This window comes from Aotus nancymaae, unplaced genomic scaffold, assembly GCF_030222135.1.
Source record: "Aotus nancymaae isolate 86718 unplaced genomic scaffold, 86718_ANA_hifiasm-v0.15.2.pri h1tg000006l, whole genome shotgun sequence".
Classification (NCBI taxonomy): domain Eukaryota; kingdom Metazoa; phylum Chordata; class Mammalia; order Primates; family Aotidae; genus Aotus; species Aotus nancymaae.
Window position 1 is genome coordinate 97,930,372 of NW_026988417.1, and position 72,089 is coordinate 98,002,460.

Genomic DNA, 72,089 nt, shown 5'->3' on the forward strand with positions numbered 1-72,089 from the left:
AATCTCCTGACTTCATGATCTGCCCACCTTGGCCTCTCAAAGTGCTGGGATTACAGGCATGAGCCACTACATCTGGCATTAATTCTTAATACTATAATCAAGAAGGTTAAGGAGCGTAAAATTTCTTACAAAAGGGAATCCCCTCTGTTCACTGCTTGCTGCTTATAAATTTTGATGACAGTCTCCAGTTCTGGAATCTCTAGTTCTAATAAACCTACTTACTTGGGAAGACAAATATGAAACAATACAAATAAGCAAACTGAAGAAGCCATACTTCACTTGAGTCCATTTTAAAGCCTCCTGTAAATGAGCCATTATAATAAACTCATCAAAATGCATAAAAACAACATTCACATTAAACAACATGAATCATAGTTTTGAGCAAAATTGATGTGAACTTTTTTTTTGAGATGGAGTCTCGCTCTATCACCCAGGCTGGAGTGCAGTGGTGAGATCTCGGCTCACTGCAACCTCTGCCTCCTGGGTTCAAGCAATTCTCTTGCCTCAGCCTCTTGGTAGCTGGGATTACAGGCATGTGCCATCACGCTCAGCTAACTTTTGTATTTTTAGTACAGACAGGGTTTCACCATGTTGGTCAGGCTGGTCTTGAATTCCTGACCTCAGGTGATCTGCCCGCCTCAGCCTCCCAAAGTGGTGGGATTACAGGTGTGAGCCATTGCACCTGGCCGATGTGAACTTTTTATAGTTAGTTTACACAAACTCTCAATTAAATGTGGAAACTGATATAACTTGATTTTGGTGTGATTACAGTTTCATTTAATTATAGTTTAGGATAATAATTTGAGAAAATACATCACTGAATGGTAGTTCAAGGGAAATTTATTTTTTAATTTAAAATAAAATAAAATAAAAGCTACTCAAGAAACCAAGCTGTCACACGTTAGCACAAGTAGAGGAAACTCCCAGAAGCCACACTCAAGGAGTCTGCTTTTCCTTCCCGTGAGCCAGCCAGAGTTCTGCTAGAAAATACAGTGACTGGGTCAGCTGACCCACGCAGAGCTACCCATCACATAGAGAGGCTCACAAATATTGCTGAAAGCAAGACTGATACCCATTTTAAAGATTGCATCTGACTGAAAAGCCTCTGCACAATCAACAAAATGAAAAGGCACATGAAATGGGAGAAAATATTTGCAAACCATGCATCTGATAAGGGGGTTACTACTCAAAATATATGAGGAACTCAACTCAATAGAAAAAGAAAATAAAATTTTTTTTTAAAACCCTGATTTTAAAGATAGGCAAAGGACCCAAGTAGACATTCCCCCAAGAAGACATAGAAATAGCTAACAGGTGTACAGAAAAGTCATCAGCATCAATAATTGTTACCATAACACCAGGGGTTTGGACTGAGTCCTGCTGCTCACTGCACAGAAAGTCAATCACTGAGACAACAAGTATTGCCAAGGAAGAAGCTTTAATTGGGTGCTGAAGTCAAAGAGATGGGAGCTCAGTCTCAAATCCTTCTCCCTGACTGGCTAAAACTAGGGGTTTATATAGCAGGGAAGAAATATAACAATGTGCAAGAAAACAGGAACTAGAGAGGAGGAGGAAGTAATCATGATGAATGAGGGGTTCCACATCACATTGTCTGGATGTGGTGATCTGGTATTCTTTGCTATATTTTTTTTCAAGAGGCCTGAAAGTGGTTTTCAGAGGAAGGAACTCAGATAAAACAAATGTAAGGGTCTAACTTTAAGACCAGAATGGTCAATTTCTAATTTATCCAAAAAATTATCTAAGGGACTATTAGGTTGGTTTCATAATCATCAAGGAAATGCCAATCAAAATCACTGTAAGGTATTATCTCACACAATTAGAATGGTTATCCTCAAAAAGATGAAAGATAAGTGTTGGCAAGAATGTGGAGAAAAGGGAAGGCTTCTACACTGTAGGTGGGAATGTAAATTAGTATAGCCATATGGAAAACAATACGGAGGTTCCTAAAAAAACTAAAAATAGAACTACCATATGATCTAGCAATCTCACTATGTATATATATCCAAAGGAAATGAAATAAGAACTCTACATTCTCATGTACATTGCAGCATTTTCACAACGGCTAAGATATTGAATCAACCTATGTGTCCATGGATTGATGAATGAATAAACAAAATTTGGTGTATATACACAATGGAATACTATTCAGCCATAAAAAAGAAAGATATCCTGTCATTTGTGACAACATGAATGAACCTGGAGGATATTATGCTAAGTGAAATAAGCCAGGCACAGAAACACAAATACTGCATGATCTCACTTACATGTGGAATCTAAAGAAATTGAACTCATAGAAGTAGAGAGTAGAACAGTGGTTACCAGCGGCTGGGGGTAAGGGGAGGAGATGGAGAGATGTTGGTGACAGAGTACAAAGTTTCAGTTAGGATGAATAAGTTCTAGACATCTATTGAACAATCCATTTTCTACAAGCTTGTCAGTATTTGAAATGGGCAACATAAGTTAAGTGATGCAGATGTTTTATTTCTTTTTAGTTGAGGGCAGGCAGGAGATGGTATTTGCTAGCAGACATTCTGAATGATATAGTCTTGGCATCTCAAACAACGTATCTTAAGAACATATATGCCTACCTTAACAAAAGAAATCCTCATGTTTTAATGTTGGCGACGGTGAGCGAATCTCTACAAAAGAGAAGCTTCGTCCCAAATTCATCTATACTGTAGAGATCTCTAAATGTTGCTATTTCTCATTGGCTTAAAGGAAAGAAGAATTATACTATTCATTTTATGTTCTAGAAGACATAATAGCACAGTTAATAAGAAGACTAAAGTATTTTTATAGACTCTGCTCAAGACCAAGAAAAATTTCAAAAAGCTCATGACAACATATAACTACATTATTTTGCTAATAAAATATGTCCTCCTCTGAGTCTTATAGACTGCAATCTGATACACGCAGATATCTGGTGAGTGCTTCTTGAAACCTGGATTCAAGAGAGAGCTGGGTGTTTCCTCTTGCTTAAGTCCACATTTTGAATTACAGCTTCCTGGTTGACAAATGTCTTCCTTCCAAAATGGCTGCCCCGTGACTCATATCCTATCCTGACCTCCTTAGGGAAACCTCTCTTCCCTCTCCACAAAGTGGGGAACTCCCCTGTAGTCTCAACAAGAACAGCGTATCTCAAGTCAGCTCAGTCAAAGAAGAGGCTGCTTTTGCAAAAGAGGTTTTCATTGCAGTCAAAAGTGAAAACTTCTTTTCCCCCTCACAACAATCCTGCTGCTTATTCTGGGTTCTTCATTAACTTACTCTAGAAACTAAAAATTATTCTGGACTCCTGTCTTCCTACCTTCCGCCTCCCTACGTCCGATTAGCCACTTGGTCTTCCCATGACTCTACTTTCTGAATAGCTTTCAAATTAGTCCACTTCCCTCCATCCTCCATTCCACGACTCTAATCCAAAGTGCCATGATCAGCTTGAGGTGGGCAACTCCAGTTTCTCCCATTCCAGTCCACTCGCCACGCTGTCCACAGTGATTTCTCCAAATCCAAATCTATTCACATCAATTCCCTGCTAAAAACTTTCACTAATCCCATTGTCTCAAGTGTCAATCCTAAAACCCTCATAAATAAGCCCCAACTTATTTGACTTATTTCATCCACCTGCCTCAGAATGCCTTATCCATTAGACTTCAGGACAGCTGTAGGTTTCCCAGAAAATGCAGCCTTTCACAGCGTTCTGACCTGGCTCCAATGGTTCCCTCTGCCTAAAATGTCTTCATATCTTCCAGCTGGCAAATGCTTAGTCTTCCTTCAAAATCCATCCAATGTGTTTGTGCCTGTGTTTTTAAACATGAAGTTTCACTGACTCCCCTAAACGGTCAGCAGCTTTCTCCTTTGACTCCAAAGCACTTTAAATGGAATTCTAATAGCATTTTTTATTTTATTTTATTTATTTTGAGAGAGTTGCACTCTTGTTGCCCAGACTAGAATGCAATGGTGCGATCTCAGCTCACTGCAACCTCTGCCTCCCAGGTTCAAGCAATTCTCATGCCTCAGCCCCCAAGTACCTGGGATTACAGGCAACTGCCACAACACCCGGCTAATTTTTGTATTTTGAGTAGAGATGGAGTTTCACCATGTTGGCCAGGCTGGTCTCGAACTCCTGACCTCAAGTGATCTGCCCGCCTCAGCCTCCCAAAGTGCTGGGATTACAGGTGTGAGCCACCACGCCCAGGGTGCATCTTTCAACTTTTATCGAAATTGTTTTCAATTCTGCCTTTCTTCCTCTTCCCCAGACTGAAAGCTTCTGAAGAGAGACTATTTGTATCTTCACTTAGTACAAGACCTAGACATAACTGAAGCTCAAGAAATGTATTCATTAACTCATTCATTAAAAATAATTGTTAGTGTGTGTTGCTTGTGAAACTGTGGGCTGAGTGCTGGGATGTAACAGTGCAAGAGACAGATGTAATCCCTGCTTTCTGGCAACTTGGATGAGGAACAAATTAACTAAATGTGAGAAGTAGAAAAGTTCCTCTTTAAACTTTCCTTTCTTGTTAAAGAATAAGTGTGCTAATAACGCTTTGTTAAGCCCTATCCTGTGTAGCTGTTAGACATACCATGCTTACAGGCATGTAGTATATTCTATGTCCTTGTATTTAGATATCTGTGCTGGACGTGCTCACAGGCATGGCCCAGCTCTCCATTGCTTTTACCTGTTTAGAAAAGTTTTGGCCAGGTGCGGTGGCTCACACCTGTAATCCCAGAACTCTGGGAGGCCAAGGTGGGTGGATCACGAGGTCAGGAGTTCGAGACCAGCCTGACCAACATGGAGAAACCCCGTCTCTGCTAAAAATACAAAAAATTAGCCGGGTGAGGTGGTACATGCCTATAATTCCAGCTACTTGGGAGGCTGAGGCAGGAGAATCACTTGAATCCGGGAGGCGTAGGTTGCAGTGAGCCGAGGTCTTGCCATTGCACTCCAGCCTGGGCAACAAGAGCAAAACTCCATCTCAAAAAAAAAAAGTTTTAAGTTGTTAACCAATTGGGTTTTAGTTTAGATTGTGAGGTCTGGCTCCAGCCAACAGAGATCAGACACAGCAGTAAGAACAACCCCAAATGCATAAGGGATAAATACGTCTGTTTTCCTTTGTTCATTGTACTCTTGTGGCAAAATGGCTAGTGAGGGTACCCTTCCTGCAGTCCAGGAAATAAAAATTGTGTTGCTGAAAGATCCTTCGTCTCAGTGCTAATTTTTCTGTGCAGCACCGAGCATCTGTTTCCAACACTAAACATCATGCAGGTTTTTTTTTTTCTTCTTATACCTATTTTGGCTTTGCTTAGCCTTCACCCAAAGAATTCAGATTATTTGATACTTAAACACTATTATCTCTTCCTTAAAACACCAACCTTGCCAGTGACAGTATTAAGACCAAGAAATATCGCCATGTTGCGAGTTCAAAGAAGTTTGAGTCCCCCTCTCTGCCTTCCAGAGGTGTGTAGTCTGGCTAAGAGTAAAAACCAACATATGGAACAATTAGGAAATAATACAGGAAAATAATTCAGTGCTAATTGTTTGGGACAGACTGCATATCTTCAGAGGAGAGATAATGAAGTCAGCCATATAATTAGTGCATAATTTATAGCTCACTCCGTGCACACCATCAATGAATTTAGCACAGCAGCAAGATAACTCTCGATACACAAGACATGCTTTGCTTTGCTCCCTACCCTAGCATACGAATCGGATCTGTGGGAAAATGGACCTATGCCTCAGCTTGGGAGAGAAAAGGGACTACTTCCATGGCAGCATGTAAAAGAAACAGAAGGGCCAGGCGCGGTGGCTTACGCCTGTAATCCCAGCACTTTGGGAGGCCAAGGTGGGTGGATCAGGAGGTCAGGAGTTCAAGACCAGCCTCAACATAGCAAAATTCTGTCTCTACTAAAAATAAAAAATAAAAATAAATTAGCCTGGCGTGGTGGCGGGCGCCTATAATCTCACCTATTCGGGACGCTGAGGCAGGGGAATGGCTTGAACCCTGGAGGTGGAGGTTGCAGTGAGCCCAGATGATGTCATTGCACTCCAGCCTGGGTGACAGAGTCAGATTCCGCCTCAAAAAAAAAAAAAAAAAAAGAAACAGAAAAATGTGCTCCCCTAAAACTCAGATATCTGGAGTCCCTTTCACAGAGCGTGGAGGTGCCTGGGATGGAAAGAGCTGCTGTTTTTCTCATCTATTTATTTTTATTTTTTATTTTTATTTCTAGGACTCTATTTGTTTTTTACAAGGAGAGGAATTGGAGAGCAGTGTGGGAGAGGGTCATTCAGGACCCCAAAGTCCTCATAGTTCCCAAGGGGTTCTTGCCAAAGGCAGTCAGAAAGCACCTGCTGTAGTCTGGGTGTTTGTGCTCATGTGTGAATAGATTTTTCCTCTTGACTATTGCTTTCTCAAGCACCCTTATTCTCGCTACCCCCAATCCTCTGTAAGCCAGCAAGCCTGGTCTGCGGCTTTGACAGGAGCAAACACCGCCCTCAGCTGCTCTCTGCATGGCCACCCTCCCTGAACGCCAGGGGGTTCTCCTTGTGGCACTCCAGGGCTGTGAGGCGGGATGCGGAAGGCTGAATTCCACATCCTTGAAGCTGTCTGTAACAAATCCGGCCTCTTGCAGAGCCTCTTAATTGAGGTTTCCTGAGCTTTATCCCCACCAGCCCCATCAATGCTGCAGTAAATCCTCTTCACCCTTTCCCTTCATATGTGAGCATCTAATCGGGACAAACCAGCCCCATGCAGCAAAAGGGAACAGAACCTAGGAACCAGTGTTGCCTAAATAGATGGATTATATTTGTTAGACTCTTAGACTTCAGGCGACAAGAGACAGAAATATTAGATATAATTTCATAGGCATAAGATTTCCTAATTTAAATGGCTTCAAAGTCCTCTGGAAAGACCCTCCCTTAAGGAGAACTCCCTCACGTCCTTTGCACATCAGTTAAGCAGTTAAGGACTTCAGAGGAAAGCAAGGCAGCCCGCGGCCACCATGAGAACGTGCCCTCCTGTTCTCAGAGATTTTGTGTTTACATTTTTAACTTGGTATGGTCTTGGAAGCATTGGCCCAGTTTCTACACTTGAAATTAATGTAGTGGAAGGCTCGAAAGGGTCAGAGGAGAAGAACCCAGGCTTGTGTTTCAGCCCAGCAGGCTCTGCAAAGATGAAACAGCACGTGGGTCCCATGGACACCGATGTTCTTGGGTTGGTTTCAAGGAGATAGCACGCTCCGTTTGTTAGAGCTAACAACTGTAGCTGTCGACGGAAAAAGCCTGACTTGGTTTTTATTCTTCCCTTAAGTAAACGCTCTTTTTTTCTCTACAGTGCAATGACTCAATGGACATTTGGAAACATGACTTTTTTCTTTTGGTGGCACAGAACCTAGCATCTTCTTTAAAAATCTGTTTCCAAAGGGAAAAAAATTCCATTTGAAGGAAGCGTTAATATTTTCCATATGTGTTGGCTCTGGAGGGTACAATTAATATTCAGATTCAGATTCAACGCATGTGGGTTGGCAAGTGCAGGCCTGTAGATCACAGGCAAGCTGCAGCCATGCGAGTCTTAGCTGATCAAGAAATCCACCAATCTCCTGGGTGTGAAAAGCTGGTGGGCCTCAGTGGGCTCAGCTCTGAAATCAAGGCCTCAGCCAGGCTTTGAGATGAAATCTCATGGGCAACACAGATTGAAGCATCTCCTCTCACAGGTCAAAAGATACTTTTGCACTTTGTGAAACGCATGGGCGTAGACATTCGTGGAGTGTCTGAGCTTCAAGGGGCCACAGAGATCACCGCGTGTGGTCCCATGTTTGACAGCTGAGAGCAGTAGAATGCACAGTAGCAGCAGGGCCTGCCCGAGTCTGGAGAGCTCCAAGGTCAGGCGTCCCTGCCCTCAGTCCCGGGCTCCCAGTGCTATGCCCAGGGCCATGCACATAGTTCTGTAATCTGCAAACTACTTTCCCATTTTGGGAAAAATGCTTAAAATGTGCCTATGTAATTCCAGAAAACATAAATAAATAAGATTTGATCTGGCATTCTTAAGCTGTCATTTTATAAAAATTAGTTTCTTTTTGTTTTTTAGAGATAAGGCCTCACTCTGTCACACCCAGGCTGGAGTGCAGTGACACAATCATAGCTTACTGCAGGCTTCAACTCCTGTTCCAGCGACCCACCCACCTCAGCCTCCAAGTAGCTGGGACCACAGGCAGGAGAGCACCATCACGCCTAGCTATTTTTTTATTTTTTATTTTTTGTAGAGACAGGGTCTCACTATGTTGCCAAGGCTGGTTTCAAACTCCTGGCCTCAAACAATCCTCCCACCTCAGCCTTTCGAGTGCCTCAGCCGCCTACTGTACCCAGCCAATGTTTTTTATAAGTAGGTAGAGTACAAAAGCACAACATAAGATTCAAAATACATAAAAGGATATACAATAAAAGTAAATCCCCTCCCTACTCTTGACCTCCAGTCCCTCAGTTTCCTTCCCTAGAGGTAGGCATTGATTCTAGTTTCTTGTGTATCCTTTTGGACAAATCCTAAAGGACAATCTTTTTAAATTATTTAAGCTGCATCTTTGAGCTGGGTATAGTGGCACATGACTATAGTCCCAGCTACTCAGGAGGCTGAGGCAGGAGGACAGCTTGAGCACAGGAGTTCAAGGCCAGCCTGGGCAATGTAGCAAGACCCTGTCTCAAAAACAAAATTCATGTTTGCCACCTTTTCCTTGTGATCACAAAGCCCTGTGTGGACAAGGCCCAGGTAATTTCTCATGAAGGCTAAATAGTAATAACTAATAACCTAAGAAGGTATGCAGGTCGGCGGGGAAAAGCAGATTGCTCCCTGATTGCTGCTTTCCTTCAATATTTTGTCTCTAATATCTACATTTTCTTTCTAAAATTTCCGTGTCCACAAACAAATGAAGAGCTCACAGCATGGTTGTTCAGAATCTGTGGCTTTCAATGAGCAACTGCCAGGATTTAGAATAATCATCAACAGAAAGCCAGTTCTTCACTTCTTTTCTTTCTTTTTTTTTTTTTGAGATGGAGTTTTGCTCTGTTACCCAGGCTGGAGCGCAGTGGTGCGATCTCAGCTCACTGCAACCTCCACCTCCCAGGTTAAAGTAATTCTCCCACTTTAGCCTCCCAAGTAGCTGGAACTACAGGTGCACACCACCATGCTCTGCTAATTACTGTACTTTTAGTAGAGACGGGGTTACACTATGTTGGCCAGGCTGGTCTCGAGCTCCTGACCTCAAGTGATCCACTGCCTCAGCCTCCCAAAGTGCTAGGATTACAGGTGTGAGCCACCGTGCCCGGCCCCTCAGCCTCCCAAAGTGCTAGGATTACAGGTGTGAGCCACCGTGCCCGGCCCCAATTCTTCATTTCCGAAAGACGAAAGTTCACACTGTGGATGCTGTGGTTTGGATATGGTTTGTTAGGCCCACCAAGTCTCCTGCTAAAGTGTGGTTCCAGTGTTGGAGGCGGAGCCTGGTGGGAGGCGTTTGGGTCATGGGGGTGGATGCCTCATGAATGGCTTGGTGCTGTTTCATAGTGATAGATGAGTTCTCCTTCTATTAGACCCCAGGAGAGCCGATTATTAAGAAAAGCCTGGCACCCCCTCCACTCTCTCCAGCTCTCTCCCTTCCAGCCTCTCTCGACACATGATGCCACTCCTCTTTGTCCTCTGCCATGAGTGGAAGCTTCCCGAGGACCTCACCAGAAGCAGATGCTGGTGCCTGCTTCTTCACCGCCTGCAGATCCATGAACCAATAACCTCGTTTCTTCATAAATTACCCAAGACTCGGGCATTCCTTTAAGCTTTTTCAGATAATTCTTCATTATCCGTGATTTAAAATCGAGACTCATAAAGAATTAAAGCTAGAAAGCCAGGAACACCTATTTGTTGTGTCTCTTTCTGAAATTCCTCTGATATTTATGTAGCCCCATTGCTGCAGGTCATGCCCCCTTGCTTTGCTGGAAATATTAAAATAGACTCCTTTGGTTATCCCTGCATAATCAAGACACTGTGGCCGAATCCTAGTGGACGAGCGGGAGAGGGTTACAGGGAAAAGTCAGAGGTAACAGAGGACATGATCATGAGTTTCAGCTTCATTGTACTGACACTGACAGTGAGATGCTATTGCAAGATTTGAAGCAGAGGGTTTACATCAACACACACACACACACACACACACACACACACACACACAGCTGAGCCTTGAATAACAAAGGTTTAAACTACACGGGTCCATTTATATGTAGATTTTCTCCCACCTCTGTCACTCCTGGGACAGCAAGACCAACTCCTCCTCTTCATCCTCCTCTTCAGCCTACTCAGCATGAAGCCAACGAGGATGAAAACCTTTATGATGATTCACTTCCACTTAATGAATACTAAATATATGTTCTCTTCATTATGATTTTTAAAATATTTTCTCTAATTTATTATGCTAATATGGTATACAATATACATACAAAATATGTGTTAATTGACTATGTTAGGCTATTCGTAGTTAAGTTTTGGGTTTTTGGGGGCTTTTTTGAGACAGTGTCTCACTGTCACTTAGGCTGGAGTGCAGTGGCGGGATCATAGTTCATGGCAGCCTCGACCACCTGGGTTCAAGCAGTCCTCCCACCTCCGCCTCCCTAGTAGCTGGGACTACAGTCATGTGCCACTACATCCAGCTACCTTTTGATTCTGTTTTTTTTTTTTTTAAGTAGAGATAAGGTCTCACTATGTTGTCCAGGGTGGTCTTGAACTCCTGAACTCAAGCAATCCTCCTGCCTTGGCCTCCCAAAGTGTTGGGATTACAGGCGTGAACCACCACGCCAGCCCTAGTAGTTAAATTTTTGAGGCTTCAAAAGTTATATGTGAGTTTTCAATTGTGTGGGGGTTGGCATCCCTAGCCCTGTGTTGTTCAAGGGTCCACCATATATATATGTATATTACAAATATTTATATTATATGTGTGTGTATATATGCACACACACATATAACATATTTAAATTGTTCAGACTGCCATATTGAGAATGATTATAAGGGAGTCAGAGGCTTTGCAGGAGTTGAGCTGAAAGATGATGGAGGCTGAGCTGTGGTAGTAGTGGTGGAGATGAAGAGAACTGGATGAATTCAGAGCATGTCTTGAAAGGAAAGGAGACAGAAGTTGCTCTTGGATTGAACACAGACAAGAGTGAAGAGAACTAAAAATAATTCCGATCTATCTGGCCTCTGTTGCTGGGCAGATGCAGTTCTATTCTGAATTGAGATAGTATTTGGGGGAAAACAGAATTTGAGAGGGAGCGTTGTGGAGAAGTCAGGAGTTGTGCTTGCCCCATCTCAAATCCTAGGTACCGACTGCTGCTTCCCTTAGTCCGTCTGCCAGAGTAGACATACTGACCTCTTTCCTACTATACCAGCTCCTTCTCCTCCCTGTCCTCTGCTGGTCCTTCTTCATGTCCTCAGTCCCTCCACATTGGAGGCCCCAGCACCTTTCCTGGGCCAGTTATCTCTCCATTCTCTCTCCTTTGGGGACTTCTTCTAATCTTATAGCTTTATAGGCTACCTAAATACTATTGTCGTCTCCCAAATTTCAGTCTCCAGACCAGACTTACACCTTGAAATCCAGGTCTATATATCCAACTGCCTACGCAACGTCTCTGTCTAACACACAACTCAAACTTTCCTCTCCAATTAGGATTGCCAGATAAAATAAAAGATGCCCAGCAAATTGAGAATAACAGCAGATAATAAGTATAAGCAATAGCGCATGGGATGTACTTACACTAAAGTGTCTGTTATTTTGCTGAAATTCAAATTTAACTGGGCTTCCTGGTTTTTTATTTGTCAAATCCAGCAACCCTACTCAAAACCACGTCCAACCCACCGTCTTCTTTATCCTGATTGCTGCAACTTCATCCTTCCAACTGCTCAGGCCAAAGATGCTTGTTCCTCCTTCCCTCTTTTCTTCACATCCCGTATCCAATCTGTCAGCAAATCTTATTGGCTCTGCCTTCAAAACATATCCAGGATCTGAAGCTTTTTGTTACACCATCTTCACTTCTACCACCCGGCGCCAAGATACCATCATCGTTGAAATGGATAAAATAGCCTCCCAGCTCTTCTTCCTCTGGCCCTGAGAGTCTATTCTCAACAAAGCAGGCAAAGGGAGCTTTTACAAAGGAAGACAAACTATGTCACGCCTCTGCTTAAAACTGCCGGCAGATCTCCATCGCAGTTGGTATAAAAACCAAAGTCCTTCCCATAGCTGACCATGCTCCATGGGATCTGCACCCACACTTTCCATTTCTTCTCTGATCTTCCGTCCTATGACTCTTCCCTCACTCTACTCACCTCCTTGCTGTTTCTTTTTTCTTTTCTTTTTTTGAGATGGAGTCTCTGTCTTCAGGTCGGAGTGCAGTGGTTTGATCTCGGCTCACTGCAACCTCCGCCTCTCAGTTTCAAGCGATTCCCCCGCCTCAGCCTCCTGAATAGCTGGGACTACGGGCATGCGCCACCACACCCAACTAATTATTGTATTTTTAGTAGACACGGGGTTTCACCATGTTGGCCAGGGTGGTCTTGATCTCTTGACCTCGTGATCTGCCCGCCTCGGCGTCCCAAAGTGCTGGGATTACAGGCGTCAGCCACTGTGCCTGGCCTCCTTGCCGTTTCTTGAACACACAAAGCCATACCTGCCACAGTGACTTGAAACTTACTGTACCGTCTGCCTCCACTGTTATTTCCTTAACTAGCCATGTGGGTCACTCCTTCACCTCCTCCAAGTCTTTGCTGAAGTGTCACCTTTCAGTGGGATGTTCTGTTTCCATCCTCTTTAAAACTGTAACATCCTCTCCTCCTGGCACTCACTATCTGTCTTCCCTGCTTAATTTTTCTCTGTGTACCTACCAGTCTCTAAAATAGTGTCTGATTTACTTATTTATGATGTTCATTATTTCCATGGGGTAGTGATTGTTGCCTGTCTTTAACTGATGTAAGTATCCTCCAAACCCAGAATAGTATCTGGCATTTATAGGTAATCAATAAATATTCATGGAATGAATAAATCTATCAACCAGGTACAGTGACTCACGCCTGTAATTTCAGCAATTTGGGAGGCTGAGGAAGGAGGATCGTTTGAGCTCAGGTGTTTGAGACCAGTCTGAGCAACATTTCGAAACTCTGTCTCTACAAAAAATACAAAAAACTAGCCAGGCATGGTGGCGCAGCTACCCAGGAGGCTGAGGTGGGAGGATTGCTTGAGCCTGGCAGGTTGAGGCTGCAGTGAGCAGTGATTGTGCCACTGCACCCCAGCCTGGTCAACAGAGCAGGACATATAAATATATCAGTTGATTAATCAAGTAGGTGGTTGGTTCTATAAGTCTGGAATTCCAGGGAGATGTCAGGGTTGGAGATGCAGATTGGAAGTCATGAGGATGTGGAGGTGTCAAAAGCTATGGGATTGGATGAAGTCAGCCAGGGCAGTATGTAGACAGACATCAGATGGGGGCCCTGACATCCAGAAATCAAACGGAGAAGGAAGAACGAAGGAGAGTGAGAGGCAGCATCTCCTAAGGTGGAGAGGAAACCAGAAGAGTCTGCCGTCAGGCAGTATGAGAAGAAATGCTTCAAGAAGGACAGTGAGGCACTGACTGACTCCTGCCAAGCCTCAGAAATACACAGATGCTCCCAACTTCAAGGTCCCTGGAAACATGGACAAGAGCAGCGCTGGAGGAGGGGCGGGGACGGAAGCTTCTCAGCAGGGAGATGACGAGAGTCGCTTTGCTGGAAGAGCTGCAGAGAACACGACGATGCCTGGAAGGGGAAGAAGAAGATGGAATTTTGGGGTGAGGTGTACAATTATTTTTTCTTTCTCTTTTTGTTTGTTTGTTTGTTTCTTAGAGACAGGATCTCACTCTGTTGCCCAGACTGGAGCGCAGTGGCGCAATCATAGCTCATTGCAGTCTTGAACTCCTGGGCTCAAGCCATTCTTCCTCCACAACCTCCACAACCCTCCCCCGGCCTCAGCCTCCGAGTAGCTAAGACAGCAGGTGCATGCTGGGATTACAGGCGTGAGCCGCCACGCCCGGTCTGTTATTTTGTTATCATTAATTTTTTTTCTGGAGACGGAGTTTTGCTCTTGTTGCCTACGCTGAAGTGCAATGATGCAATCTCGGCTCACCGCAACCTCTGCCTCCCGGGTTCAAATAATTCTCCTGCCTCAGCCTCCCAAATAAGTACCTGAGATTAGAAGCATGCGCCACCACGCCCAGCTAATTTTTGTATTTTTAGTAAAGACAGGGTTTCTCCATTTTGGGCAGGCTGATCTCGACCTCCCGACCTCAGGTGATCCGCCCGACTCGGCCTCCCAAAGTGCTGGGATTACAGGCATGAGCTACCATGCCTAGCCTCCAATCTGTTATTTTTAAAGATGAGATGCCATTGGACTCGTGTGACTACTAAGAATGGTGCCCAGTGATAAGAGATGAGGCAGGGAAGAGAGGAGGACACCTGAAGAAGCAAGTCTTTAACAAGGCGGGGGTGGGGTCAGGGCGCTAGGGAAATGGTTGGCTTAAGATAAGGATGAACAGGAAGGAGGACAGAGCATGGGACTAAAGGCACGGGCAGTTTGAAGATGAGGGTATCCCTGATGACTTCTCTGCAGGTATGTGTGTGTGTCCGTCCCATCTCCCTATTAGGTAATAGGCTCTGAAAGGACATTTTCCTCTGCAGCCCCTCTCTCTGCTCCCCTTCAGAAGCTACGTTCAAAGCAGTACCCAAGTAAGTTTGTTTGAAGCAAACAAGCAGCAGATTCACAAGGCAACAGTTTCCTTAACACAGGTATTCCACGTACTTAGAGAAAAGTGTTATGGAGAGTGGTTTGGGCCGTCTGGCTTTTTCCAGCTGAGTATAGCTAGGTTTCCTCATTAACCAGAATTATTTTACCACAGTAAAACATTTCTGGTTTCTGGATGGGCTTAGTTAGGGTCAGCATCTGGGCAACTCATAAACAGTCACACTCAATGGGTCCCCTGGGCCCAGCTAAGGAAAATGTCAGGTGTCCAAAAGCAGATTCCACACCCTGAATTGAAAGGGTAAGCCCTGGACCTGGCTGAGGGGATCATCTGCCAATTTCAAGTATCTGCCAATTTCAAGTATCTTCCATGGGTCTCCACAAATCAAGAGGTTTCCAAGCCAGAAAGCTGAAACAAAGATATGCCAATAGCAGGCTAGAAAGCAGAATGGGGCTTGTTTTAGAGCGTTCTTTGTAATAATACCATACAATTTTCTAAAGGTTTGAAACAATTCCCAAATAATGAATTTAACAATCATACTTTTTTTTTTTCCTGAGACAAACTCTCACTCTGTCGCCCAGGCTGGTGTGATCGCGGCTCACTGCAACCTCCACCTCTCGGGTTCAAGCAATTCTCCTGCCTCAGCCTCCTGAGTAGCTGGGATTACAGGCATGCGCCACCATGCCCAGCTAATTTTTTTGTATTTTTAGTAGAGACGGGGTTTCACTATGTTGGTCAGGCTGGTCTCATACTCCTGACTTTGTGATCCACCCGCCTTGGCCTCCCAAAGTGCTGGGATTACAGGCGTGAGCCACCATGCCCAGTCCTGGGGTTCTTTCCTTTCTATTTGAGTTATGTTTTTGCATACTATCTCAAATTTATACAAAGTCAAGATTTGTTTGGATTAATATCACTTTAGCTGGACTAGCAGTATTAAAATTCTCTGAAAAGGCTAAGTTCATTCCTCCTGATGTTCTATACCTACTGGAAGCTAAAAAAAAAAAAAAAAGAAAGAAAGAAAAGAAAAAAAAGGCTAAGTTCAGAAGATCTTCCTTTAGTTAGAGTTTCATAGGTTCTGGTCTTCATTTTAACTTTGATGAAGTTGGAGAAGGGTTTGATGGGTTAGAGGAACAAACAGCATTCTAGAATATAAAACAGTCACGGCAGGAGTAGCTACACGATAAAAGGTGCAAGTGAAATGGAGATCTGAGACAAGGGGCAAGCATTCAGGCAGAGGGAAGAGTTATGCGCAAAGACCGTGGCTGGACAGTGTCGGGTGTGCCCAGGGAAGAGCAAGTTGGCCCATGTGGCTGGAATGGAGTGTGCAAGAGAGTGCTAGGAGAAGTCAGAGCTCAGAGCCAGATCACATGGGGCTTTTTAGGCCAACATAAGGACTTTAGATTTTACTGTAAGATGGGAAGCCATTCGAGGACTTTAGGCATAGGAGAGATGGATTTGGCTGAATCTCTTTACCTGCTTTACGGACGATAAACATAAAGGCAGAGGCGGAAGTGGGAAAAATTGATTAAGAGGCTGTTCCTGTAGCCCTGGTAGAGGTGACAGTGGTGTAGAGGAGGCAAGGGGCAGCAGAGCAGCAGGCTGCTGAGTGTATCTCAGAGGCCAAACTGACAGAATTTTCAGACAAATTGATTTTGAAGTATAAGAGGGAAAAAGAGCAGGGTGCGCTGGCTCACACCTGTAATCCCAGCACTTTGGGAGGCTGAGACAGGTAGATCACTTGAGCCCAGGAGTTCGAGACCAGCTTGGCCAACATGGCAAAAACCCATCTCTACAAAAAATAAAAAAATTAATTGGCCATAGTGGTGCCCACCTGTGGTCCCAGCTACTTGGGAGGCTGAGGTGGGAGGTTCACTTGAGCCCAGGAAATTGAGGCTGCAGTGAGCTGTGATCATGTCACTGCACTCCAGCCTGGGCAACACAGTGAGACTCTGTCTCAAAAAAAAAGAAAAGAAAAAGAAAAAGAGAAAATGAGAGAGATGGAGAGAGAGAGAGAGAGAGAAAGGAGTTAACAATGACTCCAAGACTTTTGGCCTAAACAAGTAAAAGATGGAATTTTCATTTTCATTTACCATGAAAAAGATGAAAAGTAGACTCGTGGCTGGGAGGGAGGATAAAAACCAGGAGCTAACCTGTGAGGTATGAGATGTTCACCTGACAACACCAGTGTTTTTATTTTTATTTTTAGATGGAGTCTCGCTCTGTCACCCAGGCTGGAGTTCAGTGGCATAATCTTGGCTCACTGCAACGTCCGCCTCCCGGGTTCAAGTGATTCTTCTGCCTCAACCTCCTGAGTAGCTGGGATTACAGGCATGCATCACCAGACCTGGTTAATTTTTGTATTTTCAGTAGAGATGAGGTTTTGCCATGTTGGCCAGGCTGCTCTCAAACTCCTGACCTCAAGTGATCCACCTGCCTCGGCCTCCCAAAATGCTGGGATTACAGATGTGAGCCACTGCTCCCGGCCTATACTGTCATTTTTAAATAAAACATTTACAAATTACATGGCTAAGCTAAATGGAATATAAATGCTATACCATACATTTTTAAAAGTACCTACAAATAAGAGTTTAACATTATTTTTCCCCTGAAATTGTATTTCCATTCCACTTCTCCCACAAAATAGTATCCTAATGATGTATTCTTATTCTCAAGAGTCATTTGATTACCCTATTATACTCCTTGCAACATACAAAAGTGTATGTCATTCTCAAAGTTAAAAACTTTTTCTGCATTTAGTATTGCAGTTATTAGTTCACAATTGATTAAATTGTGACAGTGAATCAGACAACTAATATTGGGAATTGTTAAAATTCATAAACTTGTATTAAACATGACAATTTGAGAGGAAACTGTGTGGTGCTTTAAGTTTTCCCAGTAACAATATTTCAGATATTCCCTATGGTGCCCATAAGCTTTTAAAACCTGAAGCCACTAAATGTGTTGCTCTCCAGTGTAGTGTGGTGTTCAGAACCATAACAAAACAACCAGAGTGAAAAGCAGCTTGGTTTTTACTGTTTTAGAATGTATGGCACCAGCAGTTTGTGAAATTCAGGTAATGCATCAGAGCAATACGGTAGCAGGGCCAGAGATTTAGGCCCCCATTTTTACGGTAAGATGAGAGGATGATTATGAAAAGGGGGAAGGGAAATTCTCCCTTTGCATGTCCTCCTCCCTTGGATTTGATATTTTATTCTCTTCAGAGTAAACAGTAAACTAGTCTCAAAATAGCTTTACCACACAAATTTCCACAGAGTGACAGGGAGCCTGATACCTCTCAGTATATAGAGCATCAAACACTGCTTTAACGCAATTTTCTGGCTCCAGGAATAATTTAATCACTTTATTCTTCATAGGTACTGATTTTCCTGAAGACTCCAACTAATGAGGAGATGAAATAGAGAAAGACAGATTGCCTACTCTCTCACTAAACCATGCTAGAAATGGCAAATCTGGAGCCCCGTCAATGACTCTGCTGGAAGTAAAACTCCTGGGCAATTAACTACCCCTTTTCTCTAGAGGTCTTGTGCCTCATGCACGATTCAGGTTTTAGTTCTATCTACAGATGGTATTTTTCTACCCTTAATAGAAATTTTTGACTGTGACACTGGTTAAGCATTTCTGACTTTGTGTAAATGCATTTTACAGAAACAATTACTTTAAAACGACAATGGGAATCTCCAAGGAAAACAGTTTCGTTAATCTTTACAGGTTATAAAGCCAAAGGAGCATCATGACATTAAATTCAAATAAACTTCAGAGCCCACTGGGAGCACAGGATTGTTGCCTAGAGGTCACTTCTCACATCTGCTTGACCCACATGGTAACAATAGAATGTGGCTTGAATTCAGATCCTCACTGTCACTTGCCTTCGGTAGTCCATTCTTCTTCAGAAAGGGACATAAGACAAACAGTGGTCCTTGCTGGTGTTTCTCTGATCAAATATGAAGGTTACTATCCATGTATGACTGTCAGTGTAGGCCAAGTCTACCAATCAAGAAGTCAAGTTAATTTATTTTCAAGGTTGAGCCAGTAGGTTACATAACCCAGTTGTATTTGACATACAATTCTTAAACAGTATTGTTAATTGTTGCACCAGATTTGGTTAGGGAGTCTTTAAACACTTATACATCCTCCACCCAATTGAGCAGTACTGTCTGGTAGAAAGAAGATACCCATCCTCATGCCTGACTGCTACCGTTAAACAATGGTACAAATGGCACCAAGACCATAGAGCTGGGATATGGGAAAGTAAGGAGCTGCTGCCTACCTCCCCTACAGTATGATTACTCAGTATATTTGAATATGATCTATCCTTTCATGGGGTAGCGTAGGGCAATATTTTCAAACTGTTTGACAGGACCCACTTCCTCAGAATATGAAGGTATTATGGGGAAAATGAGGCAATATTTCTCAGAACCTCTAATATGTATGTGCCTTCTTACTCTCCAAGAAGAGGGATTTTATACGCAGAGTATCCCAGCTTTCTAGGACCGGTTAGCATTCTAGGATGCATGGAACACAGTGGGAAACTCTAGTTTGGAACACAGTCTCACCCCAAGCCAAAAGACATTGCCTAGCTACCACAGGAATCTTCTCCGAGTTCTACACGGCATGCTTTTGCAAATTATTTTTCACATTCTGCTTAAGTTATCTTTGAATTGTTGTATCAATGTCAAAAGTCAGGACGTGGCAGGTCTAACTGGGAAAGTATGTCAAGAAAATAAATGGCACTCCGTTTACACTTGGGGAGTATCTACAAATGCTTATGTATGGGAAAATTCCGTTTATGGCAAAATAGTTGCTTCTCTTGTCCCTTTGGTAGGACAGACCTCAGTGGAGCATAACAAGTAAACAAAGATGCAAGTATCTAGTAAAAAAAAAAAATCAAAACAGTAAACCATCTACCTTAATCCTGGATGTAAAGTAGTATAAACACCTATTTTTAGCTACTATTTGCTACTCACTGGCCTAGCCACTTGTTGAAGTACTTAAGCAGGTACTGCAAACTCTCACACATAAGGTACTTTTTTACAAAAGTGCTTTACAAAATTCCAAACTCACTCTTGTTAAACAGATAAAACATCTTGTTTGGAGACCTTCAAGTGACATGAAAATGATATAAATTTTTTAAATTAATTCCAGATAATTAAGCATTTAATCTACTATTAGGAGAGGAAATCTAATTAATTTTAAATAAATTTTAATAAAGACTAAAATAGAAAGAGAATTCTTTAGGCTGAGTGAGGTGGCTCACGCCTATAATCTCAGCATTTTGGGAGGCCAAGAAGGGCAGATTACCTGACATCAGGGGTCCAAGAGCAGCCTGGCTAACGTGGTGAAACCTCCTCTCTACTAAAAATATAAAAATTAGCCAGTATGGTGGTGCATGCCTGTAATCTCAGCTACCCAGGAGGCTGAGGCAGGAGAATCACTGGAACCCAGGAGGCGGAGGTTGCAGTGAGCTGAGATTGCACCACTGTACTCCAGCCTGGCGACACAGCGAGACTTCGTCTTAAAAAAAAAAAAAAAAATTAGCCAGGCGTGGTGGTACACACCTGCAATCACAGCTACTTGGGAGGCTGAGGCAGGAGAACTGCTTGAACCTGGGAGGTGGAGGTTACAGTCAGCCAAGATTGCACCTCTGCACTCCAGCCTGCTTAAAAAACAAAAAAAAAAGAGAGAGAGAGAATACTTCAGATAACTCTAGCGTTTCTCCCTCTCAACTGGACACAGGAAAATGTCCTTATTGTTCAGTGTGTAATTAGAAAAGTGCTGGGTTGTCAATTCCACTAAGTTGCACTTTAGTCAGAGTTATCCTGAAGTAACAATGACGTGGACGAAGAAAATATTCTATGCGATACTCAAACACTATAAACTCAAAGCCAAAGCTACTACAAAGCTTTTGCTGTCAAAATTGAACTTTCCAGTCATGTTGCTATGGTGCTTTATAATTGCTTAATCTATCAGAATTTACTTCTGTCAAATTGATGGGAAATGAATGTAACCAAACAGCAAAGTGTGTACTAAAGATTACAGAAGAAAATGTCTGAAATTTGAAAAATGCTATCACATCTCGGGAAGGCACAGAAAAGCAATGGAAGTCTGTCTAAAAGCCTTGAAATTGCTGTATTCTACCATTTTATATCCTTGGTAAACCAAGTTCTATTAGAACCAAAAAGATTACTTCCCACCAAGGGTATGATTCCATATTACTAATCTAAAACCTGAACACCTAGAGAGAAAACTAGCCAGCTGGCCTAACACCTGTTTCTGTGTGGGAAGTTTCTAAGATTAGAATACCATATAAATAAGTTAAGGCCTCTTGTCGAACAAAGCCATTAGATCTTGCTGTACAAAGTAAGTACATGGCAAAACACTGCTATCTGAACACAAGAACAGGGAAGAAAAAAACAATCCATGTATTTAAAAAACCAAAACCATACATTGCAGTCAAGCACTAGATACTCTCTTAGAATCTATTTATTCTGAGGGTAGGCACAAATTCAACCAAATGCTTTTCCAACACACTACAAGCTACAAACTATGAGGCAGACAGTTTTAGAAGCAAGGAAGAATGAAAAGCAGCCAAATTTATTTTAAAAACCAGTCGGAGGCAAGTACAGAGGCAAATGGCCCTCCATACTGGAGCAAGGTTTAAGCATATCACTGTATCATCACATGGTGTTGAGTCAAAGGATGAATATATTAAATGTTTCTTTGTCTTACTATATGCCAAGAAGGATTTAAGGACAGATTTAAGAAGGCAGGAAAATTTTTATCCAATACAATTAAAATCTGAAAGACTACTTTAGCGCTTATAGGTACACAGCTATCCAAAATACCAAAATACGCTGCGGCACTCAAAATCTCATTCTTCCCGTGTTTATGACAGACATGGACATGTTGCTTTTATCCAATTCATAAGGAAATTGGAATTTTTGTTTTTATAATAGAGACTACTAAATCAAGAATCCACTAGCAAGTGGATAACTGAGGAAGTTATCTGGATAATTCTAAGGATTTTTTCAGGTCTGGAATGCTGGGCCCAAAAGTGATGGTATTGCAAGGCTGGCCCAGGAAATCTCTCTCAGCTCCCAAAGAGACGCACTGAGGTCGGGTGCAGGGGCTCACACACGTAATCCCAGCACTTTGGGAGGCTGAGGCGGGCAGATCACTTGAGGTCAGGAGTTCGAGACCAGCCTGGTCTACAATGGCAAAACCAAAAAAATCTAAAATATCTACTAAAAATACAAAAATTAGCCAGGGGTGGTGGTGCATGCCTGTGATCCCAGCTACTTGGGAGGCTGAGGCAGGAGAATTGCTTGAACCTGGGAGGCGGAGGTTGCTGTGAGCCAAGATCGCACCACTGCACTCCAGCCTGGGTGACAGAGCAAGACTCTGTCTCAAAAAAAAAAAAAAAAAAAGAAAAGAAAAAAAGAGATGCACTGAGGAGGTGCCATTTTTAATCCTCAGATGAGAAAACAGGTAAGACTAGAAACTCCTCTGGGGTCATGATAATGTCAGTTACTCTAGTAGTGATACACACAACACTGGCAAATACCTTATGAAGTTTACAGAAATCTTAATAAGAGGCAACATCCATTTGCTTAACTAGATAAGTGCTGTTAAACTAAGAAATGTTCATTTGTTTTATACTGATAGTCAAGAAACTTGCAGTGGTTAATCTTTTGTTACTTAAAGTGTTTCCCAGAATAGGTAGTACTCAAGAAAAGTCTCGAAATCCTTTTGAGCACATCATGCAGAAAGACCCAATTTGGTGTTTACGTGTCTTTTACCCTTACCTAACATTACTTACTAATCACATCTTTTAATAAAAAAAGGACAGACTTTGAGCTATCTTCACTGGCCATACTGCATAGCTAGAGTTTAATAACACTGTTTTCATTACATTTTAAAGTAGTCTCCTATTCACAGAAAGTTTTGCTAACTTTCCATTTACCAAAGTGATATGCTTCCTTTTTAAAATAAATTTACATCAAAAAGTGAGTTGACTTAAAAAGTATTAAGTACATAATACTTTTCAATATAAAATTAGAACGGTGTGTAGAAATGGCAGAATCCATCAAGATCTGTCTGTGGTGTCTTAAGCTTAGAAAGCCCTGCTTTAAAGTCTACTTACCACACACAAGAATTAAAGCTAACCAGGAGACCTCTTTCCTCAGACTAATGTTAAGACACAAATATCAGCCACATTTTTAGGTAACCATATATTAAATCACTCATTTTCCAGCTACACAAACTAGCAAAGAGGATGAGTGAGCTGTCCAAGATCACAGGTTGAGTCCACCTCTCTGGAATCTTGGTCCAGACCACTTCCCTCGCATGAAAACAGGAAATGATAAAGGAGCTGTGGTTTCTCTAATTGATGGACGGTTTAGGCAATATATATAGTAAAGGAAGTTCCAAAATAACTTCATTTAAAATACATTTTGAACAACATAAAACGACTATGTACTTGATTCAGAAAGTGTAGAAGAGACGTCTAGCTTATTTATATTAACTGCTCCTTAAAAATTTGCTCCTTCCATTTCAGGAGGGGGAATGAGAACAGAACCCCAGAGGAAGTCACCTAATAGGTATATGAAAAGGACTGGGGAGATGCAATTTTTCTGGCGTACCGTAGAGATTTTGAATATTTCTGTTATTTTGTGTTTCTCTTTTTCATGCCTGCATCCAGGCAACAAAATGAGTAGCCTGCTCATGTGAAGTGACGACGCAAACCTGCTGCCTGGCCACAGTTCTGGCATTCCGGGGCCACCCACTTTCCTACTCTCCAGGCGACGCTGCACGCCTCTCATTCCTACAGACTTCCAACTCCCTTCCCCGTCACCTCTTCAGCTGGGAAAGTGGGAGCTCTTATTTTCCCAGTAACAAATTTAGCAACCTACCTGCATATACGCCCCATTCACTCCAGAATCTAAGCTCCACAGGGTTACAGATTGTCTCATTTTGGTCACTGCTTTATCCCCAGTACGAAAATGATGCTTTGCAAATAGGTGCACCAGTATTTGAGTAAGTGAATAAAAGTGCTGCCTTACCTGTGGACGTGGACAATGCACTGTCCCTTCTGCCTATCGAGACCAACCTCTCCTGAGTCCTGCATCCTGCTCCATCTTGCCCATTGTTTCCCTGGCAACAGCATCCACTGGCCCCTTCGAATGGAATTCCATCAGCATATAATCAATCATGCCATATTATTTCCTGAAAAGCTCAAGTCCTCCCTTAGCTCACCTCCGCCTCAGTTATGACCCATTTCGGTTCCCCTTTGTAAAGCTTGAGTTGTCTACAGTTGCCATCTCTACTTCAGTCCCCTTCTGCTCACAACCCAGCCCCAAACTTGCAGCTTGTTAGCCACAACAATCCCCGGTGTCTTAACGGTTAGCTCTCTGTGCTCATCTTCTTTGAACAGCACCTGAATGAGCTGACTACTCCCTTCTGGAAACACTTTGTTTCACAATACCGAGAGCTCTCAGGTTCCTTTGCTAGCTCCTCCCGGTTTTAGACGTTGGGAGTGACACAGGGTTGACCTCTTCCAGATCTACTTGGTTGCTACTCAAGTGATGCTGATGCCGCTGGGCCGGGCACTGAGCAGCTTGCTAGAAGTGCAGACCCTCAGTCGGGCGCGGCGACTCACACTTGTAATCCCAGCACTTTGAGAGGCCAAGGCAGGTGGATCAGGAGGTCAGGAGTTCGAGACCAGCCTGGCCAAAACAGAGTCTCTACTAAAAATACAAAAATTAGCTGGCGTGGTGGCAGGCGCCTATAATCCCAGCTACTCAGGTGGCTGAGACAAGAGAATCGCTTAAACTGGGAGGCAGAGGTTGCAGTGAGCTGAGATCACGCCACTGCACTCCAGGCTGGGCGACAGAGCTGGACTGTCTCAAAAAAAAAAAAAAAAAAAAAAAGAAATGCAGACCCTCAGGCCCCACACCAGATCTCCTGAAGCAGAATCTGTATTTTGAGCAAACGTAGTAACACATGCTTATTAACATTTGAGAAGCTCTAATTTCCTGAGTAATTTCAGTCACGTGGCTTCAACCTGCATAGACTGATGCTCCAAAATGTTTACCTCCTATTACCCTAATGGTCATATGCAGGGCTCCATGCTGGATTCTACTAGAAATCTACTAGGCATCTCAAAGCCAAGTGCAAAACACAAATCTTGATTTTTTTTTCCCCTCAGGCCAAAAACTCGAGTCACCCTTGTCATCTCTTTGCCTTCCAATCCCTGGGCCAAAGTTGTTGGCTGTAGCTTTAGTACACTGAGTCCTACCACTAGACATTACTGCTGCTGCTAACATCCTAGGCTAAGCCACCAACACTCAACGTGAAGACTTCCAAGTTGCTTCTCCTAAATCTCCCTATTTTTGCCTGTTATATTGTGTACACAATATCCAGAGTGATCTTTAAATATGTCAGACCACGGCTCAAAACCCTTCAATGGCTTCCCAAATTTCCTACCATGGCTTCCAAGAGTCCCCAGTTCCTAGCCCCTCGTACACTGTGCTCTAAAGCTCTGCTTTCGTCAAATTGCCAAGCTTGTTCCCTCTTTTCTCCTCAAGTCTTTGTCTGCCTTATTTCTGCTCTTAGCGCTAAGAATTACTTCCTTAGAGACACCTTTTTAAATCACCATAATTAAAACACTCTCCACCCCACTTCCATTCATTTCCAGCCCTTTCAGCTTTCATTTTAGCACTTTACCTGACATTAAATATATCTAACTCCTCCACTAGAATGTATTGTCCACAAGCAGGGATATTTTCCTACCACAATTGCTTAAAACCGTGCCTGGCACATTAAGAAGAGCTCAAGATGTTGATTATTCAAGCACTGGTGGTGGTGCCACTGGGAGCAGGGGATACACTCTCACGTGTGTATAAGCATCTATATATGCTTCAGATTTGCATAAACCTGGATGTAGAGAATCCACAGCAGCTTTCAATAAGTTGAAAACTGTGAAATGTGACAGGGGTTCCAAATCATTTCTGTACATTAGAATGAAGATCTTTAAAAAATTCTAATGCTTAAGCTACATTCCAAATGAATTCGATCACAATTGCTGAGGGTAGGGCACAGGTATCAGTATTTGTTGAAACTCCCAGGTAATTCCAACGTGAGGTAAGTCTGCGAACCCATGAGTTGGTAACCATGATATGAGATGGTGTATGAGATCCAGAATATTCAACAGAAGAAACTCCAATCATAATGCTATGCATACTTAAGACTTCTATTTCCAAGATGGCATAGAGAACAAAACAAAAAAGTCATAAAATTAAAACTGTTTCAGATATTAGGTCAAGAGAGCTCAACTTCCAGGATTTTCCAGGTTCATTTTCCTGTCACGTCTAATCCAAACTTGGGCATTTCTATTAGGAAGTTTATTCTTTTCTCCCATCTGCCGAGGCAGATTTATGCATGAAAAAGTGGTGACTTCTATGTAAGTCACATCTGAAGGCTTTGGGGGTTTTGTTCCTACTGATATTTGTAATGGTGTCAAGTAAAAAGCTCCATTCTGGTAACAAGGTTGTACTCACAAAAACATAATGCCATATTCTCAAGAGAGAGAAAGGACTTCCTTACAACTCAACTAAGTGATTATGATGAGAAAGGAGTTCCTGAATTCTTAATCATGCTGTCCAACATTTCTCACTCAAAAGGCAATAGAACCAACTAGCTCCAGTCATGAATCAAAATAGGCAGAAGCTAACAAACATTGCGCATTTACCCATCTCCAAACTCACCTTTAAACTATCTTTACACCTCAGAATGAAGGACAAAATTAATGAAAGAGAAGTCATGTCATTATTAAAATCCTCACTACAGTGCAAATGCTAGACATTTCTGAGGAATCTTGGAGATATTTAAGCCAACTCATTTTACAGGTGAATGACCTGACACAGGATAAGGTGAAATGACAGGCCTCAAAGTCACACAGGAGAGCTAGAAGAGAAAAAAGCCTTTTTTTTTTTTTTTTTTTCCCCAAAACAAGCATACAGGATTTTTCATGTTAATCAGAAAGAAATCAAGATCATCAGATCAGGAAGAAATGAGGAATACAACATATGTTACACACAGATTTAGAGAACTACTCAATCTGCTGCCCCCCAAAACCAAAAACTTCTCTAAACATATGGACCTATGTCCATCAGGCAGCTTGCCCTTAAAATATCAGAATCTTGGAAAAATTCAATTTACAAATACATTATTAATTGCATTGCTATAATGAAATGAGTTCATTAAATGTGAAAACGTCAAACAGCACCAATACCAGAAGTTAAGAAAGTAAATACACTATTATTTCAAATAATGTATAGTCACTGATTGGGACAGAAATAAACTATAACCACTAACAAAACCATTTAAAACAACTCTCTGACATAAAGGCAGTATGTAAAGACCACTATATGCCCTTTTCCACTGATAGCCTATGGCTAAGCATCCTGGCAGCGGGGCACATGGAAAATACTATTAATTAAGATGCATTTTTAAATTGTTCAACTTTGAACCGTGATACTACATAACCCAAAGTTTGCCAGTGTAAGCCAATGGCTGCGTTTTTGGTATCCTAACTAGTCTTACCTGTCCCAATTAAAACAAAACACAAAACAACTCCCTTATTAAGCACTAGATTAAATATATCTACAAAGTAGCAGCAAGGCATTTACAAATGGGCTACTGACAGTGTATCAAAATGCTACTAAGGAAAAGACAGCAGCAAGTACTCTCATAAGAGCGCATTATTCCACATGGAATCCCAAATTACTCTTATTTCCAGTTCCTTAAAGTCCTGGAAGACTAGAGAGGAACAAGCTATATATAAACAGGGCTAGGGAAAAAGAAGCTCAAAGGGCATAGTATTTGTATTTTAAAGTACCCAAGATCATTTGATGCTTACAGAGAAATCCTACTACATCTAAATTTTTTTTAAGCATGTAGAACTAAAATGCTAGTAAAACTTTTGTGTTTACCCAAAAATTAGCACTGCAGTTTTAAGTGAAAATGCAATAGGCATGGTTTGTGAATTTCTTTATGTTTATACCACCCTCTTCTTCCTGTTCCCTGCTCCTTTCATCAGGTGATCCAAAGACTACCTGGTTTAAAATATTTGGTAATTCAGTGCAGAAAATTAAGGTCACAGACAAAGTACAACAACTTTTAATACACCATTAATACTAATGATCAAAAATTATTGCATAGTCTTATGCGTTTACCCTAAAACATTTTCTCAAAGTAAACGAATTATAGAAAAGACAAATAATCCTAATGTGGATGGCCTTTACTACCTCGATCTTCTATCCTTTTTTGTTTTTTCAGTACTTTTGTCCATTGTTTTCTCATTATCTCCCCTGCACTTTGGACAATACCATTTCCCCTTTGGTTTATAGGTAAGTGAAACACATGAAAAGTGAAACCATTCAATTGGACACTGTTCGTTGTCACATCCTATCATCTCCCCATAAGACACTTGGTTGCATAAGCAGTATGTAGGTTCATTAGGATCTATGGCAAACTCAACAGGTGAAGCTTCCCTTTCCTGCTTGGCCTTGGAGCGTTTCTTTTTCTTTGCTGATTTGGATTTCTTTTCTTTAGGTGGCTGATCATCACAGTCTTCAATCCCGTTTGTCATGTGACATAAATCACGGCTTTCACTGGTCCGCTGCCTGCGGGGTCTTCTTGAAGATCTTTCTGGTTGGCTGGAATCCACCTTTGCTTTATCTGAGGCTCTTTCACCTTCAGCAGGATCTTGGAAACACTGTGAATGTAACTCCATTTGTCTTGCCCGATTTTCCACCAATTCGAGCATTTGTGTAACAATCTGGATTTTTTCATCTCCCAATTCTTGACTATTAATGAGTGCTCTCTGGAGAAGCTGCTGTAGACGTTTTTTCTGGTTTAAATCATCTTCTTTCTTATATTTTTCATAGACATCATCAATTTCCTTTAATGTTTCTAAAAAAGGAAAAGAAAAATGAGAATGTTATCATGGGTTAGCATACATAACATTTACAAGTTAGTTTTTTTTTACAGAATTGAAGTTAGAACTCAAACCATGAAACCACACTCCTCTTTGGTATGTATACAGTAAAAACTACTTCCCATACAAAGACCACATTATCTAATATGAAAGTATACTTAGAAATAAAGTAGTAAAAAGAAAGAGTACAAAACTAATAATCATTAATCTATATTAAAAAGGATAAGAGATGTGTGGCTAATTAATGATCAAAAGTATTCCTCATGGGCAGGAACACTGTATGCCACTTGAGTCTACTTAGTGCTATAACACCTTCAAGACAACCCTATATATAAAATTTGCAGGCTGGAGTCCAGCTCTAAAACTTGAAAAGGTTATAGGACTAGGCTACAGATTACTGCCCAACTGTGTTTACAGGATTTACAGTCCAATCAATGACTTGTGACATGACTCGAGAGATACTTATAGCTTCACTTTCACATCAAACAGTCTTAACACTCTTAGCTTCCCATCATCTTAGTTTTAATGGCTCTATTTTAGCCTCATATGGGAAATTCAGAAAATGAAACTATTTCCAGAGTAAAACTATTTCCAGAGTAGGTTCTGGTTCTGACATCAACTGACCAAACCACTAACAAAATTACAGTAAAGTCAGCACTGGATCATTCTGCCTTTGTAGATAAATCGTAGTTGATGCTAAGCTTTCTGAACTGCTGATTTAGTCGCATGGCACATGGAACACACTTACTTAAATCAAATAAAAATAGCTGAGTCACTAGAAGGTATCCAAAAATCTGAAAATATAATTTCAGATGTCACCAAAAATTTACTTAAGATTAGTTTTGTTCAAATCTGTTTAATTTCTTATTCTTACAAGATGTAATGCTATCTGAAAGAGTTCCATCTGCATGGTATTTTTCATACCACATGGCATACCAGTTTTATATTCCAGTATTATAATTACTAAAAATAGAAATGTTAGAGGAGTAAATACATACATTGGGGCTGTCTGCAAGTAAGGCACACAAAAGCACGTATCGAACACAATTCATTAATTAAAGTACTCATACTTGAGGTACAACTATCTAACCTGGAATACCTAACAAAGTGCCACCACACGGCTGAGAGTACTTACACCTGCATAGCATATTTTTGAACAAAGTTCGTATCTATTCCATTTGCTTAGCTAGGCATCTAAGCGGATTTATTAAGAACCTAATTTCCCTACAAGAAAAATAAGGAAACTGGTTCATTCAGACACACAAAAAAACTGAGGATTAAAAATGAAGAGGTAAATCTCATTTCAAATATTCTGTACCTAATAATCAGGTGTTAGAGGCTAATTATAGTATACATCATACCAGCACACTAATACTATACATGAGATAAAAAAACGTTTTAAGACACCTTATTATATAGTGAAATAAGACAAGAAATTAACATTTACTCAGTGCTTTCTAAGTGGTAAAGATTTTCTCAGTTAATCCTCACAGCAACCCCACAAGGAAGCCATCACTTCTGCATGTGAAAAAACTGCAACTGAAGAGATAAGAACCCTAGACTTTGAACTGTGCCAGATCTGGAAGTCTGACCCTGCCGTGTAAGCACTTTTCTATCAATTATATGAAAAGCACTTGAAATTAAGTATCAAATTTTAGTTTGAAGGTTATTTAAGAAACTAGGTAATTTCTTTGTTCTAGAACAAAAAGGTTCTCTAATAACCCTATCTCATAATAAGTACTTCAATTGTTAAATTGTTTTCTTCATTTATCTTCTTTATAGGTTTTTCAGCAGTTTTTAAAGTATCTCAAGTAGATGGGAAATTTCTTTGACTGCCTGTATAATTTATATCACTAAAAATATTGCTAGAAATATTAGATCCAAAACCAAAAAATACTTATTAGCTAGTGAAGAAATAAAAAAACATGAAATCTGAACCCAGAATACAAAATATATATAAACATAACACTGTGAAAGTTGAGCTCAGTAACCACGTGCACAGTCAAAACTGGATGAGTTTTTATTATTAATCATTAAATTAATCACAATCTTCATAGAGCTAAGAATTTTTATAATGTCTCGATCTTATAAGGCATACTATATTATTGTTACCAGAGTTATTAATACAGGACAATTATAGATGATCCGGAAGCAGATTTCCCTGTCAACGAATTATAGTATCCCTCACCAACTTCAAATAGCTTAACTCTCGTGAAAGGAAACATGTGCCTTCAAAGAATGTAAAAACCTGCAAGTTTTACAAACTTAAGAGTTATTTGAAAAAGTAGAAAGGTTCAATATATAATTATTAAGCACATATCACGTTTAGGTTACCATTCGTGTATGTACTCCATACCTCTAGAAATGCCCTTGGGCAGTTCCTATTTTTTAAAGTTTAAATTGTTTGAAAACAAGGATGTGCATCTAAAGTAGCAGGCTTTGGAACAATATAGTCTACATCTAATTAACTGGACAAGTTACTTAAACAATTGGTAAATTTTATCTATAAAAGAAATACTTATATAATGGTCTGTACCTGGCGTGTCAGTATTAATTCCCTTCCCCGCCCCCCGCAACACAGGATTCGATCCTTACGAATCCTATGGATTCAGAAAACAAGAGATAAATTTATAAAGTAAAAAAATCAGAGAAACTTAAATTTCTAACATGCTACAGGTCGGAAAATGTCACCTAAGAAGCTGATTCCTTAGAGACTTTTAACTATAGGATTACTGACGTGTCTACAAAAATAAGAGAATGGGTTCAGGAAGTTATCTTTAAACTCCATATGGCTGTTTCCATATTATGTTCAAGGTCTGTTCCTCGACTCAGGGTTATTAAGCGCAACACATTTCCCCTTTTAAACTGCCCTTCTAGTGGCACAACCGATAGTAGATGATAAGACTATAAGGAAGGTCGATTCAGTCCCGGCTTCCCGGGTCGGCCCGCAAAGGGTGGTTTCACTTCATCACTGAAGTCGGAGAAGGAGGGGCTCAGGGGCTCGGGGACGCCAGGCGGTTGCCCAGTCAACCAACCCACAACCTCCACAGGCCCGGAAGTGACACATGTCCCGGAACTTACGCGGAGCCAGGATCCGCGACCGTCCGAGCTGCTGATCCCCGTCCTGACTCACTGGTTGGGAGAGACTGGAAACATCGCCGCAAACATGCTGCAAACCCCGACTCGGACTCTGCTAGGGCCGAACCAACACCCCGCACCGCCCCGATTCCCTCCTCAGCAGCCGTCACGCCACTGCCCTTCTCGCTACCAGCCACGTTCCAGGCCCGCGAGAACCCGCGCCGCGCCCCTCCCGCGACCCACGTCACGCCCGCAGGCCCCGCCCCCGGCGCGGGCCCTCCCCGCCACACACGCCCCTCTCTTCCTCCCCGGCGGGGGACCTCTCCCCTTCCCTCTTAACCATTGGCAGAAGGAGCTGGGCCAGGGCTGCGGCGCGAGGCGACCGGGAACTTTCCCGGGGCTGGAGAGCGGAACGGACTGCACTCCGCCAGGCTGGGGCTGGGGTGCCGAGGGAGGCCCCCTCAGTCCGCCTCCGCGGCCTCTCGCCCCCTCCCCCCGCACGTTCCAATGCACCCGCGCTCCGGGGTGGGAGCGAGTCGGGTGGCGAAGCGCGCCCGGCAGACCAGCGGGAGCCCGGCCGCTCAATCTCTCCGGCCCCTGCCCGGCTGCACAGTCCCGGGTCGGGGCGGCAAGGTCTGCGGCACGGGGCGGGCGAGCGCCAGAACAAATGCTTGCTGCTTAAAATGGCTGATTCCCCTCCGCGGCAGCTGCAGCCGCTGGGTCTGCAGCAGGGGCTGACGAGCGGCCCCCACCCCCAATCCGGGGACCCCAGTGAAGTCCTCGCCCACCGCGGGGCAGGGGAGGGCCCGAACCCGGTCTCCAGTCCTCCCCGTCCCGCTGAGCAGACCCTCGGTGCGCTCGGGGAGACTGTCACGGGAGAAAGGGAGGTGGCACTCCCCCGGGCCGGCTCCCTGCCACCGGCTCAGAGGCCGGCGGCCCCGCGGCCCCTACCTTGATATTTGTTGTCCAGCTCTCGCAGCACAGACACGTTCCTCTGCATGTCGTGGGGAAGCGACTCCACGCACTCAAGGTAGTCCTGCACGTAGCAGGTGAGCAGCCGGCTCCGCTCCCCGGTCAGGAGGGCGGCCGACGAGTACAGTTGCTGCTGCTGCCCTAACATCCTGCCGCTCAGCGCCGCCGCCTCCGCCTCCGCATCCAGTAGCCGTACATGCACCGGCCGCGGCCACCGCGGGCCCTTCGCTCCGCAGTCCGGCGCCGCGGGGACCCCGCAGCCGCTCAAGAGGGCACGGCCGGGCTCCCCGACCTCCACTCCCCCCCAAAGCAGCCCTCACTCCCCGCCCCCGCAGCACCAGCCCAGGGGCGGAGCGAAACTCCTGGATCGGAGCAGCCGGGATCCCCTCGGCGGGGCCGGCGCCGGAGTCCCGGGCGCTGACACTTTCTGCCCCTCTCGGAGTCCCCAGATGCTACCAGTGCCGTCTCGCAGCCTGGATCCCCATGACAAGCCCGTCGCCGCCCGCCTGTCCCCAGGCACCCTTCAGTGCCTGATGGGGAGCCTCCCGCTGGCCTGCCCCCGCCCCTCCGCCCGCGGCCGCCTCTGCGCCTGCGCGCGGCTCGCTCCAAATAAGGCGGGGGTCCGCCCCTACCGCCTACCGAAGGGTTCGCATTCTCCCGCCTTCGCTCCGCCGCCCGGGCGATTGGTCTGCCGGCTCAGGGCTAGCGGGGAGGGCGCGAGGGGGCGGCCAAACGGCAGGCCGCGCCCCGCCTCCCTTAAAGGGGAAGCCCGGGGAGCCCGCCTCTGCGCCCCAAGTCTGAATGGGACCCGGCAGGGGAGGTGGCTCGGTCCTTCTTGCCGCCCTCCCCGTAGGGAGGGGCAGCTCCTCCCGGCTCGCTCCGCCGGGCATCACTGGCTTTTTCCCCCATTCGGCGGTCCGATTGCGGCTCCTCGCGAGCCTGCAAAGGAGCAGCAAGCGGCCCCTTTTTGGACGACCCGGAGCCAGGCCTGCAGGGCTGCGCGCCCCGGCGGGCGGCTCCCGGCATGCGCGGCGGCTGTGTTCCCGCCGCCTCCGAGTTCGCCTGAGGCTGCCGCCCGCCTCCTGCCGGGCCCTCAGGCTCGCCCGGCCCTGCGGAACTGATCGGGGAGGTAGACGGTTCTCCCTCCAGCCCCGGGATCGTGTGCCCTGCGGGTTTCTTGGCCCTTGCCCTGCTCGGGAATCTACTGTGTCATTTAGGGGGAAGAGATGCGGGACGGCCTCTGCCTGCCAACGCGTTGGTCCTTAAAGACAATTACGTTTAAGGGGTGTCAGAACATTTAAGCATTGGGCGTCGGCGAGGCTTCCAGGGGCACACGCCAGCTTTACTGGAGTTTTTGCTCAATCTTGTCCCGGGACTACAACCAGAGGGGACCGGGGGCGTGCAGACGCGAGTAAAAACCTAGTCAGCGGGCGGGCCCTCGGCCCCACGATCTGCGTGATCTCCTAGTGGGGTTTCATTTCGGTGTAGTGTAAACGAGATGCCCGGCGAAGGAGCTGATTTTAATTACAGATAGACTTTTTTGAAAGAAATGGTGTCAATAGAACGAATGCCTGGAGAATTTTAATGGAACACCTATGTAAACAAGCCCTATTGTGAGTACTATCTTGGAGTTAAAAAGAAAATGTGAATGAGTGGCGACAAATTTGGATCTTAGATCCGGTTTGCAGCGTTGGTACACCGGAATGGTGACCTATTTAGAGCACTTTTGAAACAGCTGGTAATAGTAAGTAGCCTTTGACTTGCAAGAGAAATCTAGCTCTTTATCGAGAGGAAATTTTATATTTCAAACAGAAATAAAGCACTCCAGGCAATTTGACGTCTTGGGACGTCAACTATTGCAAAGGACTGGGAAATTGTCTTGGGTTATTATCCTGGGGCACTGAGGCTTGGGCAAGTATTAGGTCGACCCAGACAGTACAATGTATTGTATTTCTGAGAACGTTTGGGGATTTTATAATTCTTTAAACCTTTCGGCCGGGTCTCGTCAAAAAACGGCCTCTGTGAAGAACTGAATTGTACTGGTTTTTACTTGAACTCTACTATTTTTGTTTTCTCACAAATTTGAATAAGCTGGTGTTTATCAAAGGCCCAAAATAATGCATGGTGCCTTGTTACAGGTCAAACACCGAATGCACTTTTGGATTTTATTCAGCCTGATAAGTGATCTGCAGGTAGCTATGTGTTTAGAAACTAGAAGGGAGGGCTGGGTGCGGTGGCTCACACCTGTAATCCCAGGGTGATTTGAGAGGCCCGAGGCGGGCGTATCACAAGTTCAGGAGTTCGAGACCAGCCTGGCCAAAATGGTGAAACCCCGTCTCTACTAAAAATACAAAAATTAGCTGGGTGTGGTGGCGGGTGCCTGTAATCCCCGGTACTTGGGAGGCTGAGGCAGGAGAATCTCTTGAACCCGGGAGGCAGAGATTGCGGTGAGCGTGATCATGCCATTGCACTCCAGCCTGGGCGACAGTGGGAGACTACATCTCAAAAAAGAAAGTAAGAAACTAGAAGGGGAAAACAAAGATGCGGAAAACCTAGAGCACTCCCTCTAGAAACAGCAAGATGAGAGGAGGGATGAGCATGCATTTTATGGCATTATTTTCACCTTTTATAATTCTGTTGAACTGGCTGGAAAAAAGCAAAAATATCCAAAGAACATTTTAGCTGATACTGATCTAAAACTATAAAACACTGTAACATGATAACATATGTATATGTATGAATTATTTCAGACATGCTTTTCTTGCTATGTTTATTTTAAAAGGTTAAGGCTTATTCTTACCACCCTGTGAAAGCAGCCTGTGTCGGGAGAGCACTTCAGTGGAAAAAAAATTTAAAATCACCACAATCCCTAAACCCAACTCTTGACCTTGGTTATTCGGCGCTGTCCTTCCCTTCTGAGTGGTCACTTAACTGGAAATATGGGGCCTCTTCAGATTGAATTTTTTGTCTTCTAAATGCAAAATTTAAAATCTCCCATTCTTAGCAACTGAAGTTAATTTATGATATTTAATCCTGTGAGTAAAGCAAAAAGGAATTTTATTTGCTCTACAGTGTATTATTTACCATAAAGCAGCCCTAAGAAAAAGATGAGTAACTGATCTCCCCAAATTAGTCTGAAATTACCTTGAATTTCTAAGTCGGTGACTTGAAGAGGTCCCTGGCAGGAAACATGTATGCCTTCATACCTGTCTCTTGGGAAGAGCAACAACTTGAAACTGATGGAAAACAAACTGGCAAGTCAGTGTGAGAGAGTCATAAAGATGGCTGCTGAGAAAATTCAGCTTCTGTTGAGTCAGACCAAATACATTTGAAATCCTTTTCTTTTTTCTACTTTTTAATATTTTTAAACTTTATTACGGAAATTTTCAGACAAAGGCAAAAGTAAAAGTAATAGCACAATAAATCCTTATATACCATTTACCCAGCTTCAACAGTTAGCAACATATGGCTAAGATTATTTAATATATATCCCTTCACACGCCCTCACTCTTGCTGGACTTTTATCATTTTATATGTAAATGCTTTAAATATGAACAGGTAAAAGTTTTTTGAACAGTTTTTTGTTGCTGCTGTTGTTTTTGAGACAGTTTTGCTTTTGTCGCCCAGGCTGGAGTGCAATGGTGCAATGATCTCGGCTAACTGTAACCTCCACCTCCCAGGTTCAAGTGATTCTCCTGCCTCAGCTTCCCAAGTAGCTGAGATTACAGATGTGTGCCACGACGCCCAGCTAATTTTTGTATTTTTAGTAGAGACAGGGTTTCACCATGTTGGTCAGGCCAGTGTCAAACTCTTGACCTCCAGTGATTGGCCTGCCTCAGCCTCCCAAACTACAGGGATTACAGGCTGAGCTACCGCACCCAGCCGAGGTAACAGTTTTTTAAACATATTCATAATGCTATTCTACCTCCCCAAATTTTCTTACTATTGTTTAATAACTACACAATTCAGATTTTCCTATTGTCTCATTAAGTCTTTTACATTTGGTTTAACAGGATCCAACAAATCCCATGCTTTTTATTTGGTTAACGAGGTCTTTTCCAAACCAGTAAGAGGCAGTTAATTCCCTGTTTAATTCAGTGAAGCAGAGAGCAATGCTTTTCTGAGGAAGAGATTCGAGTAGTTGAAAATCACTGCTTTAAAGATGGAGACATTCAAGAAGAAATCTTCATATGAAAAGGTCACCAGTTGATAGCATGTTGTAAGAAATGTAATTGTACCTGATGCAAATAAATAAATCCTTACTAATTGTCAGGTCTCTATATGCAAGCCTGGAGTCTGAAAGTCTGAAGTCCTGCTTGTCTCCGGCTGAAGTCTCCCACCCACTTGCGTTTGCCATTGCCCTGATCGCCCACCGGAGCTTCCCACAAGCCCCTCACCCAACCCTGCCACCTTAACTGTTCTTATGATAATGTAAATACCTCTTACCCAACCCTGCCGTTGTAACTGAACTTGTATATTCCTTGCTCCTACCCCCACCACTATAACTGAACTTATTCTGTAACACCCCCGCCCCCCAAAAAACTACCTAAACCTATAAAACCAACTCCTATCCCACTGCCCTTTGCCAATGCCCTTTTCGGCCTTAGCCCACCTGCACCCAGGTGAATAAACAGCCCTGTTGCTCACACAAAGCCTGTTTGGAAGGTCTCTTCATTCAAAGCGCACTTTTTTTCAGCATTTGGTGCCAAAACCCGGGACAGGGGAACTTCTATGGGAGACCAAACCCCTGTTCCTGTTCTAGTGCTCCCTCCATGAAGAGATCTACCTACCGACCTGGGGTCATCAGACCGGCCCACAGATGCACACCACCGGCTGTTTTGATAAGCAGTCTCTCTTTTTCGCTTTCCCATCCTTTTGTCTTTTCCACTTCCTCCCCCTTTCTGTTTCGTCCTTTTTCCACCACAACGACAAGGAAAATCAGGTAAACCAGGTTCTTCTGTGAGGTTCATGACCAGAAAATCCTATATAGGTCACGGATCCAAGGACCCAGTTTCCCCAGGGGTTTGACTATGGTGGAGATGTTCACCCTAGTCACTCACCCACCAGCCTCATGGCCGATATTGGTGGCAGGTCAACAGAGAGGATGCTCTTTGACCACCCACCAACAACAAGGTTCAACCCAGGCTCAACTAGGGACGCCTTTTGAGCAGCTGGGTTGTGTGCCCATTTTCCTTGTCTCTGCTGCCTTTGCAGAACCATGGGCAATCGTCCGTCCTCTATCCCTCCCTCCTCTCCGCTGGCCCGTGTTCTAAAAACCCTCAAGCCTCTTCAACTATCTCCTGACCTAAAACCCAAACGTCTCATCTTCTGTAACACTGCATGGCTACAATACGAGTTAAACAATGGCTCCAATTGGCCAAAAAATGGCACTGTCAACCTCTCTATTTTACAAAATTTAGACTATTTTTGTTGCAACATGGGCAAATGGTCTGAAATTCCCTACATCCAGGCTTTTTTTACACACCAATCCCTCCCTAATCTCTACTGCCAGCTTACAGTTTAGTCCCTCAGCTACCTCCTATGCCCCTCCCCGACAATTCCCCCTTCCAGAGGTGGCTGCAGCCAAAGGCATAGTTAGGGCACACATTCCTTTTCCTTTATCCAACCTTTCCAAATTGGCCACCGGTTAGGCTCCTTTTCATCAAATCCTCCAATACTTAACCCAGTCCTATAATCTCACCTGGAGTGACTTAAATGTCACCCTTACTTCTACTCTCACCCCTAAAAAACGCTTAATATGCATTTTATCACCCAATCAGTCTGACATTACAAAAAGGTACAGAAATTAAAATCTGGCCCTCAAGCCCCACAACAGGAATTAAGCAACCTCACCTTCAAGGTATTCAATAATAGGGAAAAATCTGCCCAGCAACAGCGCATCTCAGAACTACAAATGCTTGCCTCTTCCGTAAGACAAACCCCAGCCACACCACTGGTTCATAAAGACTTCAAAGCGCCCGGACTGCAGCGCGTCCAGCCACCCCTCCTGGACCTTGCTTCAAGTGTTGGAAACCTGGCCACTGGGCCAAAAAAATGCCCGCAGCCCGGGACTTCTCTTAAGCCCTGCCCTGTCTGTGCGGAGGACCCCACAGAAAGTCAACTGTCCAACTCACGTCGCTGCTCCCAAAGCTCCTGAAGCTCTCATCCTCGGCTTGGCGGGTAAAGACGAACACTGCCTGAGCATCTCGGAAGCCCCCTGGACCCTCATGGACACCAAACTTCGGGTAACTCTTACGTGGAGGGTAAGTCCATCCCCTTCTTAATCAACACGGAGGCCACCCACTCCACGCTGCCCTCTTTTCAAGAACCTGTCTCCTTGGCTTCCATAACTGTTGTGGGAATTGACGGCAAGTTCTCCAGGCCTCTCAAAACTTGCCAAATCTCGTGTCAATTAGGCCAGCACCCCTTTCCACATTCTTTCCTAATTATCCCCACTTGTCCAGTTCCCCTGTTAGGCCAAGATATCCTAGCAAAATTGTCTGCCTCCTTCACTATTCCTGGGCTACACTTCATTGCCACCCTCCTCCCCAAACCGTGCCTCCCTCAATAGCTCCCCTTATGGCTCTTCATTCAAAGTGCACATTTTTCAACACTAATCTAGGAGTTTGTGTTAGAGTGTAATTTGTTCTAGAAGGTCCAGTGAAGCATCTTAAATTATAGTGAAAAAAACCTAAAACTTTAAATCAATTCATAAGTACAAAAGGCAACTAAAAACTAATAGTTTGCGTCGCCACTGAATTCAGTTTTAAAGCATTTTAATTATTACATAAGTAATAAATGCTATTGTAGAAAAATATTTTAATAGAGAGAAAAAGAAGATATATAAAAGGCACCACAAACTAGAGATGACTCTTCTCAATATCTAAATATACTCCAAGATGTAATTCTATTTTAGCAGTTCTTTTGCTTTAAGAAAACACTTTGGCTAGGATTAAAAGACAAAGTTAAGAAACTATCAGATTCTCCAGAAGGCATATTAAAATCTGAGCAATTTCATCCTGTACGTGGAGTTTATGTGATAGACTGCACAGATTTAACTTGTGTATACAGTCAATCCTATTGCTTTAGGTTGTAGTACTATTCAGCATTTAGGATGACTACTGAAAGCAAAAAAATGATCTTAAAACATTTTAACGAAGGGACTGTGAATGACTGGGACTGCAGTGAAGAGGAAATTCGGTCTAATAAAATATCATATTTCCCATAACCAAGAAAAAAGGCAAACGTAATATCACCTTAGCTATGCCAAAGAGAAAAACATAACACATATGGTATGCTTTGCATATTGCTGACCAGAAAAACATTCAATTTTCCCTAGATGGGTTACCATAGTTACATGAGCCCTTTATAACATCAAGAGGGGGAACTAGGTCACAGTATTGAAGGAGTTTGAATTATGCAATTATGTTTTCCAAAAGCAGGGGAAAGGGTTTTTAATTTAGAGAAGAGAGATTTATACTCTGTTCAAAATTGAAATTTTGGTCTAATTTTGCCAGTGAAACCTAAAAATTTGTCCAAAATTAAATAGTGGATATAGTACATATAAATTATTCAACCTATACAATTAACATAATAGCTAGATCCAAGATGCCAACACATTCTGTCTTTGTAGAGATCCCTTTTTCTTAGTGAGCTGTGTTACCCTAAAATGTTTTTGCAGGTAATCAGTAAACATGACAATTGCCTAGCATCTGAGAGTATCCAAATCACATGTAAACTAAAGCCTTGAACTCTTCCAGTCTTTGAAAGTGTGGGGTAAAGGATGGCACAGTGCCTGTCAGATGCCACTCTGTTGTACAGTAATATTTCTATTAATTTCATCAAATGGAAGTGAATGGCAGGAAGGGAATATATTGAAAGCTGTTGTAGCATAGCCTTCACCCTTATTATAATTATTTTTACTAAGAACTTTACGAAAAAATATGTTTTTATTAAAAAAGAAAAAAAAAGGCCTGCCCTTGTGGCTCACCTGTAACTCCACCACTTTGGGAGGCCAAGGTAGGAGGATCACTTGAGGATAGGAATGTGAGAGGAGCCTGAGCAGCATAGGAAGATGCTGTCTTTACAAAAAAAATTTAAAAATTAGCCTGGTACAGTGGTGTGTACCTATAGCTGAGGCAGGAGGATCCCTTGAGCCCATGAGTTTGAGGCTGCAGTGAGCTAGGATCACACCACTGCACTCCAGTGTGGGTAACAGAGCGAGACACTGTCTCAAAAAGAAAATGCATCTCAAGGTTGCATGATTTCGAATGGTTGTTTTCAATCTCATGGTAATTCTAGACTCATAAATTTTTTAATGCTGATGTAATCTTAAATCAATGATTTCTCCAAAGTAAGGAAGAGCAGGCAACAGGCACCCCCACTGAGTAGCTGGAGGAGCCAGCGCTGCTGACGGTAGTTTATCCTGACCATCATCTATGTAGGGATGGGGAAGAGGATGGAGATCACTATTATAAGTCACCTACAGACTAGCTTTTTTACAGGTGACAATATTGGAACCCAGAGAAGTTAATTTGCCTAGCGTCATAGAACAATCCATAAAATAAGTATACACCTAAAAGTTTAAGAGTAAAACAAATAATTATCTTTTATTCTGGCTGATAATTGTTGTTGAAGGGAGGAGAGGGCCCATGGGAAAAAATTAAGAACTCGGGATATCATAAAGTATTTTTCTGTGAAGTCTTGCAGCAAATTTAACAACATCTCCTCTGAAGGAAAATTAGAATTTCCTGAAGAATAATGTTTGAGGTAATTACTAAGTCAAAAGTACTAGAAACTGTGTTCCTTTAGATTTATTTGAAAGGATCAATCCCTTATGCCTTCAGCACTAGCTAAAGAATGGTCTTTTAAAAATAAAACTAATGCTATTGGCTAGGTGCTTTTTGCCAAGTCTGTTGTTTCTTTGAAGTACTCGATTATTTAATGAGGTCATACTGGAGCTATTGTTACATTAATTGCTCTTAGCATGGTTAATTTAATCTAACATTTGGTAAGTATTGATTATCTTTTATGGGTAACAGATTTTTAAAAATTATTTATTTCCATAAATCAACATTCTCTGACTCTTTTATATATGAAACCAGTATATCTCGCTTTACACAATACATGTGTTTCTGGAAAATTGTATTTAAACTATCTGATTTTCTTTCTTTTTCTCTATTGTTACCTTGAGAAAACATAGGTAGTGTTTATTATGTAACCACAGTCTAGGTGTAGTTTCATTTTCTTGCTCTAACTGTAGTTTACATTGCAGACATTTTAGTACAACGTCTTTTCATCATGGAAATGATATCTTCAGGGAAAAGACTTTGAAAAAGTGCCTGAAGTGACAGAACACATGTTTTCTTCTGGTATCTGGCTAAAGTAAGTACTAGAATTAAAAACAAAGATATAAAAGATATGGGGGGAAATTATATGGAAAGTATTGGAAGTTAAAAAGCTATATATTAAGAGAAAATAGAAGAATCAGAAAAAGAAATGATTATTTGAGCCCTTACTGATGGTGGTAGAATATTAAAATTAAAATTTAGGGACTGAGATAAATTTTATTTATGGAGAGTATTTGTGAGACTTTTTTGCAATAACAAAAAATATAGTTGCTGGCAGGGTGCAGTGGCTCATGCCTGTAATCCCAGCACTTTGGGAGGTCAAGGTGGGCCGATCACTCGAAGTCAGCAGTTCGAGACCAGCCTGGACAACATGACGAAACCTCGTCTCTATTAAAATACAAAAAGTAGCTGGGTGTGGTGGCGGGCTCCTCTAATCCCAGCTACTTGGGAGGCTGAGGCAGGAGAATTGCATGAGCCCAGGAGGCAGAGGTTGCAGTGAACTGAGATCACACCACTGCACTCCAGCCTGGGCAACAGAGTGAGACTCTGTCTCAAAAAAAAAAAAAAAAAAAGATGTGTGTGTGTGTGTGTGTGTGTGTGTGTGTATAGATATGTGTTTGTATATGTGTGTGTATATAGATGTGTTGTGTGTGTGTATGTGCGTATAGATATGTGTGTGTATGTATGTGAGTATATATGTGTGTCTGTGTATATATGTGTTGTGTGTATGTGTGTGTGTGTGTGTGTGTGTGTTGTAATGCAGGGTTAGAGCAATAGCATATCTAACCTAGTCTTGATAATTGGCATGTTGATTGAAAAATAATTTCAAAAAGCCAAGTGACTTCCTTATATGACATTATCTTTAGGAATCCTAAATAATGTTAACTTCGTATTCAGGTTAAATATCTCTGGAAAAATAGTCCAGCAATATCTAGAGGCTTCATTTATCGTTTTGCACATTTGGCTGTTGTTTTTTTCTTTTTTTGTATATGTATTATTTTAACAAAATTGTATGCTTCATTTTATATATAAAAGAAACAAAGAACTGGCCGGGCACGGTGGCTCATGCCTGTAATTCTAGCACTTTGGGAGGCCAAGGCAGGTGGATCGCAAGGTCAGGAGATTAAGACCATCCTGGCCAAAATGGTGAAACCCTATTTCTACTAAAAAAAAAAAAAATACAGAAGATTAGCCGGGCATGGTGGCATGCACCTGTAGTCCCAGCTACTTGGGAGGCTGAGGCAGGGGAATCGCTTAAACCCGGGAGGCAGAGGTTGCAGTGAGCCGAGTCGTGCCACTGCACTCCAGCCTGGGTGACAGAACAAGCCTCTGTCTCAAAAAAAACAAAAAAAAGAAAGAAAAGAAAAAAGAAACAAAAAAACCGTATGCACCTTCTGGAATAACAAGATGCAAATGTTATATTATCTACCAGGAAAAGAGTAGATAAGTAGATACACTAAATATTTGGATTTAGTTCACTTTTATGATAACTTTTTTTACTTCCGTTATTAGTAATGTCTGTTCTTTGTATACCAGCATTCTAATAGCACATAAATTATTACACAAATTAAAGCCAAGAAGTACCACAATTGGTAAATTCGAAGCTTCTGATGACTTCTCACTTTAATAATTAATCTTGGCAGTTTTGGCTTAGAAACACATTTTTTGTGAAAAATTTTTCGCAGTATGAGAGCGGTTTTCTCATTCCGTATAGCCCTCAACTTGCTGCTAAGAGCTTTTAACAATTTTTGTAGGATCTTACTTGAGATCAGGTGGAACACTTCTTATCATTTTTATAAATCAGTCAGAATTCATATTTAGATTGATGTTATATGTTAACACCATCTGTAACATCTGCCTACAACCTCAGAAGGGACCTATGAAATATTAACTAGCCAAGGAATCCTTTTCTGAAGTCTTCTATTGCACTGTGGTCTTTTCCGTAGGAATGAAATTTGGTGGAAATATTTAATGAAGAGGAATCTGAACATAGCAGTTGAGAAAGGAAAAAGATTGAGAGAAGACTCCAGATGTCATAAAGCAAAAAGAGGACGGGGCACAGGAAGCAGCTCTTATTATTTCTGCTGCATGGCTCAGAGGACTCCAAGCAGTTGAGTCTATCTTAAGGATATATATATTTTTCAATTTGAGATATAATTAATTTGTTTTCCAGTAAAATAGATGTTAGTAGATCTGTAACATACAGGAAACAATCGAAAATAGAGACAAGTAATTATAATACCTCATTACGTAAGACAGACATCCTTTTCAGAAAATTATTCTTCAGTGTGTGGTGCTTGCTTTCCAGGAAAGAATAGGAGGGAGAACCCTGCTGAAATGCATCACGGCCTGCAGCGAGAGGGAAAGAGAAGCAAAAAAGGAGTAGTTAGCAGGAGAATGAGGTCAAATGGAAGGAAGGAAATAGATCAGGGCATTTTTAGGAGATAATATCAGTTGGGTTTACTGACTGTTTTTAGAGGATGAGAGAGAAAAGGTATCATCTAGGGTTTGGCTTGGGCCACAGGTAGATCTTGTTAAGGCTGTACGAAATCAAAAATCCAGGAGGCAACTCAGGTTTGTGGGGAAATGATACAAATTTAATGATACGAAAATAAGGATATGAACCCTGTAGATTTTACAACTTTGAGCCATATCTTTCTTAGGCCTCCTCTTCTAAGCAGCATAAACTACTGCTTCCTATGTGTTGCCTCTTCATAAAGAACAGCTAGCTATAGAAATTGGAGGTTAGAATATGTTGGGTAGGATAGAGAAACTAGAGGGAATGATTTAGTAATAAAATAGGTTTAACTATCTTCTCACATTCCCAGACTTCATTAGCTTTGTATTCTTCCTATTAGTAAGCCAGGAATTAGGACTAGGTGATAAGCAAGGATTCGCAGGGCCTTGTGAGGAAAAGAGTTACTGTAGCAGTTCTGGTGGCTTACCCCTTGCATGTCTCCAGGGCACCCATCTTTACCTTGGCCAACCCCTGGAATGCAGCCCTCAAAGTATTCTTTATGTTCCTGATGATGATTTTGTCATATATGCCTGGAGCAATGGACCATTCCATACTGGCTTGACAAGCTGCGTTGCACAAATAACAAGATTGATAATATGCATCTGGTTTTGTTCTTGGGCCCCTGAGTTTTGGTTGCCATAGCCAGTTCCATAGCAGAGTATGCATACATCAACGGCCTCCCGCAAAAGCCTTAGAGCCTGAGACTCAAGTGGGCTTCTGTGGGCAGAGACATTCCACACATGTCTATAGTTTGCTGAGAAAGAGAGAGAGAGTGGGAGAGAGGGAGAAAAAGAGAGAATTCCTGTGCAGTTATAGAAAAGGACAACAGAATCCTATGTTGGATCTCTCTGGACTCCACTGATAGGTCTTTTCCTGTTGCTTTTGCTCTGTATCCTTTGCTGTCATGAATCTTAGCCACGTATTACTATATAACCTGCCATTGAGTCTTGTGAGGCCTTCTGGGATCACCAAAGGAAACAACCATATACCTAGTACTCAAGAGATTTAAAACCCAATTTGTTTATCTGAGTCTTGATAGAATTCACTAGAAAAGAATAATCAACATATGTGAGTATCTGCTGTGTGGGAGTTTAAATGAAATCAAGGCTTTGGTCTTTGTCCATAAGACATTTACCATCTTTATAGGGACATGACACATGTTAGGGAAATGCTTATGGGCATAAGTATAAATAAAAGCAAATTGGCAATGATGGCAGAATTAAAGAGAGATTAAATTGGTAAAAGTCAAGCAAGGGTAATGAAACATGGTGGGTGTTTAAGGAGAGACACAGGACTGCATTATCAAATGATAGCCATAATTTTTCCCCATATGTACTTTAGCAGTATGTAAAAACTATAAAATAAAAAAAACTTTTACCCTAGATTTTATCCAATATATTCCAAGCTCAAGTTTGATGAATTATTTGTATGGAATCAAAATTTGTACTAAACCGAAGTATAAGTGTTTTATGTAACACTTGTTAACGAGCCCGCCAGTTATGGATTCCAGCTGTGAGATAATGTTCTCATGTATTATTATCCCAAAGACTCCACACCAATTCCTGTTATAATTAGTCACACCTGGTAATTCCTTCTGCTGCGTGGTTAAGCTGCTTGTGTCCAAAGCAGTTTACCTGAACTACCCATGTGTGGGGCACACCCTCAGCAGCCCAGATTAAGAAGAACCTTTGAAAGTTCTGCTTCCTGTAATGGCCAGATAGCTCCTATCAGATCAGTGTTCCTGCAAATAACAGCTATAAATTCTCAACAGAATTTAAAAATCTACCAAAAGGCAGTGGAGAACAAGAAAGAGAAGGCAAATTCTGGACAGGAGTTTGTAGTGGGGGAGACCCCATAAGTGCTGAGGCAGGAGTCAAAGGCCTCAGCCTATTTGCATGTAAATAATGAAGAAGAAAACAACTAGAGATATAACCGTAGTAGTTATTCATACGTAATCTTTGTTATTCACAGGTGATCGTAGTTCTATGCCTTTCAGTGTGAACCTGAGGTGACCTTGTGAAAGGAATGACCCTAAGGTCATTCCTTTAAGCCCTCCGTCACAACCCTGTAAGGGTTGCTGTAGGGTGTCTCGGCTGTGCGGCAGTGCCAGAGCTGGGAAAGCACCCGCTGTTTAGCTAGCTAGGGAAGGAGACGTCCAAGATGGCCGAGACATCTCCTTCCTCAGGGGATTTAGGAGAAAACTCTGCTCCTCCAAGCTCTTGCGGTAGGCCTGGTGGCTGTCAGGTAGGCCCGCAGACATCTGGGGGCTTAATTGTCTCTATGTGATGCTGTGCTTCAGTGGTCACGTTCCACGTCTACTCTCATGTTCCGCTTCTGCACCTGGTTTCTTTTTTCTTAGAAGAGATAATCAGTAAAAGTAATATAAATCTTAATGTCTTTGTTCTTTCTTGACAAGTATGGAAAAGTGCTGATGCATTATGCTCCTTACCTCATCTCGGCTATCTGAAAGTCTTGGGCCCCTACCTATATGACACGTGATGTACTTGACCCAATCACCGACCACCAATGCCATGCCCTACCTACCCAGCCCCCGGCTTTGCACCACGCCCTACCTACCCTGCCCCTATCTTTGTACTCAATAAAACTCAGAGCATCCAGGCACTCGGGGCCACTGCCGGACTCTGAGCTTTGGTTGGCAGTGGATCCCTGAGCCCAAACTCTCTTTTCTTTATCTCTGTGTCTTGTGTCTTATTTCTACAGTTTCTCATCTCCACACCAGCAGAGAGGGGCTCAAAGGACCCCGTAGGGCTGGACCCTACAGGAGTTCACACTTGGAAGAAGGGAATGGCAGTTCATGAGTTTCATATAAAAATGTCATTTAGCCTTCGGGCAGGCCCTCATCAGTACCATGTAGAATGACTATAACTTTCAAACGTGCAGACTTACTGGCTTGAAGAGCCAGAGATTGTAGTCCAGGTCAACCACAGGGTGGTGCATGGTCTAAAGTTAATACCATGTCTTGCCTTAATATCTGGTAAAATCAGGAGGCCCTTGAATGGCCTAACTACAAGTTCCTGTCCACACTCTGCTCCTTAACTCAGGGATCAGGCACATTTCCTGCTTATTCCTGAGTCACAGGGTTGTGTTCCCTGACAGCTCATGGAATTATTCATCTACACCAGTCATGTCCTCCCTCAGGAACCAGAATCGACCTCATCCTCTTGATACTACAACGCCTGCGCCCGTAGTTGTTCACTACTTCCAAGTGCAGGCTCCACCTGGACCTGTGTGAAGTGGGTGTTCTCCTCTGCTAGGCTGTGAGTATATGCGACTAGTACCGGGCTGTCAGTCCCATCTGTGTAGTGTCTAGTGTCATGTTTAGCCTATTCCCATAACCTTATAGTAGAAATCCCTCCCTCACCAAAGAGGTGAGGAGGAAGGATGCAAACACACAGCAACGGGAAGTAGAGGGGAAATCACAGAAAAGAGAGATCCACAAAGGAGGAAACTTAAAGACCATATATATAGAAACCGCCAGAATCTCTTGCTGAACCTACACTACACATATGGAGAGCAGACCCCCAAGCAGCCCACATAAGGCTTAAATAACTGAACTGAGAAGTTTGAGTTCATCAAAGTGTCCAGGATAGAATCTAAAATTTCCAGGCATGTGGAAAGATAAGAAAATGTGACTCAAAGTCAGTCAGTTACCCCAAGATGAACCAGATGGGAGAATTAGAGACAAAAATTTTAAAGCAGCTGCCAAAACTATGCCCAAGGATTTAGAGGAAAATATACTCATAATGAATGAAAAGATAGGAAATCACAGAAGAGAAAAAGAAACCATAAAAAGGAACCACAGGTTAATGCTAACATTGAAAATATAATATTTGAAATGAAGTTTTGCTGGGTAGCCTTAAGACCAGAATAGAGGCCAGGCGCAGTGGCTTGCACCTGTAATCCCAGCACTTTGGGAGGGCAAGGTGGGCAAATCACCTGAGGTCGGGAGTTTGAGACCAGGCTGACCAACATGGAGAAACCCATCTCTACTAAAAATAATTAGCCAGGCATGGTGGTGCACGTCTGTAATCCCAACTATTCAGAAGGCTGAGGCAGGAGAATCGCTTGAACCCAGGAGGTGGAGGTTGCAGTGAGCCAAGATCATGCCATTGCACTCTAGCCTGGGCAATAAGAGCAAAACTCCATCTCAAAAAAAAAAAAAAAAATCAGAATAGAAATAACAGAAGAAAGTATCTGTGAATTTGAAGATAAAGTAATAGAAATTATTCAATCTGAAGATCAGAGAGGAAAATAAAATATAAGAAACAGTGCCTAAGAGACAGGACAATGCAAAAAGATCTAATACGTGTAGGGTTCCAGAAAGGAAAGAGAAAATGGATGCTTATTATTTGCTGCTGCCATGGCACGGGGGTACCCCTGTCCCCAGACAAATTGCACCCAAAAGGCAACATAGAGGAGACTGAGGAGGAGCTGGAAGAGGACAGCCACAAAGAGCTAAATGAGACCCGTCATGACAATGGCGTCTAATGGAGATGATCCCAGAGAGGTCTGATCTGTAGCTGGATCCGTTTCTGATCTCTCCCTCTTCATGGCTCGAAAGATACACAGATTTTCCAGAGCAGCCTTGTGGATTGCAACCACTTTTTTTATACTCCTGGTTCTTCTGTTGTCTTTGAGACTAGCTCACAAGTGGAACAAGAGCAGCAACCAAAGCAGCAGGAGATACTTTCCAGGGCCTGCAGGGCCTACCGCAGGCTCTCCCTTCAATCCTGGAGAGGTCTAGATTCTTCCTGCCATATGTGAGCCATCTTGGTGGGAGGCATTTGAAATTCAAGTCTCTAGATTGCTGATTATTTGGATTTTTTTTGTTTTCTTTGGCACATTAATCTATCTAAAACAGGTGAGGAGAATCCTCCCCGCAGTGTTTCACAGAGAGATTCTCGACCTGCAACCGTGCCCCACAGGCTTCTCTGCCTTATTTTGTGTCTCCTCACTCAGATCCCACATGCATCAGTGCAGAGGGTTACTCCATCCCCAGCCACCCTACCCCTTTTACTAGATTGTTCCGAACTGGTTGACCTCTTCACTGTCCCATTGCAGGGCAGGAACTGATGCTAGTGGAGGGATGTACCCTTGACCATCAGTCAGAACGAAGAAGGATGTGCACACAGCATGAAGCAGCCGAAATGCATTACGGCTGTAGTGTAAAGTGGGTGCTGTGGATTCCTGTGTGTGTTGTAAAGGAGGAAGGTCAGCAGCAGCTGCAACCACAGAATGGGAACTTTGGAGGACAGAGTAGGAAGCAGCTCATTTCCTCTGCGCATTTTGACTGTTAGACTTGTGTGTATATTTTATTTGTTTGTTTTTTGAGATGGAGTCTCACTCCCTTACCCATGCTGGAGTACAGTGGTGCAATCTTGGCTCACTGCAACCTCCACCTCCCAAGTTCAAGCAGTTCTCCTGCCTCAGCCTCCCAAGTAACTGGGATTACAAGCGCACGCCACCACGCTTGGCTAATTTTTTGCGTTTTTAGTAAAGATGGGGTTTTGCTTCCTTGACATGTACAGGTAAAAAAAAAAAAAAAGAAGAAAGAAAGAAAAGAAAAGAAAAAAAAAAAGATGGGGTTTTGCCATGTTGGCCAGGCTGGTCTCAAACTCCTGGTCTCAGGTGATCCACCCTCCTCTGTCTCCCATAGTGCTGGAATTACAGGCATGAGCCACCACACCCAGCTTGTGTGTATGTTTTTAAAAAAGCAGTGCTCAGTTTTTTGTATTTAAATTTCAAAAATCAGGCTGGGTACAGTGGCATGCATCTGTAGTCCCAGCTACTCAGGAGACTGAGGTGGGAGGGTCACTTGAGCCCAGGAGTTTGAGACCAGCCTGACCAATATAGCAAGACTTCATCTCAGAAACAAAAACAAAATCAAAACAGAGCCAAACTAGTGAGAAGAAAACATAAAAATAACATTTTTAGGGTAGCCAAAGGAAAATGACATATGAGGGGAACAAAGATTTGAAATGCCTTTGACCTCTCATCAGAATCAAGTGAGATGACATATTTAAAGTTCTGAAAAAAAGAAAACGTCAACTCTTTACCTGGAAGTAATCTTACAGATGAAATGAAAATATCATGCAATAATGAAGGCAAGTTAAAGACATTTTTACTTAAAACTTAGACTCTGTCACTAGCAGACCTGTGCTACAAGAAATGCTAAATGAAGTTTTTAGACAGAAGGGAAATAATACCAGATGGAAACCTGGATGTTCAGGAAGGAAGGAAGAGCCTCAGAAAGGTAAATATGTGGGTAAATATAAAAGACTCCTTTTCCTCATAATTTCTTTAAAACATGTGACTGTTCAAAGCAAAAATTATAACACTCTGTAATGAAATTTATAACATGAAAACGTGATGCATTTGACAACTATAGCTTAAAGTACAAGTAGAGTGCAAGGTTCTTGTATTTTATGTAATGTGGCACAATATTAACTTTAAAAACACTATGAAACGCCGGGCACGGTGGCTCACGCCTGTAATCCAGCACTTTTGGAGGCTGAGGTGGGTGGATCACGAGATCAGGAGTTCCAGACCAATCTGGCCAACTTAGTGAAATCTTGTCTCTACTAAAAATACAAAAATTAGCCAGGTGTGGTGGCACGCACCTATAGTCCCAGCTACTCTGGAGGTTGAAGTGGAAAGATCACTTGAGCCCAGGGGGTCGAGGCTGCAATGAGCTATGAGAGTACCACTGCCCTCCAGTCTGGGTGACAGAGTGAGACTGTGTCTCAAAAACCAAACTAACAATAGTCCTCAAGGTCCAAGCCAGGGTTCTCTCTACCACGCTATAAGGTACTGAATTTTTCTTTTTTTATTTTTTAGAGATAGGGTCTCTTTCTGACGCCTAGGCTGGAGTGCAGTGGCACAATCATAGCTCAGGGCAGCCTCCAATTCCTGGGCTCAAGCCATCCTTTTGCCTCAGCCTTCCAAGTAGCCAGGACTACAGACACAGGCCACCACGCCTGGCTAATTTTTAAATATTTTGTAGAGATGGGGGCCTCACTATGCTATCCAGGCCTGTCTCAAACTCCTGGCCTCAATCCATCCTCTCTCTTTGGCTTACCAAAGTGCTGGGATTACAGGTGTGAGCCACCACACCTGTTAGGTACAAAAGGTTGAGGGCTGTAGTTGAGAACTTTTTTTGCTCAATACAGTAGATCTAAACCTATTATTGAAAGCATGGCTGGGTGCAGTGGCTCATGCCTGTAACATCAGTACTTTGGGAGGCCAAGGCAGCAGATCCCTTGAGCCCAGGAGTTCAAGACCAGCCTGGCCAACATGGTGAAACCCCATCTCTAATAAAAATACAAAAATTAGCCAGGTGTGGCACATGCCTATAATCCCAGCTACTTGGGAGGCTGAGGTACGAGAGCCACTTGAACCCAAGAAGTGGAGGTTGCTGTGAGCCAAAATCGTGCTGCACTCCAGACTGGGTGACAAAGTGAGACTATCTCCAAAAAAAAAAGTCCGTTGTCTCTCTTTTGCAATCCCTCTGCGGTCTTCTTCCATGTGGAGCCATGCAGGCCTTCCACCCTGCAGGAAACACAAATTTCAGGCCCTTTAATTTACATAAAGAAATTTCCTGCCAGGCGCGGTGGCTCACGCCTGTAATCCCAGTACTTAGGGAGGCTGAGGCAGGTGGATCACCTGAGGTCAGGAGTTCGAGATAAGATTGGCCAACATGGTGAAACCCCATCTCTTCTAAAAATACAAAAATTACCCGGGCACGGTGGCAGGTGCCTGTAGTCCCAGCTACTCAGGAGGCACTGGAGAATCTCTTGAACCCAGGAGATGGAAGCTGCAGTTAGCCAAGATTATGCCACTGCACTCCAGCCTGGGAGACAAGAATGAAACTCCATCTCAAAAAAAAAGAAAGAAATTTCCATCTTGCCACCTACAAATCTGAAACCTGAAATGATTAGCTCTCCTTTTAATCAATTCAGATATTTTCCATGCATTTATTTTTTCAATAACTTTTTTGTTATGTTGATCTTTTTTGTTGGTTTTTTTTTTTTTTAAAGATGGGGTTTCACCATAATGGCCAGGCTGGTTTTGAACTCCTGACCTCAGGTGATCCACTCACCTTGGCCTCCCAAAGTGCTAGGATTACAGGCATGAGCCACCACACCTGGCCGATTTTTTTTTTTTTTTTTTGAGGGTAGAGAGATCATAAAAATGATATTGGTTACAGGTAGAAATTTTCAAAATAGGAACTAAAATGAATATTGAAATTCCACAGTCATAATTCATCACGCAAAAATTAAGTACTTGTAGTGCTGTTTTGTATTTCTTTCTAGTCTTTTTTCATCTGTATCCTTTTTAAAAAACATAATTGAGTTGATAATGTAGATACTAAGTTGTATTATTTATAATGGCTAAATAATACCTCATGGCCACCTATGTGCTTGTTTTTATGTATTTATGATTATTTCCTTAGCATAGGCCCCCTAACGCAGAATTATTGGGTAGAAGCTCTTGCTACATATTAAGAATCAGCCAGGGCCAGGTGCAGTGGCTCACGCCTGTAATCCCAGAACTTTGGGAGGCCGAGGCATGTGGATTACCAGGTCAAGAGCTTGAGACCATTCTGGCCACATGGTGAAATCCTGTCTCTACTGAAAATACAAAAATTAGCTGGGCATGGTGGCGCAGGCCTGTAATCTCAGTTACTCGAAGGCTAAGGCAGGAGAATCACTTGAACCTGGGAGGCGGAGGTTGCAGTGAGCGGAGATCCCACCACTGCACTACAGCCTGGTGACAGAGTGAGACTCTGTCTCAAAAAAAAAAAAGAATCAGGCAGATTTTGCTCCTTCCCTTCCTGCTTTCTGCCCTCTGAATCCTTCAGCAACACCCACAATGGTAATTGTGCTTTTATTTTATACTCATTGGGATCTTATATTTTTCTCAAATTCCTCTTTTGGCCACAAAATCTTGTGCAAAGCCTGCCAACTAGCACAATGGGACCCCTGGATACACCTATGGCACCCCCACCTAAAGGAAAAGAGAAAAACGCAACACTTACATTTTATCCATCCAGATTTCTAAGTGCATCTCTTTCAAACAATCTTAGCCACAGAGATACTCATCACAATTCAGGAACTAAATGTTACCAATCTTCTACTTTGTGCTAAGTATTTTACATGTTTCATTTTATTGAACCTTCAATAGCTGTTAGCATAAATAGACCACATCTTTGTTTTACAGATGCAGAAGTTGAGGCACAGATTTAAATAACTTGCATTAAATAATAGGTTCGAGATTTCAATCCAGGTTTGTCTAACTTCAGAGTTCTTTCTCCTACACCAGTATCCCTTCATAGTTAAAATAAAACTGTGGTTGGGTGCAATAGCTCATGCTTGTAGTCCCAGCACTTTGGGAGGCCGAGGCTGGAGGATTACTTGAGCTCAGGAGTTTGAGATCAGCCTGGGCAATACAGTGGGACCCCATCTCTACAAAAAATTAAATAAAAATAAGTTAGACAGGCATGGTGGCACGCACATGTAGTCCCAGCTACTAGGGAGGCTGAGGCAGAAGGATTACTTAAGCCCGGGAGATTGAGGCTACGGTGAGCTATGATTGCATTGGACTGCAGTGAAGCCTGGGTGACACAGCAAGATCTTGGGGGGGAAAAAGAAAAGAAAGAAGAAAAAAAGGAGAAGAGAGAAGAGGAGAGGAGAGAGAAAGGAGGGAGGGAGATAGGGAAGGAAGGAAGGGAGGGAGGGAGGGAGGGAGGGAGGGAGGGAAAGACTGAGCAAATGCCCAGTGGATTAAGTTCTCAAATAATATTGTAGGGGAGGAAAAACTTTTCCTGTGTCCTCTTAAGTTCGGTAATTGGCCTGTGAATTAAATTGGCAAAAGACACAGGCATACAAACTTATTTGATGTTAATATTTTAATTGGTTTTTATGTGCTCAAAAGCATTCGTACGAAGTCAAGACCCAAAGAAGTGGTTAAACTTGGGGCACTTCAGTACCATCTTAAAAAGGGCAATAAGATGTGGAGAAATGATAAGACAAAGGAAAGGGGAGCTGAGCTTCTAGGGTGGCAAATTATGGGAAGGTAAAATATGGGGGAAACTCATGGGAAGATAAGGTTAATTCACGCAGCTGCATCTCGGGACGGCTCCATCTCCAGAGATAAAGGTTGTTTTTCCCTTCACGGTACAATGGTGGGGGATAAGGGAAAACTTGCACCCTGCTTTTAGGTAAAAAGGGGGAGGACAGAGCGTATTTCCTGCACCTACTGCATCACAGTGCCTTCAGTTCAAAATAATGCTTTCACAAAGCAGCATATCTTGGGATGCCAATTCTGTGCTTCTTAAATTTATGGCTGTTTTTTGGGGGGGTAGTGGGGTGATTTTTGTTTGTTTGTTTGTTTTTGTTTTTTTGAGACAGAATTTGCTCTTGTCACCTAGGCTAAAGTGCAATGGTGCGATCTTGGCTCACTGCAACCTCCACCTCCCAGGTTCAAGTGATTCTCCTGCCTCAGCCTCCTGAGTAGCTGGGATTATAGGTATGTGGGACCACGGCCAGCTAATTTTTGTATTTTTAGCAGAGATGGGGTTTCACCATGTTGGCCAGGCGGGTCTGGAACTCCTGATCTCAGGTGATCCACCCACCTCGGCCTCCCAAAGTGTTGGGATTACAGGCGTGAGCCACCCCGCCTGGCCTATGGCTGTTCTTTAATGTGCTTCGATAAATAACTCAGATCTGGCTTCCTCTTATTCTTTGCTTTCTTCTATTACATTTTCCTCATATTCAGGTCACTTATTCTTGAGGTTTTCCCTTTAGCTTTAGCTCTATCACTGTGAAATTGAAACTTTAATTGGTAGCATAAAATAATTTTCTAAGAAGATTGCTGTTGATTGCTGTTAATTGCTGTTAATTAATAAAAAGCATTGCAGAAGTTAGTTGCTGTTTTTAAATTAAGAAGATGCAGGCAAATTATGTTTGTGTTCCAGCAGTAAACAAGCTGATGCAAAAGAAGTGACTATTACCAAGATGGATCATATTTTCTTATATTTTTCTTCATCCTCAGTAGTATTAAATAGTCACTGTATCATTACAAACTGCTCAGGCCAATGCCATCTGATTTTAATGATACCATTCACTGCTCCTGGAAACCGACAAAATAATCAGAATTTACAAAGACCATGAAAACGAATCATAATCACAAGTGAGACAATAGAACAACGTATGATCATGAAAGCTCGTGGGAAGAGTGTGTATCATCAAAACAGAGAATGAAAAGAAAGGCTGTGTGGGGTTATGGTATATTTATCTGGTTGGTACATGAAAATCTTTACTGAAGAGAAAATCTTTACTAAAAGGCCAAATGTTAAATAGCCAAATCCAGGGAGCAAATTACGGCCAAACTTAGAAAAAGGGTTTTCAGCCAGTGCTGCCCTCAGTGGGGTCTCAGTCCGCCTGAATCAATCAGAGTCACCATCAACACTTATTAGAAGTGCATGTTTCTGAACCTCAGCCCAGACCTAGCCTGAAATCCTCACAAATGATCCCAGGAACCTACTTTTTAAATAAGCTCTCTCTGGGCCTGGCATGGTGGTTCGTGCCTGTAATCCCAGCACTTTGGGAGGGTGAGGCAGGAAGATCACTTAAGCCCAGGAGTTCGAGACCAGCCTGTGCAACATGGTGAAACCCCATCTCTACAAAAAATCCAAAAACTAGCCTTGTGTGGTGTGCACCTGTAGTCCCAGCTACTCAGGAGGCTGAGGTGGGAGAATCGTTTGAGCCCAGAAACTGGAGCCACTGCACTCCAGCCTGGGTGGCAGAGGGAGACCCTGTCTCAAAAACAAGCAAACAGAGTTCCTTTCGATTCTTTCACCAAGTGGAGAACCATGGACACAGTCCCTGAGTCGCTACCAGTTACTGAAAGAAGTATAGTCACCTCCTAGTCCAACAATTTTTATCTTGTTAGTGGCTAATTGTTGACACATATTTTCCTTCAAACTTTGCATTCTTGAAACAATCAGACATTTAAAAATCCTTCTAAAATATTCAATTTAAAATTTGTATTAATGAAATGCTTTCTACCATATTATATGACAAATTTACAGATATGAATCTGATACCAAATTCAGCTAAGAAAACTCTTCCTCATAAAATGTTAAGACATTCAAACCATTTACTAATCTGTTAGGAAGACATTTGAAATACAGACAACATGATGTGCTTTGCTTCACAATGAACTGATAATTGCTAAGCTGGGTGATGATTATATGGTGGTATGATGTATTGTATTATATATATATATTTGATATACTCCATAATTTAAAAGTAAAAAAAACAGCTGTCCACGGAAAGCTTTGTGAAGACTCTCTCATTAAGATATATAATGCACCTGGCATTTGTTATTACTCCCTTTGTTTTGCTAGTTAGTAGGTATTTTGGATAGAAAATTAAGCACATACTAACTGAACATTGATTGTAATTGTTAAGTTCAGTTAAGCCAAATGGCATTTAAAAGCCCCAGGGAATGTTTACAATTGCTAAGATTGTTATTATTATTATTTTGAGACAGGGTCTTATTCCATCACAGGAATAAGGAGCAGAGGTGGTCTTATTCCACCACAGGACCAGAGCACAGTGGTATCACCATCGCTCAGACATGTGGCCTCCATCCCTGGACTCAGGCAATCCTCCCTCCTCAGCCTCCTAAGTAGCTGGGACCACAGGCACACAACACTGCGCCCAGCTAATTTACGTATTTATTTTACTTTATGTATTCTTTATTTTCTATTGTTGTTGGTACATCCTTGTAGAACACTGGCTAATTTTTTTTTTAAACTTTTTTTGTAGAGATAGGGTCCCATTATATTGCCCCAGCTGGTCTCAAACTCCTGGGCTCACGCAACCTCCAATGTCAGCCTCTGCAAGTGCTAATCCTAAAGTGAGATTACTGGTGTGAGCCATTGCACATGGCCAGTTTTTTTTGTTTTTTTTTTTTTAAGACAGAGTCTCGCTCTATTGTCCAGGCTGGAGTGCAGTGGCATGATCTCAGCTTATTGCAACCTCTACCTCCCGGGTTCAAATGATTCTCCTGCCTCCCAAGTAGCTGGGATTACAGGCGTGCACTACTATGCCCGGCTAATTTTTGCATTTGTAGTACAGACAGCGTTTCACCATGTTGGTCAGGCTGGTCTCAAACTCCTGACCTCAAATGATCCACCCACCTCGGCCTCCCAAAGTGCTGGCATTACAGGCATGAGCCACCACGCCCAGCCCAAGATTATTTTTAATACTAAGAAAGTCTTACAGTGTCCACTGACAGATGAATGGATAAACCAAATGTGGTATGTACCTAAAAAGGGATAGTATTCAGTCTTAAAGAGAAAGCAAAGTCTGATATATGCTATAACACGGATAAACCTTGAGGATATGATGCTAAGGAAAATAGGCCAGTTGCAAAAGGACACCTATGGTATGACTCCACCTACATGAGGGACATAAAGTAGCCAAATGCATAGAGTGTAGAATGATGGTCGCCAGGGTAGGTTGGGAAGGATGCAATTGGAAGTTATTGTTTAATAGATTGAGAGCTTTAGTTTGGGAAGATGAAAAGTTCTGGAGATGGGCCAGGCACGGTGGCTCACGCCTGTAATCCCAGCACTTTGGAGGCTGAGACAGGCAGATCCCCAGGTCAGGAGTTCCAGACCAGCCTGACCAACATGGTGAAACCCTGTCTCTACTAAAAATACAAAAATTAGCCGGGAATGGTGGTGCGCGCCTGTAATCCCAGCAACTCAGGAGGCTGAAGCAGGAGAATCGCTTGAACCCAGGAGGTGGAGTTGCAGTGAGCTGAGATTGTGCCATTGCACTCCAGCCTGGGTGACAGAGCAAGACTCTGTCTCAAAAAACAAAAACAAAAAACAACTTCTGGAGATGAATGGTGGTGATGTTTGCATAATAACTTGAAAGTACGTATCGCCGCTCGCTGAATCATACACTTAAAATAGTAACTTTTGTCATGTACATTTCACCACAATTTAAAAAATATATTGAGCACCTGTTATGTGCCAGTCACTGTTGAAAAAGACAGTGAGGTGCCTGAGCTCATGGATCTTCCGTTCTGATGAAAGAAATAGATAATGGTTAAGTAAAAGATAAATAAATGAGATAATTATGAAGGAAATAAAGAGGGTGATTTTGCGACAGAGTAAGTAGAGAGGGGGATATTTACTCTAGATAACCCTGTTTGAGATGAGATTTAAGGGATGAGAATGAGCCTTTAAAGGCATTCCAGATAAAGGATGCAGCAAGTATAAAAGTCCCAAAGAAGGGAAAGACTGTATCTGAGGATGAGAAAAGAGGCCAGGAGGTTGAAGAAGCAGACACAGCCCCTGGAATCTTCTACTGTGCAAAGAAGAGAAGATGGTGGGGCAGATCAAGGGATTGGCAAAGTTTTTCTGTAAAGGACCAGATGATAAATAATTTAGCTTTTGCAAGCCAAGAGAAAAAAAAAGGAAAAAGGAAATTTCCATAATGACATTGGTAGGAAAAAGTCTGCCATAGTGTCTATAATTTTGAGAAAGGAGTGGCCAGTAATGACAGTTTTTTGCTCCACTTAGGAAATGATCAGAGCCTCACTTGAACTATTATCTATCCAAAAGTGGGATTAATAACAGGGAGAGGGACTAGACGTGAGAAACAAGTTAAAAATACGTTTGTTGAAAGACCACCATAGGTATTAGGAAAAGGTAATGCTAATGAGGTATTCGTAAAATTGGAGGTGGGCAACTTTGCTTTTGATACCAGTTATCCATGCCCCCGTAAATGTAAATTCCTTAAGGGTTTGGCACATGAGACGTCCAATACATATTCGTTGAATAAGATACTATCTTTTTTCCTTCTTTTTGTTTATTTCCTGAGAAATAAGTGCCCTGGTGCTGCCCCCTGGTGGCTAAAAGATCCCTTCAATGGCCCTTGCTCCTGAGCCTAAACCCGGCTTGGCAATGCTGGGCTGAGCAACTGTGGCTGTTTCACCGTGTAGTTCCCCTTCCCTACAAAGGATATTAAGGATGTTAAAGGTTATCAGTAGTTTAGATAAGAGAGTACGATTTTCCTTCTTTTAAAGTTTATATTTGACTTTCAAAAACTTTATCCAAGTGGGTCTGAAAGTCTGAATAAAAATTTCTACTAATAAAAGGGTTAATGGATATGTACAAGAGCAGTTCCTCCTTCCATTTAAAACTAAAAATTACTTTTTAGCCAAACTTCCTTTTTACAAAACTGCTATATTTAGCTTTCCTTTCTTGAGATGAATCTTTCCTTTTCAGTGTGTGTGCATGTATGTGTGTGTCCGAGTCTCGTTCTGTCGCCCAGGCTGGAATGCAGTGGCACAATTTCGGCTCACTGCAACCTCTGCCTCCCAGGTTCAAGTAATTCCTTGCCTCAGCCTCCCCAGTAGCTGAGATTACAGGTGCCCACCACCATGCCCGGCTAATTTTTGTATTTTTAGGAGAGATGGAGTTTCACCATCTTGGCCAAACTGGTCTTGAGCTCCTGACCTTGTGATCCACCCGCCTCTGCCTCCTGAAGTGCTGGGATTAGAGGTGCGAGCCACCACCCCTGGCCCCTTTTCATAAAATTTTAAGACAAAATAAGTAACTGGCTTAAGCCAAAATTGGGATTTAATTTTTTTATTTTATTATTTATTTATTTATGTATTTTTGAGACAGATTTCACTCTTGTTGCCCAGGCTGGAGTGCAGTGGTGTGGTCTCGGCTCACTGCAACCTCCACCTCCCAGGTTCAAGTGACTCTCCTGCCTCAGCAGCTCTATTATGTATTTTTAATACCTCCTGAGTAGCTGGTATTATAGGTGCCTGCCACCCCTCCTGGCTAATTTTGTATTTTTAATAGAAGGGTTTCACCATGCTGGTCAGATTGGTCTTAAACTCCCAACCTCAGGTGATCCGCCCACCTTGGCCTCCCAAAGTACTGGGATTACAGGCGTGAGCCGCCTCGCCCAGCCGGGATTTAATTGTTTAAGGGTAGTCTCAGTAGATGGAATTAAATTAAGGTTGTAAATTGACTTAAATTACTGCTATTGGCAATGTTGAACAGTAAAGCTATTAAAACCATAAGTCAAAGCAACACTAATAAAAATCAATTCTAAAACTCAATTTTATATTACTTTGAAAAACATTTTCTATTGAGTGACATTATCAGACCCACACATAAGCCCATCCATTACAAAATTATTGTTTCTTGATCTCTTTTATAGGCCTGTTTATGCAAAATATTACTTTTGAGATTAAAAATAAAGAATAAAATTTGCCTCTTTAAGTGGATACCTGCACTTAGTTTTGGTAGCACAAATACTGGATCCTGGGATGAATTTGAGCTAAGCATCCACAGATTTCATTTTCAATTGAAATGAGAATTTCTGTCTGTGTTCTTCATGCTTGTTAAACTGGAAAGAGCTTGCTTATATAAGAAATTGAACATTGCAGCAAAACTTTCATTTTATGCATATGAATAGCACGATACTCTTCTTTCACAGAAACCCAGAACTTGCCTCAGGAGAGATCAGTGAATCTCATCTTGAATGTACTATCAGATTGCAGTTTACAAGTTCTTTCTGTTCTCTCAAAGTCAAGTTCTCAAGCTGAGTAGGTTTAAAGAAAAGGTCCCTCGGCCAGTCATTCTTTGGTGTTGAAAGGGAGAGAAAATGCCCTTTCATTTTGTCCTGAAGTTTCTCCAGGAGGTTTTCAGTATGATGTGAGACTTACTGATATCTTGCCTTACTCATAGGGCCAAACAACATTGGAAGCATTTTAAGATTTGTTCAGCATGATTTTTTCAAAAATTCAGTTTCCTTTTAAATCCAAGAATCTCATGACTTGGAGTCAAAACATTTTCTGCTGGGGCCTAAAAGATACTTGTTCAACTAGTTTATGTGATGAAGATTTGCTGAGTAGGCTAGTTTCTGCTGACATTCTTATCTTCAAAGCACTAAGAAAAATCTGGCTTTCCATTTTCTTGAAAGTACTCCTGCAAGTCACCTTTTAGCTCAAACACTGAAGAACTCTGAGAACTCTTCCTCTGTTAAGCCACATGATCTCTGTATGTACTGGGAGATTCATGTGCTGTTGTCCAGGTTTTCATAGTTTTTAAAGCATACTCAAGTGAACTGGGCTTTTTAAAATGTAGTTTATCATGTTTGAAAATCACTCAGACTTTTGTCACTTCACCTCCAACTTCAATTCCTTTCTGTAAAGAAAGTAATGTGTTGTGACATTGTCAGAATTTGCTTTTCTGTAGAGGTGAAAATTCTTTTTTTTTTTTTGAGACAGAACCTCGTTCTGCTGCCCAAGCTGGAGTGCAATGGTGCAATCTCGGCTCATGCAACATCTGCCTCCTGGGTTCAAGCGATTCTTCTGCCTCAGCCTCCAGAGTAACTGATGTTACAGGCGGCCATCACCATGCCCAGCTAATTTTTGTATTTTTAATAGAGACAGGGTTTCACTATGTTGGTCAGGCTGGCCTCACACTCCTGACTTCAGGTGATCCTCCCACCTTGATCTCCCAGAGTGCTGGGATTACAGGTGTGAGCCACCGTGCCTGGCCAAGAGGTGAAAATTCATGGAACCATCCATGCATGGTACCCTACGGGCCAGACTGAGCACAGTTCCTCCAAGGCAGAACTTTTGTTTCCAGTAGGAAGACAGAACATTAAATGTATCTTGGCCTTGAGGTGAGTTTTCACAGCAGGAGAAAGGTTTCTTGAGATTCATCATTACTTACAAATCTTCCCAGTGCTACCCAGTGATATTCATTGGTGACGTCTGTTGACTCATCAACCTGAATAAAGAAGCTATTGTTTTTCAGTTCATTACACAAAATTCTTCAGCATTGTAGGGAAGGAATATAAACTTTTTCCTCTACTCCTTTAGGTTCATTGTCTGGGGCCCTGAAGATTATACAGATGAAAGGTAGATTAACAGGAAAAAAGACACACTCATCTTATTTGATCTTAATTTTTATATATAAGAGCCTTCCTGGAAAAGAATGGAAGAGCCAAAGAAGCAGACAGATCTGAGAGCTTATATACCATCTTCAACAAAGAGCAATAAATTGTGGAAAAGCAACAAGACAAAGGACATTTTTTTAAACAGAGATGGAGTCTTGCTGTGTTGCCCAGGTTGGCCTAGAACTCCTGGACTCAAGTGATCCTTCCACATCAGACTCCCGAGTAGCTGGGACTACAGATATAGCCACCACACCAGCAGGAAAAGGGTTTTAAGCTTCTAGGGGCTGCACTCTGTGGGATCATAGACATATGGGGGAAACTAATGGAAGCTAAGGGTTAATTTAGTAAGGTTCATTTGTGCAGGTCCATCTTGGTGTCAATGTTCTGTTTTCTTCATCATCATAAAACATCCCTGGGAGAGATTTATGGAGTCCTCATTTCTCAGGCATTTCTGCTTTTAGTCGGATAAGGAAAGCCCCAGGAAGGTTCTCTCTGCATCTGTTAATTCTGAAATGCCTTCAGCTCAAAATAATTCATATGCCAAAGTGGCACATTAGATTAGCATATTCTAGTCCCCTTCCACATCACGTGACAAGTCATCACTATGTTGATATATACTGCTGAAAGTGGAACCTTGTTAACTTCTCATACTGCATCTTATCTTGTCATTTAACTCACTATAATTTTACATGCTGGCCTAATGAGATTTTCACCAATGGTGTGACATTTCCTTTTTTGAACAATTAGTCCAGCTAGTAAATAAATTGCTGTGAGCCTTTCCACTGAATGTGATTTTCTTTTCTTTCTTTTTTTTTCTTTTTTTTGCAAGAGCTTTCCCTCTTTGGAATTTCCAATAGCCATTTTTTTAAAAAATCAGCACTTTTACTATCAAATGGCTGTGATTTGTAGGTAGGTTCTTTTCCAATTTTTGGAGCCACTGCTGTATTTGTAAGATGACATACAACATATAACAGACTAGGCCAACTTGAATTACCAGCCCACCTAAAACTCACTGACAAGTAACTTCCATTGTTACTTTTTGGTACATCCTTAATCATATTAATGCTGAACCATGAAATGACTCAGAAGGTTTTAATTAGCTTTAATCAGAATAATCCACAGGCATAAGCCTATGAATACTGCTCTTCCATTTAATATCTTTGCCTTAAAAACTGCCACTTTGAACCATCAGACTTTAAAAAACACCAATAAATATAAGCAGAGGGCATAACAAATACTAGACAAGAGAATTGCAAGCAAAAGTTAAAAAGTAGCAATACAGCTCACTTCTACCCTGCACAATCCAAGTGTTGTAATGTTTACAGCAGCAAAGCAGCAGGAATAGGCAGCTGAGTCACAGTGCATTAAAATTCTTCTTTTAAAATGAAAACTTCACTCCAGTTTTCCAACTGGGAGAGCTTATTTACTGCTGTGAGTCGTGGCATCTGAGAGGAGATTTGGGGACTGAGGTGATTTGGGATGGAGAGGGTCTCCATGTCTCAGCCTACTGTAGCACATGCATTCTGGAGCTCCTCTGTCCCATAGAGACTTCAGACGTTTACTGTCCACCCCCTACACTGGAACATAAGGTTTGGTGATGTGCAAAGCAGGTCATCCCTGTCCGTAGACACTTAACACTTAGTGTACTTGTGTATTTTAAACTCGATCTTTTAAAATGCTACAATTTTCTATCCACAAAGACAGAGGTAGACGCTCTGTCAAAAGATTTTTCTTTACACCTTTTTTTCTATGTAAGCAGAGGTATTAGTCTGTATTCAGACTGCTAAAAAGACATACCCAAGACTGGGAAGAAAAAGAGGTTTAATTAGACTTAGAGGTCCACATGGCTGGGAGACCTCAGAATCATGGCGGGAGACTTCTTACATGGCAGCGGCAAGAGAAAATGAGGAAGAAGTGAAAGGAGAAACGCCAGTAAACCCATCAGATCTCATGAGACTTATTCACCATCATGAGAATAGCACAGGAAAGGCTGGCCCCATGATTCAGTTACCTCCTCCGGCTCCCTCCCACAACATGCAGGAATTCTGGGAGCTACAAATCAAGTTGAGATTTGGGTAGGGACACAGACAAACCGTATCAGTTCACCCCTGGCCCCTCTAAATTTCATGTCTTCACATTTCAAAACCAATCATGCCCTCCCAACGGTCCCCTCAAAGTCTTAACTCAGTTCAGCATTAACTCAAAAGTCCACAGTCCAAAGTCTCATCTGAGACAAGGCAAGTCCCTTCCACCTTTGAGCCTGTAAAATCAAAAGCAAGCTAATTACTTTCTAGATACAATGGAGTTATAGGTATTGGGTAAATACAGTCATTTCAAATGGGAGAAATTAGCCAAAACAAGGGATTATAAGGCCCATGCAAGTCCAAAATCCAGTGGGGCAGTCAAATTTTGAAGCTCCAAAATGGTCTTATAAGACTCCAAGTCTCACATCCAGGTGGATTCTCATGGTCTTGGGCAGCTCCACCCCTGTGGCTTTGCAGGGTACAGCCTCCCTCCCCGTTGCTTTCACGGGCTGGCGTTGTCTGTGGCTTTTCCAGGCACACAGTGTAAGCTGTCAGTGGATCTACCGTTTTGGGCTCTGGAGGACAGTGGCCTCTTCTCACAGCTCCACTAGGCAGTGCCCCAGTAAGGACTATGTGTGGGGGCTCTGACCTCACTTTTCCCTTCTGCCCTGTGCTAGCAGAGGTTCTCCATGAGGGCCCCACCACAGTAGCAAACTTTTGCCTGGGCATCTGGGCATTTGCACACATCTGAAATCTAGGCAGAGGTTCCCAAGCCTCAGTTCTTGACTTCTGTGCACTTGCAGGCTCAACACCACATGAAAGCTGCCAAGCCTTGGGGCTTCCACCCTCTGAAGCCACAGCCCAAGCTGTATGTTGGCCCCTTGTAGCCATGTCTGGAGGGGCTGGGCCACATGGCACCGAGTCCCTAGGCTTTGCACAGCACAGGGACCCTCGCCCTGGCCCACGAAACCACTTTTTCCTCCAGGGCCTCTGGGCCTGTGACGAGAGGGGCTGCCATGAAGGTCTCTGACATGGCCTGAAGACATTTTCCCCATGGTCTTGGGGATCAACATTAGGCTCCTTGCTGCTTATGCAAATTTCTGCAGCTGGCTTGAATTTCTCCCCAGAAAATGGGGGCTTTTCTTTTCTATCACACAGTCAGGCTACACATTATCTAAACGTTTATGCTCTGCTTCCCTTACAAAACTGGATGCCTTTAGCGGTACCCAAGTCACCCCTTAAATGCTTTGCTGCTTGGAAATGTCTTCCACCAGATACCCTAAATCATCTTTCTCAAGTTGAAAGTTCCACAGATCTCTAGGGCAGGGGCAAAATGCCGCCAGTCTCTTTGCTAAAACATAACCAGAGTCACTTTTGCTCCAGTTCCCAACAAGTTCCTCATCTCTATCTGAGACCACCTCAGCCTAGACCTCATTGTCCATATCACTATCAGCATTTTGGGAAAAGCCATTCAACAAGTCTCTAGGAGGTTCCAAACTTTCCCACATTTTCCTGTTTTCTTCTGAGCCCTCCAAACTGTTCCAGCCTCTGTCTGTTACCCAGTTCCAAAGTTGCTTCCACATTTTTGGGTATCTTTTCAGCAATGCCCCACTGTAATGATACCAATTTACTGTATTCGTCTGTTTTCATGCTGCTGATAAAGGCATACCTGAGACTGGGAAGAAAAAGAGGTTTGATTGGACTTGCAGTGCCTCATGGCTGGGGAGGCGTCACAATCATGGCAGGAGATAAAAGGCACTTCTTACCTAGCAGCGGCAAGAGAAAATGAGGAAGAAGCAAACATTTTATATTGAAAATGTAAAACTTTAAATTTATCTTGATGTAAGCTGGAAAGCAGAGATGGATCTTAATTTCATTTCCAGTTTGCTACTTAGTTTAGTTATTGATTGAACTATCTTTTCTCCATGAGTTCAAAATGTGCTTTTATCATATTTTATATTCCCTAGAAAATTTGGGTTATTTCTGAACTTTCTATTTTGTTCCATTTATCTCCTATCTTGTTATGCTCCAGTGCTATACCATTTTAACTTTTATAGGGCTAAAATATGTTTTAATATCAGGTAGTGATAATACCCCTTCATTATTCAATTTTTTTCAGAGTTTTCCTGACTACTTACATTTTTTTCCTATAAACTTTTGAATCAGCATATCTAGTATAAAAATCCTCTTGGTATTTTTATTGGGATCATGTTAAAATATAGATAAACAAACATAACCGTTACACTTATGAAGTTAGTTTTGTATGAGAGCATTATGTGTTTTCCTGTTTGTTGAAAATTCCTTTTTGTGCCTAGCATTTAAAAGTTTCCTGAATGTAGGTTTTAAATGCTTCTTTATCACTAAATATTTTATTTTCTGTTGCTATTATAAATAAGGTCTTCTCTATCTTCTACTTGGTTATTTTTATAATCTAAAGCACCAGATTTGTATTGGTATTTGGCTTTAATTTCATACCCAAGTACTTTACTGAATTCACTTATTTATTTATTTAGATTTTTGAACTGATTGGGGATGGGAACTCTAGTATACAATTATATCTAAATAATGAGTTTAGCTTCTTTCCAATGTTTAAACATATAATGAATTTTTTTTTTTTTTTTTTTGAGACGGAGTTTCACTCTTGTTGCTCAGGCTGGAGTTCAATGGTGCAGTCTCAGCTCACTGCAACCTCTGCCTTTCTGGTTCAAGCAATTCTCCTGCCTGGGCCTCCCAAGTAGCTGGGATTAGAGGCACCCACCACCATGCTCACCTAATTTTTGTATATTAGTAGAGACAGGTTTTCACCATGTCGGCCAGGCTGGTCTCCTCTCATTGAATTCTATTGTTTAAGACAGTACTTATCTTTAACAGGAGTGTTTCAATATTACACCCATACTGTTTCCATATTAAACAGCTTCTTTGTGGTTGAGATAAATATATTTCACTAGGCTAAGAACATATCTGTATACTCCTGTTAAGAACTTACATCAAGCATGAATATGGAATTTTTCAAATGTCTTTGATAGCTTTTTTAGACATGGATACAGTTATGTACTACATAATGATGTTTTGGTCAACAATGGACCACGGACACCATGGTGGTCCCATATAATGAAGCTGAAGAATGCCTACTGCCTAATGACATCATAGCCATCATAATATGGTAGTGCAACGCATTACTCACGTTTGTGAAGATGCTGGTGTAAAGAAACCTGAGCTGCCAGTCATCTAAAAGTATAGCACATAAAATCATGTACAGCATAACAAAGGGCCTGATAATAAAAGGCTGTTACTGGCTTATATATTTACTATCCTATAGTTTTCATTGTTATTTTAGAGTACTCCTGCTTTGCATTGGCTCACACCTGTAATCCTAGCACTTGGGGAGGCCAAGGCAGGTGGATCACTTGCGGTCAGAAGTTCGAGACCAACCTGGCCAACATGGTGAAACCCCATCTCTATTAAAAATACAAAAATTAGCTGGGTGTGGTGGTGTGTGCCTGTAGTCCCAGCTACTTGGGAGGCTAAGGCAGACGAATCGCTTGAACCCAGGAGGTGGAGGTTGTCGTAAGCTGAGATCACACCACTACACTCCAGCCTGGGCAACAAAGCAAGATGAGGTCTCAAAAAAAACAAAATTCTGTAAAATAGCCTCAGGCAGGTCCTTCAGGAGTTACTCCAGAAGAAGCCATGTTATTACAGGTGATGACAAGATGAAGGAGTGAAAGACAGTGATATTGATCATTCTGGTCCTGTATAGGCCTAGGCTAATATGTGCATTTGTCTTAGTTTTTAACCAAAAAAAAGTTTAAAAAGTAAAAAATTTTTAAATTTAAAAAATATGAAAAAGCTTATAGAATAAGTATATAAAGAAATATTTTTCCACAGCTATGCAGTGTTTTTGTGTTTTAAGCTCTTATTTAAAGAGTTTAAAAAATTAAGCTTTATAAAGTAAGTTACAGTAGCCTAAGGTTAATTTATTATTAAAGAAAGAAAAATTATTTTTTATAAATGTAGCCTAAGTGTACAGTGTTTATAAAGTCTATAGCAGTGTACAGCAATGTCCCAGCCTTCACAGTCACTCCCCACTCACTCACGGACCCACCCAGAGCCACTTCCAGCCCTGCAGGCTCCCTTCACGCTGAGTGCCCTGTGCAGGCGTACATTCTCCATCTTTTGTACCATGTTTTTACTGCACCTTTTCTATGTTCAGCTATATGTAGATATACAAATACTTACCATTGTATTACTGTTGATGACAGTATTCAGCACAGTAACACGTTACACAGGTTTGTAGTCTAGGAGGAGTAGGCCATACCTACAGGCATACCATATGTTCTAGGTGTGTAGAAGGCCCTACCCATCTAGGTTTGTGTAAGTACATGCTGTGATGTCTGCACAATGACAAAATTGCCTAACACATTTCTCAGAGCATATCTCCATCATTAAGTGATACATATCTATATATAATTTTTCTTCTTATACCCATTAATAATATTTCTATAGAAATAGATTTCCTAATATTGGGCCATACTAGCAATCTAAGAACTCCACTAGGTCATGATGTATTTATTCTTTTAATGTGCTGCTGGAGTTTCTTCATTAGTATTTCATCTAGAATCTTTACGTTGGTATTTATAACCAATTCTATGGGTTAGAGTGTTCTTTTTGTGTGCAATCTTTGTGACATTCATATTATATACTTGGTTCATTAACAAAACACTGGAAATGTTATCTCTTTTTATATCCTCTGGAGAAATTAAAATAAGATATTGGAGTTGTCTTTAAAGGTTTTACAGAATTCCTCTGTAACTGCTGAAATTTGAGGGGTTCTTTTATTTTTTTTTAACAATTTCCTATTTCTTTTGCAGTAATGGACCTGTTTAAATTTTTTTCTCTTCTAAATCGATTATGGGCCCAGCGCAGTGGCTCACACTATAATCCCAGCACTTTGGAAGACTAAGGCTGGTGGATCACTTGAGGTCAGGAGTTCGAGACCAGCCTGGACAACATGGAAAACCCTGTCTCTACTAAAAATACAAAAATTAGCCAGGCGTGCTAGCACGTGCTATAATCCCTGCTACTTGGGTGGCTGAGGCAGGAGAATCACTTCAACCCAAAAAGCAGAGGTTGCAGTGAGCTGAGATGGTACCACTGAACTCCAGCCTGGGCAACAGAGGGAGACAAAAAAATAATCAATTATGGTAAATGATACTTTTCTAGAAAAAAATTTTATTCATTTTTACATGAGATTTCCTCTGTATTTTTGGTTATTTTCCTCTTATTAATAAATTTCTTTTTTGGAGATGGAATCTTGCTCTGTCGCCCAGGCTGGAGTGCAGTGGAGTAATCTCAGCTCACCACAACCTCCGCCACCCAGGTTCAAGAGATTCTCCTGCCTCAGCCTCCTGAGTAGCTGGAACTACAGGCATGCACCACCACGCCCGACTAATTTTTTCGTATTTTTAGTAGAGACAGGGTTTCACCATGATAGACATGCTGATCTCAAACTCCTGACCTCAGGTGATCTGCCCACCTGGTCCTCCCAAAGTGCTGGGGTTACACGCGTGGGCCACCATGCCTGGCCTCAATAAATTCTTATTGTAAGGCTGGTTGCGTCACCGAGACCTTGGACATACCCCCATCCCCCACGGGGAACTTGGACACACCCCCTTCCCTCGCAGAGACCTCGGACACACCCTCCCCCCATGGGAGCCCGGGGGAAAAAAAAAAGCCCCACTAGGACCTACCTGATACCATTTTGTCCAATCCAGGCCCCACTCCCTGCCTGCCATTTTGTCTTCCTGTCTACCATTTTGTCCTATCTGGGCCCCACTCCCTGCCTGCCATTTTGTCTTTCTGCCTACCATTTTGTCCTATCTGGGCCGCACTCTCTGCCATTTTGTTCCATCTGGGCCCCACTCCTAGCCATTTTGTCCCACTCACCTTGGGCACAACCAATCAAATGCCTCCACTCCCTATAAAACCCCATGTCTAAGAGGAGTCTGTGCGACTTCTCTGGCCCTTCCTGTTGGACCGCAGAACCTCACCCGGGAGCCTAAATAAATTCCTTCGCACTGGATTATTTTCATGCTGGCCTCAGTTTCTTCGTTTTATCCTCGGCGAGAACAGACCTTACAAATGGTGCCAAAACCCGGAGGGAGTTATAAGACCCCTCCTGGGGGAAACTGACTCCTCCACACAGTGCTGGACCGGGAAGCTGCCATTTCACCACAAGGTAAGACTTCTGTTACCCACTACCCCACCTGCTGCTTTCAGGGAGTCCCTGTCCGAAAACCGCTGCGCAGCATCAGGGATTCCCACTGCTGTGGGGTCCGTGACCCCTGGCTTCCCTGCCGCTAGTCCGTGACTCCGGCTTCCTTCCCCATGAGTCTGTGACTCCAGTTTAGGACCTGAGTGTAAGAGGAGACATCCCTACACTCTTGTTCTCTCCCTGTGAGGGGTTTTTTTTAAGGTCAGGAATTTGAGGGAGATGTCCCCACTTTCCTGAACCCTCATCAGCAACCGAGGTGTGGGTACTCAGAAGCCCTGTTTAAGCAGCCCTGCTTCACGGCAGAGCCAAACCCCCGACTTATACCAAATTCATTATTTTAAACTGGCCCATTTGGCATAAAGGCTCCTGTTAAAAAGAAACCAAAAATACAGTTTCCTTCTCATCTGTTTTTCTTTTTTGGTTTCTCTTTCTTTCTCTTTCTGTTTTTCTCTCTTTCTCTCTCTTGTCTCTCTACCTCTCTTCTAAAATGGCGGCCATACCGCACCCTTAAGATGGCGGCCACTTTCTACCTTTAACTCTATCCTTCTCTCCTAACTCCAATGCGAGTGAGTGAGTGAGTTTATGTGTAGTCCCACGGCCTAACAGCTATGGGGCTTGTGTGGGCCTCCACCCGCGGTTCCACGGGGATGTCATAAGGCATAACGGTGATTCATCTCAGAGCTGTCCTACTTGGACTTCCATCCGGAGGTGACCAGGCCCGGGGATTATACAGGTACTCCTTAGCCAAGATGCCCCTGAAATATCCCTCTGAGGATGTGGCTGGGAAGGCATCAGACTGGTCTCCCATCTGGGGGGCACCCACCCTTTGTCCATCAGTCTTGTATGTAGTACTGTCTTTATTGTAGCCATGTAGCAGATAGCCCTAGCCCTGTCTCTTTTTGTTTTCTTCCTGATAATAATCATTGTAACCGTGCAGGCTTTCTGGTATCTTCATTCCCGACCCAGTCTCTGTTCCTCTTGCACCACCGCCCAGGTGCTCCTAGCCAAAGAAACCTCCTCT

The 72,089-nt window shown here is 42.6% G+C and overlaps 1 protein-coding gene and 1 long non-coding RNA gene across 2 annotated transcripts; one reads left to right on the plus strand and one right to left on the minus strand.

The window, feature by feature from the left end:
- Window positions 1-27,987: 27,987 nt before the first annotated feature.
- Window positions 27,988-33,159, minus strand: ING2 (inhibitor of growth family member 2). Its single transcript, XM_012472577.2, has 2 exons — window positions 32,853-33,159; window positions 27,988-28,798 (listed from the first exon to the last, which is right to left on the minus strand). The coding sequence occupies exons 1-2, from the start codon at window positions 33,019-33,021 to the stop codon at window positions 28,128-28,130; spliced, it is 840 nt and encodes a 279-aa protein (XP_012328000.1). The 5' UTR covers window positions 33,022-33,159; the 3' UTR covers window positions 27,988-28,127.
- An 854-nt stretch (window positions 33,160-34,013) lies between these two features.
- Window positions 34,014-47,426, plus strand: LOC135271881 (uncharacterized). Its single transcript, XR_010340000.1, has 3 exons — window positions 34,014-34,486; window positions 37,147-42,257; window positions 44,170-47,426. It is a non-coding gene; the product is annotated as an uncharacterized LOC135271881 (long non-coding RNA).
- Window positions 47,427-72,089: the final 24,663 nt, after the last annotated feature.

What these genes read in the sequence shown, in the direction of transcription:
- ING2 (XM_012472577.2), bottom strand. Translation starts at nt 33,021, where the DNA reads ATGTTAGGGCAGCAGCAGCAACTGTACTCGTCGGCCGCCCTCCTGACC. An exon ending in GCTGGACAACAAATATCAAG is followed by an intron (nt 28,799 to 32,852) that starts GTAGGGGCCGCG and finishes TTCCTTTTTTAG; the next exon opens with AAACATTAAAGGAAATTGAT.